This window comes from Populus euphratica, unplaced genomic scaffold (genome assembly GCF_000495115.2).
Source record: "Populus euphratica unplaced genomic scaffold, PopEup_1.0 scaffold222.1, whole genome shotgun sequence".
In the NCBI taxonomy this organism is placed as follows: domain Eukaryota; kingdom Viridiplantae; phylum Streptophyta; class Magnoliopsida; order Malpighiales; family Salicaceae; genus Populus; species Populus euphratica.
In genome coordinates, this window is record NW_011500024.1 from 411,591 (window position 1) to 483,679 (window position 72,089).

At 31.3% G+C, this 72,089-nt stretch overlaps 5 protein-coding genes and 1 pseudogene across 5 annotated transcripts; 3 read left to right on the top strand and 3 right to left on the bottom strand.

Annotated features, from left to right (window-relative positions):
- Positions 1-10,907: 10,907 nt before the first annotated feature.
- On the top strand, positions 10,908-12,799 carry LOC105142082 (dof zinc finger protein DOF1.1-like). The gene has a single exon (XM_011049540.1). It carries the CDS (start codon positions 11,401-11,403, stop codon positions 12,316-12,318), a length of 918 nt encoding a protein of 305 aa, XP_011047842.1. The 5' UTR covers positions 10,908-11,400; the 3' UTR covers positions 12,319-12,799.
- Positions 12,800-14,224: 1,425 nt separating this feature from the next.
- LOC105142089 (uncharacterized) lies at positions 14,225-15,696 on the bottom strand (annotated as a pseudogene).
- A 10,028-nt stretch (positions 15,697-25,724) lies between these two features.
- On the top strand, positions 25,725-27,843 carry LOC105142083 (polyphenol oxidase, chloroplastic-like). Its single transcript, XM_011049541.1, has one exon. The coding sequence runs from the start codon at positions 25,784-25,786 to the stop codon at positions 27,554-27,556; it is 1,773 nt and encodes a 590-aa protein (XP_011047843.1). The 5' UTR covers positions 25,725-25,783; the 3' UTR covers positions 27,557-27,843.
- A 10,484-nt stretch (positions 27,844-38,327) lies between these two features.
- Positions 38,328-43,107, bottom strand: LOC105142084 (uncharacterized protein At4g04980-like). The gene is made up of 9 exons (XM_011049542.1): positions 42,595-43,107; positions 41,477-41,662; positions 41,290-41,385; positions 41,062-41,191; positions 39,527-40,865; positions 39,246-39,411; positions 38,975-39,139; positions 38,734-38,886; positions 38,328-38,607 (listed from the first exon to the last, which is right to left on the bottom strand). The coding sequence occupies exons 1-9, from the start codon at positions 42,823-42,825 to the stop codon at positions 38,407-38,409; spliced, it is 2,667 nt and encodes an 888-aa protein (XP_011047844.1). The 5' UTR covers positions 42,826-43,107; the 3' UTR covers positions 38,328-38,406.
- Positions 43,108-46,911: 3,804 nt separating this feature from the next.
- On the bottom strand, positions 46,912-52,944 carry LOC105142085 (uncharacterized). The gene is made up of 10 exons (XM_011049543.1): positions 52,531-52,944; positions 52,231-52,407; positions 51,486-51,622; positions 51,323-51,375; positions 51,174-51,226; positions 50,927-51,079; positions 50,242-50,507; positions 48,428-49,607; positions 47,687-48,197; positions 46,912-47,602 (listed from the first exon to the last, which is right to left on the bottom strand). Exons 1-10 carry the CDS (start codon positions 52,596-52,598, stop codon positions 47,411-47,413), a joined length of 2,790 nt encoding a protein of 929 aa, XP_011047845.1. The 5' UTR covers positions 52,599-52,944; the 3' UTR covers positions 46,912-47,410.
- A 16,401-nt stretch (positions 52,945-69,345) lies between these two features.
- Positions 69,346-70,119, top strand: LOC105142090 (vesicle-associated protein 1-4-like). The gene is made up of 2 exons (XM_011049548.1): positions 69,346-69,836; positions 70,005-70,119. Exons 1-2 carry the CDS (start codon positions 69,346-69,348, stop codon positions 70,117-70,119), a joined length of 606 nt encoding a protein of 201 aa, XP_011047850.1.
- Positions 70,120-72,089: the final 1,970 nt, after the last annotated feature.

Below are 72,089 nucleotides of genomic sequence, written 5' to 3' on the forward strand. Positions count from 1 at the left end.
AAATGTACATTGTCCAAGCAAATATAAAAGCCTAGGGTTTCAGCGTTGTGATAAAAAGAAACTCCTATCTTGAAAGCAAATTCATTTGGCTACCTTTCTTCTTCATTTCTATATATATTTTTAACAGAATTCATGATTGCAAACCATTCTTTATAACCTTTGTTTTTACTTTTTCAAAATGAGTATGAACCTTTTCATCTGTAAATCTCCTCCATTCTCATCCTTCTGGGGATTTCAAGCTGGAACTTTCAAATGAAAACCCTAAGAGAAAAATAAATTATTTATCACTGTACTAGTCTAAATCTCTACTAGGTATATGATCTCTACGTATGGGATTTTTAACCCTACATCCTGATGATCACCACGACCCGTTTCGTACAAACTGTTGTATACACATATTTTCGCTGATTAGCTCTGATATTCAAATGCTGATTTTATGAGATCATCAACCATTTTGTCAAACCTAGCTATCTCGATGTCGAATTTGGATTAATCTGTTGTTCTGATCATGTGGAATATTGCTTGCCATGTTGTGATGATCCTTTACAATGGTCATAAGCCATGATGTAACATCTAGATTTATCAATTGCAAGAACGAACGCAAGGGAATTGCAGTTGACCATTCAAGCACACCAACCTTGAGAATCCACGATCGATCCACCCTGGAATTCCACGAGTGGTCCAACCGGATAGGCCCTCTTGATGCGGCCACACATCCAATGACAATCTTTGGATCATTATATCTCACATTAAATCTATCATATTTAGTTGGTTAATGACAATGATAGTAAGTGATTGTTTGAGAATATTGTTTTTTTTATTTGAAAATATATTAAAATAATTTTTTTTATTTTAAAAAAATTATTTTTAATATCATTATATCAAAATAATCTAAAAATACAAAAATAATATTTTAAAATAAAAAATAAATTTTTTTATTTTTTAAAATTTACTTTTAAAATATAATAATAATCAAACATTAAATTAGTGTTTATTTGAAAACCCAGTATAGTTCCCTCAAATTTTGAAAAAAACATTTTTGCTAAAAGTTATTTTTAAATAATCTCTACGTATGGGATTTTTAACCCTACATCCTGATGATCACCACGACCCGTTTCGTACAAACTGTTGTATACACATATTTTCGCTGATTAGCTCTGATATTCAAATGCTGATTTTATGAGATCATTAACCATTTTGTCAAACCTAGCTAGCTCGATGTCGAATTTGGATTAATCTGTTGTTCTGATCATGTGGAATATTGCTTGCCATGTTGTGATGATCCTTTACAATGGTCATAAGCCATGATGTAACATCTAGATTTATCAATTTCAAGAACGAACGCAAGGGAATTGCAGTTGACCATTCAAGCACACCAACCTTGAGAATCCACGATCGATCCACCCTGGAATTCCACGAGTGGTTCAACCGTATAGGCCCTCTTGATGCAGCCACACATCCAATGACAATCCTTGGATCATATCTCACATTAAATCTATCGTATTTAGTTGGTTAATGACAATGATAGTGAGTGAGTGTATGAGAAGGATATAATAGTTATTTTTAAAAGTATTTTTTATTTAAAAATATATTAAAATAATATTTTATATTATTTATAAAAAATTATTTTTAGTATACAACATTAAAATGATCTGAAAATATAAAAATAATAATTTAAAATATTTTTTTTTAATTTCTTTAATTTATTTTTAAAACAACAATATTGTAAAAAATATGATAACCATCAAACATCAAATTAGTATATGTTTGGGGATGCAATATAGTTTCCTCAAATTTAAAAAAAAACATTTTTTAAAAAAATTATTTTCAAAATTTTTTCAAATCATTTTAATATATTAAAGTTAAAATTAATTTTTTAAAAATAAAAAATATTATTTTAATATATTTTTAAATAAAAAATATTTTAAATCCTACTGACATAATTTAAAACCTCTCCTGAATGCTTTAATGCTTTATTTATCATGTCCCGATGGAGTTAATTTAATTAAACTATGAACAATTATTCGGGGAAAAATTCTTCATCATGACATCCTCTGATTTCGAATGATAACATGCTAGTGAACTCACTATCCACGTAGAGCCACCGAGGAGGTGGTTGTCCGAGACTTGAAATCATAATAAATTCTTGATATGACCAGTCAAGATGAGCTTAATATTAATTAATAAGAAATGTTTTTAATTAGTCTCTCAGCTGGACGGATTAGACCAGTTCATATGGAACATGATGCATTATTAAGCTAAGCGAAGCTAACCTAAGCTAGCCATGGCATGTCACTTTCTAAATTGGTCGACAGACATTCTGTTTTGTCGTTATTGATGATGTACGTGGAAATGCCCATAGAAAGTCACTTTACCTAACCAACCGACCACATATTTGATTTCTACTTATTCACATTCCCTCGAAAACACATTCAACAAAGGTTTGATTTTGTTCAGATAAGCTTGAACTTAATAATATTTTATGCCTTGTTCGTGGCTTGATCATATACATGTGGCCCTCGTGGTCCTAATTGTATGTGACGGCCACCTAATTAGAAATAATTCTCTCATTTCCTTCGCAACATATGATAAAAAAATAAAAATTAATTTATAAAAAAATAAAAAATAAATGATAAGATTCAACATTAAATCATAAAATTAAAAAAAAAATTTAAAAAGCTAATAGAAAAATTACCTACATGTACCGGCTTAAATGACCTAAGCACTTGAAATAAAAACAGTACTTAATGCCTAGTCAATTTTTTTTTATAATTATCAATTCATTTTAAAAAAATAAAAAATTATTATTTTCTTTATAGAATTCAACCGCCGTAGAGATGGTTGAAAAATTAAAAAAGATAATTTTTGGATTTAAAATTTTATTTTTCAACTATTTTTTATTTAAAAATATCCAAAAAACTTTAAAGATCTAAATAAACTCATTTATAACATTAAATAACTAAAAAAATAATTGAAAAAAATCAACCTAGATTGATAAAAACATGTGAGTCCAAAACTACCATATCATGCAAGTTAAAGGTTAAAGAACATCATCATCATAGAATTTTTTTTGTCAAATAAAATCATTCCATAAAAGATAGATTTTTATGACTAAAATCAATATCATTCAAGCAAGTTTCTCTCTTCTCTTTGTAGCCTACGAAGTGAACAATCGAGAAAATAATCTTTTAAAGCATAAGAAAAATTGTCATTAATGTGTGATTAGCCATATATTTTTTCTATGTTTTACATGTTAGTTTTTTATCTTTAAAATTTGTATTTTGAGCATAATTTCAAGCTTAGTCTCTTCTAATTAGGTTATAAATGGATATAAATGAGAAAAAAATTGAAATTCATGAAAAAAAAAATTGATTTAGTTGACTATTTACACTACTTGACTCTCAAATAGGTTGCAAGTAAACCTCTAAATTGAGTTATTTTATAATCCACCTAACATCATGGGTAATTGATCATCTACGGACTAATGATCAAACAACTCTAATACAAATATGGTATCCAACAGCTTCAATACAAATTATAACAAGCAATAGCTAGTATCCTTCGTGATACTGGCTATTACTTCTTATGATTTCTCCATATAGTAAAATTAGATGAATTAGTGGCTACTTTGGTGACCTCTTATAATTAATACTATATTTTAAGCTTAAATACTCTAAAACTAAGATTTAAATTAGTAATTTTCTTAAATGCAAGGAACTCATCATCACTAAATTAAAAGCTTATTAATATATTTTTTATTCCATTATATAGAACATCTTCAGATCACCTTGTTAAATAATATTTATATAGACTTATTTATTAAGAGTAAAATAATATTTTCAATTTAACCTATACATACTTTCTTTGTATTTAGGTTAACACTTAAAACTCATAATAAACATATCATTGAGGATTTTATAATTCTTTTTGTATTTGATCTTAATTATTTTAAATGGTATTAGAGCTAATTTTTTTAGAGTGATATTTTATCTTCTACTTCTGCAAAATTTAGTATTTTGTTAGTTTCTGCAATTATTTTGGTATTTCATCTTCCTTCAGCTTTTGCAATTTGGTATTTACATTCAGTTTCTACAAATTTATTTTTTGTTTTGGAGTAATTATATAATTTCAAGAAGATATTTGTTTAGTTTCTATAATCTCTGTTTAGTTTTTGCAATTTAGTATTTTGTTTTTCGCTGCTTTTGCATTATGGTTCTATTTAAGAATTGATTATGACTACTGAAAGAGATGATTAGCTTCAGTATGTGAGTGTGAGGTCGGATAGAAAGAACTATTTGTATTGGAACTATGTAATGAGAAATTTTCTTAAGGATAAGAAGATGTGGGATATGTTAGTAGAACTTATTTAGTACCTAAGAATACTGAAGAAGGAGATACTGCTTCAATAAATACATGGGAAACAAACAATGCAATGATTATTACTTGGATCAACAATTCTGTTGAGCATTTTATAAGTACACAATTGGCGAAGTATGAGACAATAAAAGAGGTTTGGGATCATCTGCAATGGTTGTTTACACAATTAAATTTTACAAAACAATATCAGTTAGAGTGTGACATACAAGCTCTTCCCTAAAAGAATATGAGTCTTCAGGAGTTCTATTCTGCCACAACAATCTTTAGGATCAATTGGCTCTTATAGAATTGACAAAATTAAAAGCATGTGGTGCTTATATTGAATGTAAAGAGCAGCAACAATTGGTATAATTTTTAACAGCACTTAATTGTGATTTCAAAGGACTTAGAGGTTCAATACTGCATCATTCTCCACTACCTTCTGTTAACATGGTTGTTAGTGAGTTATTGACAAAAGAAATATGTCTTTAGTTGTATGCTGAAAAAGGTAATCTTTCTGCTTTGAATTATTTTGTATTAGCAGTACCCTCTAAGCAATTGTCCAATCATCACCATAAGCCTTACATAAGGGTTGACTTTGATGAGTGTAGTTTCTATAAGCAAAAAGGTCATTGGAAGGCTTACTGTCCTAAGTTGAGACAACAAAATCAAGCTTAGAAGCCTGACAGCCAGTTACAATCTAATACTTATAGATCACCTTAAGGTTATAAACCATCACACTATAATACCACAGTAATAACTTTTTCAGGCTCTATTATCGATCATAATACTTTGGTTGAGCAATTTTAGTAGTTTTTCTCCTTGCAGCCATAAGTAATGTTCGCTTCTTCTTTTATAGGTCAATTGCCTCACAGTTTTTCAGATATATCACATTCTGAATGAGTTTTGGATTCTAATGCTTTACATCATATGTCTCTAGATTCTTCATCTTTTGCCTATATTTCCCTTTCGCCCTCCATTCCTGTTATGACTGCTGATGGCACTCTTATGCCCTTAACAATTGTTGGTTCTATTATCATACCTTGTCTTTTTCTAATATCTATCTTTCCGAACCTCAAATTGAATCTTGCTTTTGTTGGTCAAATATGTGATTCTGGTGATTATTTAATTATTTTTTTCTTTTTTTTTTGGTTTTGCACAGGATCTGTAGTCTTAGAAGTTGATTGAGATGGACAGTAAGCAGAATGGACTATGCATTTTGGATGAGTTAAAAATATCAGTTCCTGTTGCTGTTACTACTATTATTGATTTGTCTTTTTGTTTTAGTCATTCATCTTCTAGTTTTTATTTATAGCATTCTCATCTAGGACATGTTTCATCTTCTTATTTGATATTTTTGACATCCACAAGAGCTTTATAAAGTTTAAAAACTTGTGACATTTTTTATTGTAATGGATGTAATCTGATAAAATTTTTCATTTTACCTTTTAATCAAAGTATTTCTATTTTTTCTTCACCATTTGACTTGATTCATTCTAATATATGAGGACATTCTCCTGTTGCCATAAAAAGAGGGTCTCAATGTTATGTCTCTTTTATTGATTATTATACTTGTTATTGTTGGGTTTATTTAATGAAACATCATTCTAAATTCTTTGAGATATATACAGTTTTTCAAGCTCTTATCAAAACTCAACATTTTGTTGTGATTAAATGTTTTAGGTGTGATTTAGGTGGGGAATACACTTCTAATAAATTTTATCATTTGCTTACTCTAGATGAAACCATCCATAAAACTTCATATACAGATACTCCTAAGCAAAATGGTGTTGCTGAAGGAAAACATAGGCACATTGTCAAGACTACTCGTTCTCTATTGTTGTTTGCTTTTGTTTCTAGTGAGTTTTTGAGAGAAGATGTTCTTGCTACTGTAAGTTTAATTAATACAATTCCATCTTCTCACAATTTGGGTCTATTTCATTTTGAAAAGTTATATGAGTTTGTCACCGATTATTCTTCATTTAGAGTTTTTGGTTGCACTTGTTTTGTTTTTCATCCTTATGTAGAAAACAGTAAGGTATCCTCTCAATTCACTATTTATGTCTTTCTAGGTTATGGTGAAAGTAAAAAGAGGTATCATTATTTTGATCCAATAATTCAAAAACTTTATGTGTCTCGTCATATTATCTTTCTTAAGCGTATACCTTTCATTTTTATTCTATCCATTACTCATAGCCCGACTAAACCTGATCTTATTCGTATAGACCCCTTTTATGAGGATTCTGATAATAATACCTCTTTCCATGTTTGACCAATTTGTACTCATAACTTTGCAGATACTGATATTTTACTCTCTAGCACACCTAAAGCTCTATTCTCACATTCAACCCCTTAAGCTTCATCTAAGATTGTGGATCCACCTCTTCGTCAGTCCATTCACATTCATAAATCCACAAAACTACCAGATGTTACTTATTCTTGTTATTTTCATCATTTACTCTTTTTTTTTTTACTTTTATTCATTGTCTCTTTGAGCCATCTTCCTATAAAGAGGTAATTTTTGATCTGCTTTGGTAGCAAGCTATGGATGAGAAACTTTTTTCTTTGCATAAGACAAATACGTGGGATCTGGTTCCTCTGCCTCCCGGTAAAAGTTTGTTAGTTATTGTTGGGTGTATAAGATCAAGACTAATTTTGATGGGTCTATTGAGTGATACAAAGTCATGCTAGTTATAAAAGGATACTTTCTACAATATGGTATGGAATATGAGGAAACATTTACCCCTATTGAAAAAATAATCACTATTCATACTTTTATTGTTGTAGCTTCGATTTGTCAGTGACATATTTCTCAGCTTGATGTTAATAATGCCTTATTGAATAAAGATCTTCAAGATGAAGTTTATATGTCACCTCTCTTAGTATTTTATACGACTCTGGATATATTTGTAAGATTAAGAAAGCATTATATAGTCTTAAACAAACACCTTTTATTTGATTTGAGAAATTCTATATTGTGATCTCATCTCTTGGTTTTATTTCTAGTAGTCATGATTTTGCTCTTTTTATTAAATGTACTAATGCAGGCCATAATATTTTATCTTTATATGTTGATGACATGATTATTACTAGTGATGACATTGATAGTATTTTATTTTTAAAGACAAAGTTGGCTAGACAATTTGAAATGAAGGATTTAGGTTATCTTTGATATTTTCTGAGTATTGAGGTAGCATATTTACCTAAAGGTTACTTTCTTTCTCAATTGAAATATGTTACACATATATTCTTGAGCGGGTTAGACTTACTAATAACAAGACTGTAGATGCTCTTATTGAGGTTAATGCAAGATACTCTTTTTTTGATGGTTTATCTTTGATAGATCCTATTTTATACCATATTATTGTTAGGAGCTTGGTATATCTCATCATTACTTATTCAGATATTCCATATATTGTTCATATTGTTAGTTTGTTTGTTGTTTCTCTTACTATTATTCATTGGACAGCTGTTCTTTGTATTTTATGATATCTTCGGGGTATAATTTTTTGAGTTTTTTACTTTCATCCACCTTTTTCTTGGAGCTGCGTGCATACTTCGATGTTGATCATGGTAGTGATCCCACAGATCGCAAATCTGTTACCAAGTTCTGTATCTTTTTAGGCGATTCTCTTATTTTTTAAAAGAGAAAGAAATAATCTATTGTTTTTCAATCATCCACCGAAGCAAAATATCATGTCATGACATCTACTACCAAAGAGATTGTTTGGTTATGTTGATTACTTACTGATATGAGAGTTTCCTTTTCTCATCCTACTTCTATGTATTGTGACAATCATAGTTCTATTCAGATTGCTCACAACTCTATTTTTCATAAGCGAACTAAGCATATTGAGATCAATTGCCATCTTACTCATCATCATCTCAAGCATGACACCATTACTTTGCCTTTTGATCCTTCTTCCTTACAGATTGCAGATTTCTTTACCAAGGAGCATTCTATCTCTCATTTTTGTTTTCTAGTTGGTAAACTCTTGATGTTTGTAACTGTCACATCATGATTTTGAGGGGAGATGTTAAATAATATTTATGTAGACTAATTTAGTAAGGGTATAATAATATTTTCAGTTTAACCTATAGATACCTTCTTTGTATTTAGGTTAACACTAAGCACTCATAATAAATAAATTATTGAGAATTCTAGTCTTTTTTTATGTTTATATTTGATTCTAATTATTTTAACAAACTTTATGCTGCCGGGCATAAAATATATATAGACGGGCAAGATGCAAACGAAGTTAAGTTACCACAAACACCAACTTAATCCATCAAGTTATGGATCCATGGTAATGTAGTCTAACCTAATAGATGTCCAATTTACCCATTGAGAAACCATGATACTCACTTGATCTCATGTAGCATGAGAAGCGAGCCGGCTTTTGCTCTTTTAATCCATATCCTAATGTCTCTTGACCTAGTAGACCGAACTCCATAAATAACATTGGTTTATTTTGTATTTAATACGTGTTGGTAGTTAACATTGAATATATTTTTTAATAGTGTTTTTCGTTTGAAAATTTATTAAAATAATTTTTTAAAGTTTTTTTATATTAACACATTAAAATCATTGAAAAATATTACAAAAAAACATCAATTTAACTTTTTTTCAAGACAATCATATTTTTTAAAAACACTTAAAAGTGGAAGCTATCGCACTGATCACAAACAAGTTTCTAATAAATCCATCATCATCATTATCATATACTAGATAGAAGGTCTGCATTAAGCCACAAGTCGGGTTAAAATTTTCCTATCATAAAAAAGAATGTTCAGGCAATGATAACTCGAGTCACCTAGGTTAACTTGATTAATAAGTAATCCAAGATATAAGATCGAGATAACCCCATATAAAATAAAGAGAAAAAAATCACAAAGCATAAGACTTAAAAACCTAATGTTAAATGATGAAAGTGAAAAAAATTAATTTTAAAAACTGTAACGTCGAAGAAAAAACCCTAAGTAACCAAGGGCTAACTTGACTAACCTTTGATATAAGATCAAGATGGAAAAAAAAAACAAGATTAAAAAAAAACCTTGCAAAAAAGGTTGAATTTAAGTAAAAAAGCTAAAAAAAACCCAGGTTAACTTGATTAACTCGCATTTAGGATAACCCCAAAAAAAAATAAAAAAAAATTACAAAGCTCAAAGATCAATAACTTAATGCCAACGAATGGAATAAAAAAAAAAACAATTTCTTAAAAAAAAAACACTGAGAAAAAAAAACTAAATCAACCTTGATGAAATCGATTAACCCATCACTTATAATATGAGATCGAAATAAACAAAACTTAAGACCTAATAACTCAATGTCAAATCATGAGTTGAAAAAAAATCAATTTTCAATAAAGAACCTAAAAATAAAGTGAACTTAAATCAGGCTAATACTTTAAATAATTGATCCAGGTTATGAGACTGAAATTACCCTTAAAACTATGTTTATATTTTTTTCAAAAGGCAATTTTGTTACTTTAATGTTCTTAAAAAGTAAAAAAACAAAAAACCAAGTTTGATTGTTTTTTGCTTTACAGGGCATCACTATAATTTTATTGTGCAAATAATAATAAAAAGATAAAAAAAAGTTCTTTAATCAAAGTTATATATATAGTCTTTAAGAGCAGAAAAGTCACTTCATCATATTAAAAAAATATGTGTTAACCAATTTATCCTCATTTAATCATGTAATATCCAATGGATTCTACTAAAAATACAATCTTATCCTTAATTGCAAGCTTTGTTAATTTTTTTAGAAGGTTAAAAGTATCATTGTATTGTTCCAATAAATAATAAAATATGTTTCGGATCATAATAAAACATCAATGGTTTTTAAGTTTTTTTTTTTAATCAAGTCTTTTTCTACGTGATAATATTTTTTCTGTACATACCTCAGTGCAAAATTTATAAGGGTTTTAGATTCGACAAGATTATATAATATATGTCCGAACTCATCCCATTATGATCTCCATCCATAATTGACAAGAACCACCCTTTGTTTCCTTTTGGTTTGCTTTGATAAGCAACAATCTTAAATTTTGCAGAGCGGATTCAAGTGATAGATCATTTTCTTCTTTCTCCAATTCATTTTGAATTCAAATATAAAAAAATGAAATTGCAAAAACTAAGTTCTTCATGATCCATGAATGATCTTGTTTACGAGTTGATTGAGCAAAAACTTAATTTTAATATGGAAAAAACAGTTATGCCTAAATATCTTTATTACAGAAATGGGATGGGACAGAGACATGAGAAAACCGCACAATGGTAGTGTAGTTTCAGTTCTTAACTATTTTCCAACTATATTCTTCTGCGTGCGTTAGCTTACCGCCGCCCCCCACAGACTTCTAAATTATAGCATGTAGCAGCAAGAAACATCTACGTCCTCTTTACAACTCATGCATTCAAGGCACTATCAAGGGCCTGTAAACACCCACGTGTCAAGAACCCGCCACCACCTTAAGGACTAAGTAAATAGCAATATAGCATCTCTCTCCCTCCCTCCCTCCCTCCCTCCCTCTCTCTCTCTCTATATATATATATATATATTAAATTGTGTGGAGATGTAAGGGGAGGGTGCCGTGTATACCAATCAAGAATTTCTGAGACCACAAAGAAGCTAGGTAGCTTGAGTAAGCTTGATCTTCTCAAGTTCTTGTTATCGTCATTAATTTCCCTGTAACAGGTAGTTTAATATAGACTGGTATTTAGGGAGGAGACTATACTAATAAGATAGATAGTGACTCGAATAGACATGCTCACTTCTTATCACCTTCCTACCCATTTCCTAGCAACATTTCACTCAATTATATCACCGATTTCACTTGAGCAATATTTCACTGTTCGCCTCACAAGGATCAACCTCATCCTTCTGTTATTCTTCATATTGATTTCTCTTCTTGCTCCAAGGTCCAAGGGCTAGCTAGCCAGTTAGAATTTGTTTGCTTTGTTTCTGTCTGAAAATAGAGAAAATTTGCTTCCTCTCACTCTCTTGGTTGTTATTTAGTTGTTAATCTTGTGGTGTTTTAAGAGATGGGGTTGAGTTCTAAGCAGGTTACTGGTGATGGGCTAGATTGGAGCCAGACCCTTTTGCAGGCTCATACTTTGGAGCTGCCTAAACCTCCTGTAATAAGGAGGCAGCAGCAGCAAAACCAGCTGCAATTCGAGCCCTTGAAGTGTCCAAGGTGTGATTCGACAAACACAAAGTTCTGTTATTACAACAACTATAACAAGTCACAGCCTAGGCATTTTTGCAAGACTTGCAAGAGACACTGGACAAAAGGCGGCAATCTCCGAAATGTTCCTGTTGGTGGCGGCCGCAAAAACAAGAGGCAGAAAACATCAAAAACAAGTTCCAAGACCACCACCTCTTCAAGCACTACTGAAAGCACCACTGCTCCAAGCAACAATAATTGCGCGACCAATATGACTAATTGGGTTAATCCCCAGTTGGCAATTGAAGCTCAGCAGCAAAGGCAGAATCTTCCCGATCTTGTACTTGGTGGTCAAAAGGATTTATCTGAAATTCTGTATCAAGCAATGATCAATCCACCATCTTCAGTTTTGCAACAGAATTTAATCAGCTGCAACAACTTGGACACCAAAAGTTTCAACATCAACAACAATGTTGTCCTTTTGGGTTCATCTGTGTCTATACCTCAAAATCAAGGCTTACTGTTTCCTTATTCAAGTTCTTTTGACACACATCCATCTTCAATTTGCACCTCCTTTCAGCCCTCAAATGTTTATAATCACAATGGAGAATCTATGGAGGACTCGACCATAACCACCATCATGCCTCCTGCAAGTAGCACTATCGCTCATTCATTGCAAGTGCCAAATACAAGCAGTGGAATGGACATGACAAATTACTGGAATTGGGATGATATAGAGAATTACGTCTCTGCTGATCTCAGTGAACCATGGGATGATTCTGAAATCAAACCATAGCAAAGGTCTTTATTAACCTTATTAGAAGTGTGTATAAATCCTTTCTTTCTCAGTTTTTTTTTTTTCAAGTACTTGAATGTTTTTATGTGAAGGGCCAGTCTCATTTGTAAGAATCACAATCCTCTATTAATGAGTTAACTATTATAGTTAGATGTAGACTGTATCAAACGGTCTCTCCCCCCACACCGTTTTTTTTTTTTTTTTTTCAGTTTCAGCTTCAGGCTATAGTAGAAGGTGTCCATTTTTGCTGTCTTTTTCTCTCTTTATCTTACCTCCATCTGTTTCAATTCTAAAGGAAAAGTTTCCGTATGAAGTAGGTTCAAGGGGTTAGGGTTCACATTGTGATAGAGAAGGGTATCTAAGTTGAGAAACGAGTAATGGGGTCTTCTCCGGCTATAGGCTAGGCTATTAAGTAGATGTGATGGAAGATTCTTCTGGGTATGCATATTTCTTTTAGATATATGGATTTGTTTTCTCACCACTTGTTCAGGAATCTTTCTACTTTTTTATTCCTGACAGATATTCCTGATGTAAAGTAGTTTTGCAGTGAGTTTCGAGCATTTTAGAATTCTCATGACGAGTTCTGCATGATTCTCTTAAATCCTTAAAACATATCTGGGCACTTGATGGCTGTTATTATATATTATTATAAATTGTCCAAAATGCTTGTTCTTATCCCCCGGCACTGTAGTTGGGCAGAATCTGTGCAAGTTGAGGCTATAATTAGTCCAAAGGCTTGTTCTCTTCTCTCTTTAAAGACCGTTGGCGTTGATTATGGATTATAGCAGTACTGAACTGCTAAAACAAAGGTTAGAATTGATGACCAGAAAGCCTGGAGATCTTGGTTAACTAGCATGCATGCCCCTTGAACATTGAAATTCTCTTGGCAGCTAGTGGGGAATTTAGATTGGAATAGCAGTAAAACATATTGATATACAAAAATATTCTACACATAAGAAAATGTGTATAATAATGATTGATTTTTGACTAAAATATAACTCTCTTTTTTAAAATTAGAATGAACTATTTTATAGAAAAATAAATTAGATAAAACCTATATGAAATAACTACTAAACTTCAGAGATCATTTTGAACTTCGAGAAGACCGTGGCTCCCATTTACACCTCTAGTTGGAGCCCTGACGGCAGCAATCCTTCTCCAAGTACTAAAATAGAAAGGATGTTTTTATTTTATGATCTTTGCAAACAAATTCAAATAAAATGAAGTTTCATTTAATGATGGTTTGTTCATCAAATGAAAATTTTTCATATATTCTGATTCTGGAGGAGGGTTCTTGGACAAGTCGACAAATGCATCTAATTAGATAATTATATTTCAGCTTCTTTCCAAGTGGTGTTATTGACGCTACAAGTAGGAAAAAAAGGAAAGTATTACTCCACTTGTTCAATCACAAACTTGATCTTTCTGGGAAATTATGCCAAGCACTTTCTATGGTTCGAAACAGAAGTGATGTCTCAATGATAGGTTATTGTTTCTTCTACCTTGTGGGGCTTATGCTAGTTGCGGTGATCAAATGTGTTCAGTGGCTGGTGCGCGTGTTCTGTATACGTTACGTCCAATTTTTCGGGTCCATTACAAAGCAAGAGGCCGAATAACCATGGGGTTGAACCTGATCTGGAATATCAGCCAGCAAATTTTGAATGGAAGAATTGACATGGAGGCTAAAGTCTTGCAAAGCATTGGGCTTCCAGGAAAGCTTTATTTTGGAAAAAATCAAGTTCGAAAGATATAGGACACATTTTAGTAGTCAATATTAACCGAAAATGATGTTTGTCTTCACCTGAATAAAATATAAAAATTGATATCTTTATCTGAAGAAAGAGAACAGAACTGCTGATTTCTGGTTTATGATCAGCAGTTAATCTTATAATGAGGCGAGTAGAAATAATCTCCAAGAAACACTATTGTTTATAACCACACTGCTCATTCTTTGAGATATACATAAGTTAAATCCTAGTGTATCAAAAAGACTAAAAGATGATGAACAAGAGCAGCTTTAATGAAGAAACTGACGAACAAGAAATAAATGAAATATAAACCAGACTACAAAGTTCATTTGTACTTAATCAAAATCAATCTGGCATAATATACGTATGTTAACTCTTAATTGTCCATTATCACAACATGCAGGCCAACTAAACTGAGACAAACTCAATACTTTCAGAAGTTCCAAATCAGCTCAGGCTATAGATTCCCCGTCCTTGTACCAGTGTCTCCGTTATAAGAAAATTGTCCATCATTAGCCTTGGAATAGCTAACATAGTAAAGCTCAGATACAATGCCAGTCAAGACAACAAATGCAGCTCCGGCCCTGAAGACTCCCTTTCTCACCTTCTGGCAAGAGTGAGAAGGATCTGACAAGTACTTGGTGTGGTAGGCATTGTGGACAGAGGCTGCCAGCAAGCAGACCTCAGCAATAAAGAAGAATACCCTGGTACAAGAATGCATTGATCAAATTAGCGAAAATAGAAAATAGCACCTCACTTCTTTTGTCTTGGACAAGGTTTGGAAAGCAATATCAAGGTTAAGAAAAGGTTGGCTAAAGCACAAACCAGAAGGTGATAAATAGGACAATCGCTCATGCTCTAGACCCACTAGGTCCCATAGCCTTCCGACAACACAAGCATCGACCAGCCCACCACTATTAGCCATAAGGAACAGGAGTGCACTGACTCCTAAGCCAGTTGCAATGTCTGAATCATAGTGACGATAGTTGTCGTTTCCTATTTTTTCAGTTGTTGCCTGTAAAAGAAGAGAAGGATAAGTTGAAATTGGTCCATCAGAAATTGTCTGCAATTGACCATTTTCTGTGGTGGAACGAGTACCAGATTTTGGCAGGTGCAAACTCAAGTTAATCTTACTTACCTACGAATCATGAAGGGAAAGGAACAAATTACTAAATAATGTACTCAATCAAGAAGGGAATTAACTATATGGTCAGATACTTGGTCATCCATCACTAACAGAACATCAGACTCAACCTACAAGTTTAGCACAGAACAACCCAATTACAGCAGGTCACATGAATGGAAACCAACCAGACATTTAAAGAAACCTAAAAGTGGAAAAGCCAACAACTTTCTAATTTTTGCACAACCAGTTTAACAAAAACCCTCGTATCTCTAAAACCAAAAAAGCAAAACTCATAATCCACCTCCACCTCCACCACAACTATAATAACAACTCCTACAAACACCAGTTTGAAAAGCTACAAGAAGAATAAGAAAAAAAAAGCTTTCTCTAAAAAAACAAAGCAAAAGCAAAAAAAGAAAAACTTATAGTGTTCCTTCTCTGTTCAGCAGTAAAAGCAAGAGCAAAAGCAATCAGATCAAACCCCAAAAACCACAACCGGTAATGATGTTAAGGAACCCATCTTCCAAACCCAAAAAACAGAAAAAAATCTCTACCTTTTTCTTTCTCTCAACTCAACACACGAGAATAAAATGGATGGAAAGTTGGAACGAGGTGTTAAATATACAAACAATAACTATTTATTATTCCTTAATAAACATCATGCTATCAAGTTAGCGGTGGAAGGGGCTTGTCTCCTTCCACTGCACCTGGATTCAAATCCTAGCGTGCATACCTGTCACCCCTGTGATGCCTTATATGCCTACTGGGTTTGCAGGATATTTAGTGGGCCGTGGGGATTAGTCGTGGTACGCGCAAGCTGGCCCGGACACCCCATGTAAATAAAATAAAAAAGAAAACTTGCTTGCTCCCCACGTAAATAAAAAAAAAAAAGAAAACTTGCCTGTTGTTCATTCAAACAGAAAGCACTGCCGGCAATCGGGCCAAAAGAAAACATGCCATTGTCACTCACTCACAAATCACTACGGATGGCTGTGTTGAATGAACAGTGTCGTTTTTCATTTTTCACTTTGATCACTAAATTTTATTTTTTCTCAATTTCATCCTGATATATGTGATATTTTTTGTCTTGATTATTTTCTTTTCTTTGCTTATTATTTGCTTTCAGAAATGAAAGAGAATTGATGAAATTAGATTTAAATTTATAATATAAAAATCAATTAAAGGGATGACAAAAAAAAAACTAAAAAAAAAAACCTATCTGTCTTCGAATTCATGAAAAAAGTTCATTTTTGTTCAAAGATTCTCTATTTAATCATTTTTTATTTCTTTAATTTTAAAATTTTATATTTAAATCCTAAATTTTATCTTTCTATATTTTAATTCTTGAGTTTTAAGATAGAGAAAAAAAGATAGCAGAAAAATAAGGAACAAGAGAAATTATGATCACTTAGCTATCTTATAAAAAAAATTAATTTTAGTGTCATTGGATTTATCTTACCATTGGGTTATTTTTAAATTTTCATTTAAAAAAAAAGATTGAAGCTCAAAATTTTTGTATTTAGTTTAGTTTTAAGTTTTTTTTTTGGTTAGTTTAAGAATGTTTTGAGATTATAAATTGGTATTAAGCTTGTTAGGATGTTTTTTAAATGTTTTCAAGTAAAAAGTTAGTTGAAAATAAATTTTTTAATGCCAAAACTTAGATTTTAACTCTTTGACCATCTCTAATGACAAAACATTTTACAAATAAATGACATGTTATCTATAACAAAAAACAACACATCATTTATTTATTAAAAAAATTATCTACACTCTTTGAAAATAATAAGAAGAATATGGACACAAGCCTAGCTTTTATAAGCTTGCTTGCAAGCCTACTTACTTAGGCTTTTTTATATCAAAACAAGAATGCTGACCTAATATTTTTAGTTTTAGTGATTAGTTTTTCTTTTTATCACTCTTTAGTTTTTTTTTTAATTTTAATTTAAAATATTTATAAATAAAATCATATTTAAAATATTATACTATTAAATTGTTAGGTTTTTAGAAACATATAAAAGCAATAGAAGTTATAATTTAATTTTTTTTGGTAGTTTCAAAGATCTATTTAAAAAATCTAGGGTCATTTAAAATTTGAGCAATGATTACCTTAAAATTAGATTTTTTTTTTAAAGTTTGATCAACTTTTTCAAAGATGAGTTGTTGCAAACCATAAGTCATTTAAGTGTTCGGTCTCTGATATTAATCCACATGAAACATGAGTGAAAAAAGTCACCTAAAATCTATTTAAGAGAGAGAGAAAGGAATCACTATGCCTTTGAGTATTACCTCTATCTTTTATATTTTCAAGTGTTTCTCTATCATAGATTTTGTAACTTATGTAATTTTTCTCTACATAGAAAATATGAGCATATCATTCTATTAATAAGGAAACCTAATAACTATATAAATAGAAAAATATCAAAATTTTCCCTAAATAATATCACATTTATTATTTCATGACAACTTTTATAAATTTATTTAACAAAGTCCCTGCTTGATTTTTTTAGGTCTAGAATTGTAATCCTTATATTACTTACATTGTAATCCTTAATTTCTAAAACTTATTCACAATCAAGTCTCACTTGATTATTTATTTCAATTTAATTTTTTATTAATGGTTATTATCTATATGACCTATCATGTCTTTTTATATGTTGATCTAATTATAAATCATAATTTTACATAAAATAGGATTAAACAAATTAAATAATTTAATTTATCATTAATTCAATAATTGATCTATATTTGAATATCAAGTGTATCATCTAGTAAATTATCATGACCTCTTAAATATTAGAAAAGCTATAAGTTGTTTAACTTAACTTTTCAGTAAGTAGTTTATCTATGTAATTATTATTTATTTGTCAAGAATATTCTGATTTGGACTTTATAGCATTGAGTGTTTCTTCTTTATTAAATAATATTTGTTCTCAACTCTATAGTTATTGATCATTTGAATATGACTTGAAATTGTTTTCGGATATCATTATATCATGCACAAGGATTTCATAATCAATACTATTTAAGAACATAAGTAATATTTTTTCTAATTCATATAGGGTAATGAATCCTTTATTAATCACTCAAATACTTTTATATAGTTCATGTTATACTCAATATATGTTTGTTTGTTATCTTTGATTAGAACAACATGTAATTGGGGTCAAAATATACCATTTTCTATATAAAATAACTTAATAATATCAAGTTCAATGATCATTTATACAACTGTCACATGAACCTTTTCATATATATAAATGATCTTTTCATATGGAATCTTCATACGAGTTAGTATAGTGTACATGTCATGTGACAAGCATTTATATATTAGTTATAGTTATCTCTTATATCTCAGATTATGAGAACTTACACAACTGTCATATATGAGTCTTTTTATAAACATAAATGATCTTTTTATATGGAATCCTCATATGAGTTAGTATAGTATACATGTCATATAACAAACATCTATATATTAATTTCAAGTATTTCTTATACCTCGGTTTATGAGAATCACTGCTTCCTTTCATAAAAAAAAGAACATAATATGTATTAATTTCAACAACTTTAATTAATATTCAATATTAATAGAGTATTGACTGATAACATTTAGAAATAATGTTTTGATGTAATAAGAATATCATAATTATAACAAATTTATAATTTTATTTGTAAAAAACTTTTTTCTCAATAACTTTATTTGTACTCTCTATTCATTAATCAAATATAAATGAATATTTAAGATTAAAAATTCTTTTATTTAATAATAAATATAATTTTACATGAACAAATTTAGTATCACATTTAACAATTTGATTAGCTATAAGCCATATTCACTTATATACATTACATTCAATTTTGACTTTGATTTCAAATACATTTATAGTCTTTTCTTATGATATTATCAATCATTTCATTAATTATTATATATAAATCTAATATGCAATTTTAAAAAAATTGGGATCATGAATATTTAGTAAAAATAAAACTTAGATTTTGTTAGTTTTTTATTACAATATTTTTACAAAATTTTATCAAATTATTTTTTTTCACTTGCAAACAAAATATCAATAATGATTTTCAATTTTCTCTTATTGAAACTCTCTTTTTAGATCATGATAATTTTTTTATTTAAAAAAAATACTTCTAATAAAAAATACATGTTTTTTTAAATACATTAATAAGAAAATGAAATTTAGATTAAAAATACAATTTTCCTACTTGTTTTGAATTATTAAAAATTATATTAATTAACTTCACTTTTAATCCAGAAAATATACTACTAATAAAAACGTATGATAAACAAATACATAAATAAGAAAAGAAATTTTCATTTAAAAAAATATATATGTTTTGAAGAATTTAAATCATGATATTATATATATATATATATATATATATTTTAATTATAAAAAAACTAAATAAAAATAGATTTTACAAGCTACATGCCGCAATGCCGCATCGTGGGGTAAACTTCTATTAATTTAACTAAAATGCCAAGTCAATGGATACCATTAATGAAATTAATGAAACGTAATTGATATATTAAATTCAGCTATTTACACGCCTATAAGATCGAAGATCGAATGGTTTTCTTCTCGGGTACAAGACAAGTAAAAATATTAAAAACTTCTAGAATATGTTTGAAAATATAATTGAAATTATATTTTTTAATTAAAAATTATATTTTTATATTTTTTTAATATGATAATCTTAGTAATAATTTATAAAAATTAAAAAAAATCATTTTAATATATATATTTTTTAAATATTTTAAATTATAAACATTGTTATAATCTCAAAAGATATCTTTAATTATAAACCGGATAAGTTTTTTTTAAATAATATTAAGTTGTGTGATAATTAAGATAAATATATATATATATATATTATTTTTTACCGTTTCATTTTGTTATTTTTTTATATTATTTAAATTACCATTTAAATCAAAGATTCAAGGCTTGGATTATTTCTAGCCTAACATTTTTATTACATAAAAAAAAAAAATCTCGAACCACGACAAAGCATGAATACCATGAGTGATGAACTTATACAGGGTTTCTCTGTAATCTGTGACATAAGAGTAACAGCACTGAAAACAAAGCTCGCAGGGATAAAATTCCACATAAGAATAATCGAAGACATTCTGGCTCAAAATTTGACAATTGCCAACCTCATAATTGAACAGGTTTTCAGACTTCTGTTGGGTTTGCTTCCTTATCATTTGGGCCATAAGCCGTATAAACTATGAGAAAAAATGTTAAATGCTTAAAGCCTTTTAGGTTATGCTAGCCTATTATAACTTATCATTTTCATGGGAAATTTTGCACCCATTCTGAATTTTTTTAATAAAAAAAAACCTTTCAGAATGTGTAACAGCTTATGGATGGAATAGACAACGAAAATTCCAGAAAAATAAATAATGATAAAATTTTCAATGTTAAATCAACGATAATATTTTATTGATATTATAAAATATCAATGAAATAAAATACCAATAAAATATTAAATTTGACTAAATATTTTTTATTAATAGTATTTTGTTGCGGTTTCTGTTGATATTTTTTAATACCGATAATATCTTTACCATATACTGAAGATATGTTCCTTTATTATTTTTTATTTTTATTTTTTTGATAGTGATTTGCTAGTCTATCACCAGCATTTTGCAACTTGAAGCAAACAAAAAAAAAAGAAAAAAAAAGTCAAGTAAATAATTGAAAAGGTAGAAATACCCTCTCAAAAGCAGTCTCATATTGACCAGTCTCGAGAGCACTGTCCTCACGGAACAGCCTTGCGATCGAGCGTCTCCTCCTCCAAAGTAAGTTAAGTCGGCAATGAAGCAGCGTAATTAATTAAGAGCTTCAACTTGCATATTTTCTAATCATGACAAAGAAAAACTAAGTACAAATTGCTAATAAGAATATAATTAGTACACGGCTATGGAATTAGGTGTGGATAACAGTGGCTGACTAGATTTACCACTCCTAAGCTTTTCTCCATCCATATAAAAAAAATATCAAACGTGCTTGAAGCAAACAACATTCGTGACAAATGACTTTCTGCGACCTGATCATGCCAGTCGTGATGGCTCAATAAAGTATGCCCCATAACGGTGGTTACCTCCATGGATACTGAGGTTGGTATCCAAAATTTTAGTGGCACATTCCATATTTTTATTTTTCAGGTGTGTTTGTTTTTTTAAATAATTTTAGTTATGGTTTTAAAAAAATAAATTTAAAAAAATATAATTACTGGTGATTGATTGCATATAGATACATATTTGATAAAAAATTATGGTTGAAGTTTATATATAGTAAAAATAACATGTATAAAATATTTAGTGGAAATATTGTAGTAGTTATTTTTCAAAATATTTTTTATTTAGAAATGTATCAAAATATTTTTTTATTGTTTAAAAATTATTTTTTTATATTAGCGCATCAATATAATTTGAAAATACCAAAAATATATTAATTTGAAGTGAAGAAAAAAATAAAAAAAAATTATTTTTTAATTTTTTTAAAAAATACAAAAACAAACAGGATTATATAAAACTTCATTAAAAAAATTATACTTCAAACTCAATTTTTTAATTAATCCCGTAATATAAATTATAGTTGGTTTGTTACAAATACCTTATTTCATTTATTTCACTGCAAATACATAAACTGATAAAAAACAAGCAGAACCTTCGCGGTTGAGAAAATGGTCAAGGGGCCAAAACAGGAGGAGCAGATGAGAGTTCCATGAAGCCAGATGACCACACGAAGGTTGAGAAGCTATAAAACAGGCCCTGTGTGGAACCCAACTCATGCTTCTTCTGCAAAAGTGCGAACCCATGACGTTTGTCCAAATATCAAAAGAACATGCATTGTCCTGTACATCTTGAATTTGATGGAACCAAGCTTCTAGTTTAAATTTGATCAAATTAGTCCTGTAGTGTTAATTAGAGGTGATTTAAGCTGTACTGTCTAACTTCTTCACTAGAACAACGGGCCAGAGGAATGCCATTTTCTACGATGGGATCTCAAACTAGCTTTAATGGAGGTGGATGGATTGATTTGATCAAATTTATAATAGGAGATTTGATTTGGAAAAAATATGAAATTTAAATTCTGAAACGAGGCCTAATTTTGGCCTAAAACAAAAATAGATGTTCCTATGTAATTATGTTCTCATGAGAAATTTCAACCTCTCACCTAACTACTGGAGAAGTTAGGCTCGTTTTCAATAGATTACAAGTTGGATTAGTTTGACACTCCTTACAACTTAAGATCTTAATAGCATGTGATTATTATTTCAAGATAGAATAGATAGAGACAAAAAATAATAGAAACATAATAGATGATAAAAATAAAATTATATTTGATAGTGTTGTACAAGATATACTAACTATTTTTGTATTATATCTGATTGAAAATAGACAAATCAAAATAAAAAATATAAAAAAGTCCACTATGCTCTTAATATAAATTACTCACAAACTTATATATTTTAAAAATAATAATTAGATTTCTTTCAGTTTACATTAAATATTGAAACTAAAATTAATAATAATATTATAACTTTAATTATAAAATCTAAATCAACTAGATAAGTTGACTTAGAACCTAAGCTCAAGATCATAACTTTAAATATAAAGTTTATTGTTTATATATGGTTTATTATTTATATGAGTTGTAATTGATTTTTTTTTTAGTATTTTTAATTATTTTTTTATGTTTCAAAAAATTTAGGTTTAACTAATAGTGAAAATGCAACAATAAACTAGCAATTTCAAAATACTAGTGGCAAATCCCACTATTTTGGAGGCTGAGAAAATGGTTTAGTGGAAAAAAGTGGAGGTTCAAGCCCTTAACTTTTGTCCACAAATCATAAAGACATGCATGGTCCCCTTAACATAATTCCGAGTTTGATGGAACCAGGCTACAAGTTTAAATTTGATCAAATTAGCCCTTTTCTATCTAATTTCCTTCATGAATGTAGTACAAGAGGAACTCAAATCAACTAGCTTTAATGGAGGTAGACGAGTTGATCTCACCAAATTTACAATCGAAGATTTGGTCTGGCAAGGTGTACAGAGTGAAGGGACTCCAGCATGATTTTTACCCAAAGTCGGCCCTTTGCTAACCCTATTATTGTTTTTATTTATCCCCGAAACTTAAGTGTCGGTTGAACAATTCAGCAATTAATTAAGAAAACTCCATGTTAACCAGCCAGTCTTACACGGATCATTGACCGTCGACGTAATGGCGGTGGCTCTAGCACATGAGCTGGAGTAAGAATCAAAACTTCTCATAAATCTTCATTGTTTTTGGAGTAACAGTCATTACTTTAACCCTAAATTCAACGAAGAGGAACGTTAATTCCAATTCTGGACATCATAATTTTCCACTAGCCATCTTGTGTTTGTACTTGTCCTCATAAATAGCATGTGTGGTGATCTTATTCAATCCCTTAGAATTTTAGACATTTCTTGTAAGGGTTTGCCATCTTTTTTTTTTTCCCCATAAAATCATCTAGAAAGCTTTGTTCAAGGGTTTTTTTTTTTTTTTTTGCTATCCAAGCATGCTCTTAAATTAGTTCTTATATTTTTTGGATTATTTTTATATATTAATATCGAATATAAATTAAAAAAAAAATATTTTTATATATTAATATCGAATATAAATTTAAAAAAAATAAAAAAAATCATCTTAAAATATTTCTAAACATAAAAAATACGGGTTCAAGAAGGTGGCTTTTCATCGACCGAATGAGTTGTTCAAAACTTGCTCTCAAATCTATTCTTTGATTCTTCCACGTGCTCAGTGGTCTTCAGCCCGCGGGTTTTTAGTGGCTCGAACCTCGAGGTTATCCACAAGCCTAATAGAAAAGTCTTAATTAATAAGATAGTATAATATTGACCACCGGTGGGTAAAACAGTGTATGAATCTCACTTCCTTTGAGAAATTATCCGAGGAATTGTAATCGAGGACTTTCTTTATGGTTTTGTCGCTTATTTTTCTCATCACTAAACTCGCCGTCTGCACCAAGCCACGGACTCACTGCTGTCTGGTAGTCTCTCCAACGATGTAAATTAATTAATGTGCTTGAGAAATCAATTAAATATGTGTAGTGGCATGTCACTTGCTAAAAAAAATATTGTATTCCGGCAGCAGTTTACAGGCCCTAACCACTCTGTCCCCCGGATCAAATCCCTTGACGTGCATGCTCTGGCAGATCTGCTCCACCAGAGGGCAAGGGGGGGGGTTCATATTTAATCATATCTAGATTGTTTTTGTTTTATTTTAAATTGAAGTGCTGTGAACTTATGTGATAAAAGAGGATTAGTCTAGTCTGATCGTTGGTAGTATAGAGGTGATTATTGTTTCCCATTTCAAGACTTCAATTGAGACTTGGACCATGAAAAACAAACTTTCATGTGAAAAATATTTGAATTGTTCTTATAATTTGGGTAAGAGAACTATATATACAATGTTTTGGAATATAAAATCTAATTTAAAAAACCAAATGATTGTAAGAAAAAGAGGATAATATTGTTTGGTGGAATTCTTTAACCAAAGAAAATATTGTAAGAAGAAAAACTAATTTAAACAAATTAAACTTTTCTTTATATACTTTTATCAGTCATTTAGCTCATTCGCTAACCTCCCCATCCCTGATTGGTGTTTCAGATTCATGAGTAATTCATAAAGAGAAACAGTAATCCTCACCTTAGGGATTTATTAGTCTGCTCTGTTGCTAATAATGATTAATAGGTTGGGGGTTGTGAGGGCAATGCTAGATAAAGGTACACTAGAAAAAAATTAATATTTCTTAGATAGTTGGGTACTTTTCTTAAATGGCATAAGATTTATTATAAATATATATTATATAATTTTATTTTAATACAATAAAAAATAAAAACTCTTGGCTCTTATAGATATAAACATATTGTTAAACCTTGTGTTTTTTCAAGTTTTTTTCTATTATAATATTTATCAATAATTTTCTGCATGTTTTTCCGAATAGATATACGAGAGAGAGAGAGAGAGAGAGAGAGAGAGAGATGGATGCACGTATCTTCCATCACTAGCAGCCGTTACAATGTCGTTTTCCCTCTTGCCTCTTGCAAGGCATTTTCCTGGCTTACAATATCCAATATTTTAATTGTGTGCCTTCTAAGTAATTAATTGATATGGTAAACTAACCCGTTTAACATTTTATGCACATGCCTGCTCCCTTATAAAATCAATTTTTATTTGAAAATCTCGAGCATGGCTAGCTAGCCAGGCTTGAAACTTACAGATTTTAACATGTGAATGCATTCCGTACCATAAACAAGATAATTTCCTCGGAATCTGGTCTTTACACGGTACCTTTTGCTGCCTGAATTCCTCGCTTCTCCACGATGCTATTGCTCGCTGTTTTGATAAATATCGAGTTGTCAACTTAGAACTTTTTTTTTTCCTATTTAAGATTGGGAAAAGTCTTAGTTTTTTTTTTATTTGTCGATGCAAGAAAAATAAAAGTTTTGGCAATTTCATTATAAAACCGTGGCCAAAGGTGTTCAGTTTTTATCATTAACATACTCCTAAAACAAAACATGGCTTCTATCTCTCCTTCCACCACCACGCCAACCACCATCTCTACCTCCACTTTCTTCCCTTCATTCGCTAAAACATCCCAACTTTCCTTGATCAAAAAAAGAAACCATCGTTATACCCCTAGAGTTTCATGCAGAGCCACTAATGATGATTCGCAAAACCCTACCACCAGAAGAGATATACTTATTGGTCTCGGAGGCCTATATGGGGCAACAAGTCTTAGTGATCCATTTGCCTTCGCTGCGCCAGTGTCTGCTCCTGATATCTCCAAATGTAGCAGAGCAGACTTGCCCACCGGTGTGAATGAAACAAACTGTTGCCCTCCAGTACCATCTACCAAGATCCTGGACTTCAAGCGCCCTTCTTCAAATGCCCCATTACGCGTTAGACCAGCAGCTCATTTAGCTAATAAAGACTACATAGCTAAATACAGCAAGGCCATTGAGCTCATGAAAGCTCTCCCTGATGATGATCCACGTAGCTTCATGCAACAAGCCGATGTTCATTGTGCTTATTGTAATGGTGCTTATGACCAAGTTGGATTTCCTAATTTAGACATTCAAGTTCACAACTCTTGGCTCTTCTTTCCTTTCCATAGATACTATCTTTACTTCTATGAGAAGATCTTAGGCAAATTGATTGATGATCCAACTTTTGCTTTGCCTTTCTGGAACTGGGATTCTCCTGGTGGCATGCAATTGCCAGCCATGTATGCCGATCCTAATTCACCACTGTATGATAGTCTCCGCAACAAGAATCATCAACCACCAACATTGCTTGATCTTGATTGGAGTGGCACAGACACCCCCACTTCTAACCGAGAGCAGATATCTAGCAACCTTACCATTATGTACAGGCAAATGGTGTCCAATGGCAAGACTCCTAGGCTCTTTTTCGGTGGTTCATACCGTGCTGGTGATGAACCAGGCCCTGAAGCAGGTCCAATTGAGAATATTCCACACGGTCCAGTTCATATCTGGACAGGTGACAACACTCAACCAAACTTTGAAGACATGGGCAATTTCTACTCAGCTGCTAGAGATCCAATCTTTTTCTGTCATCACTCGAACGTTGACCGAATGTGGTCAGTATGGAAGACATTAGGAGGCAGGCGAACTGACTTGACTGACCCTGATTGGCTTAATGCCTCATTCTTTTTCTACGATGAAAATGCCAATCCTGTTCGTGTCAAGGTTAGAGATTGCCTGGATACAAGAAAGCTAGGATATGTTTATCAAGATGTTGAAATTCCTTGGCTACGGTCCAGGCCAACACCAAGAAGGTCAGCCAAGAAAGTGGCCAGCAATATCTTTAGCCATGAAAAGGAAGCACTTGCAGCTGAAAAGAAAACGAACGCATTGACACCAATCACTGCTTTCCCTCTAGTGTTGAATAGAGTGATTAGTGTTAAGGTTGCAAGGCCAAAGAAATCGAGAAGCAAAAAGGAGAAAGAAGACGAGGAGGAGCTTCTTGTAATTCAAGGGCTTGAGTTTGACAAAACTAAAGCTTTGAAATTTGACGTGTACATTAATGATGAGGATGATTCCCTTAGTGCACCAGACAAGACAGAGTTTGCTGGAAGTTTTGTGAATGTGCCCCATAAGCACAAACATGGGAAGAAAATAAATACATGTTTCCGGTTGGCTCTTACAGATCTCTTGGAGGATTTGGATGTTGAGGGTGATGACAGTGTGATTGTGACTTTGGTGCCTAGGTATGGCGAGGGTCTAGCAAAAATTGGCGGCATCAAGATTGAGTTTGATCGAGATTAATTGATCATCATCAAGAACATGTTCGGAGATTTGTGCGTGGAGCAATTGGGTTAGCATGATGTGATTTTCCCTTTTCTTCTCTTAATTTTTCTTAATCATTTTGCTATCATATGTGCCCTTATAGCGAGTGGCAATAAGGACATGTATGTTCGTGTGTTATTTGCAGCAAATAAAGCAAAATCGATTTCACTGTTGCTGATATGCCTTCTTTTCCTGTCCTTACAGTAACAACTGCGATGTTTCCTTCTGTTTCACAAATAAAGAAATACTACACAAAATGCTATATATTTTCTTTACAATTAATCAAGAGAATAGATTATGATTTTAGCCTTTATTTTTCATGGTTAATTTTGAGAATCTTATTCGAGGACAGTTGATATGATCCGTGTGGTATTGGGAAATTAATTGTTAAATACTTGATTTGAAAATATCTGCCTGCAAATAAATATTTAATGTTGCATTTCCGTAGTGTACTTTTTCATATTGCTACGAAAATATTATCGTTGTATTCATTAAATCTAAATAATTGAATTTAAATTAAAAAATTCAAATTTAATATATGATAAAAATAAAGTTAATCATATATACATATTACTTTATTTATATCATGTAATTCAAATTATTGAATTAAAAAACAATGGTAAAATTTGGACATTCCCATAGGATGTTCAAGAAATTAATACCCATAAAATAATTGAGCCTAAAAATTATTCTCGGATGTACAAAGTGATGATAATGTATATTAATATATTAAAATCATTAAAATCATTTAAAAATTAATTTAATATTTTTGAATCAGCTATATTTTTAAAATATGTTCAAATACAATTTTTTAAAAAAAGTCAAATTAAATAGTGTGGCGGCCGCTTGCCTAATGCGCAAATTTGTTAATTAAAAGCAGGCCATTAATAGTAACCCCAAAGCCATTTATAATACAAGGACTTTAGCCTTCATTGATGAGGGCGGCGCTCATTAGTATATATATAAATGATAGCTCACGTAGCCATCTAAATTGATTTTCGTCCTGATACAGATCGCCGTGTTATCTCCTGATAATGGCAGGATTTCAAAACTTTTATTGCACGTTAGCTCTCTACCTTCTTCTCTTCAAGAAATCTCGAGTATAAGCTTACTATTTATATTAAAAAACAAAAACAAAAACCTGACTCAACCTAACCTATTTAAGGAATTATTTTATTTTCTGAAGAGGGTTCGAAATAGAATTAGTTAAAGGAACTATTAGTAAAAAAAAAAACATAATTTAACTTAAAAATTTAAATTATTAGATAATATTTTAATATATAATTTATTTTATTTTCTAACATATATTTTAAAAGAAAAATCATTTACTTTTGAAACTTGTATGAATCTATTTTATCTTATATTTAATTTTTATTAAATAAATAGAGATGATGAGATTATCTATTATTACTTTATTATTATTAAATAAATAGAGATGATGAGATTAAAATTCATTACTACTTTATCAACAAAACTTTGATATTATGTTAAAAAGTTATTTTAAATTAAAAACTTAAACTAATAAATCAAATTTTAAAAATAATTACATATTACTCTGTAGTACTACTTAAGTTCCTAAAAAAAAATATACTAAGATTGTCTATATATAGAAAATAAAATAAGCTAACCTACGAGAGCTAAAATAAAACATATAATGGATATCTTGCGAAGAAAACTAAAAGTAAGAAATTGATATTATTCTACAAATAAACAAATAACTAACACTTCATTTGTAACAATTAATCAATACCTCTGCTGTCTAGATCACTCACATGGTATGCAATCTTGTGACCAAATGATATATGTAAATTACAATATTAGCCATCTATATAAAATTTGATTGCAATCTAAAAACTCATAAAAGAGTAAGTGACAAGAAAAAAAAAAGATAAAGCCTTAAAATAAAAAAAAATCAGATAAACTGGAGAAATATAAGAAATAAACATTGGCTCTAGTATAAAGAAAAATATTAGATATGGAATTATTAAAAAAAAAAAAAAAAAACCAAGAAGAAGAAGTGCTATCGCCGGTGATAACCCTAGAAGCAACATTTATAATACTCTTTAAATGTATTCATCCAATATTGAATGCATGCTTCCCAAGATAATATAAGTGTCTTTTTTGTGGTTGTTTAGCTTTGGAGCAGGAATTCATAAAATAAACACACAATAACTTCTTAGAACTTGCAATTTGAAAGTACTATATTGGTGGAACGCGCTGGCGGTGAGCAGGACAGGCTTTTTTTTTTATTATAAAAAAACCTTAATAAAACGATGCACCGGCGCTCTTTAACGTATTCAGTTAATTCAAAAACTTTATATTAAATGAATCAATTTTTATTAAATAAAAGTGATAATGATAAAAAAAAATACACTTTAAAAAATAAAATAATAAAGCTGAATTTTAAGATAATTTAATTTTTAAAAATAAAATAAAAAAATAATAAAATAAAACAATTTGTGTCAACTCCAGCTACCATATTAAATTTGCAACCTTATAAGGGCAGATCAATTTTATAAAAAATAAATTAAAAAAATAACAATGATCAATTTAAATATATTAAATTAAAATAAAATAAACAATTAATAAAAATAAATTCTTCAAAATGCGGATAAAGTCCTCAAGCCTCGTAAACTGATGGGGTTTTTTTTGGTTAAATTTGTCAGTATAACATTGATGAATGAAAATATCCTTTTAATAATGGATATTAATTAGTCAGTCATTGTAGTATTAAAAACAATTACATAGTATTTTTAAGTAGTATTCACCATCTTCAATTAAATAACTGTGAATAGATTAATTCTCTTTTCTGTTTCTATTTTCAAAGAGAAAAAATTAAAAAATATAGAATAAAGAGATAATTAAATAATTTCGTTAAACAATAAATAGTAAGGTATAATAAAGTGTTTTCTTAAAAACAATTTAAGCAAATATCAGCAGAAGTTTCTATTTATATGTTTCATGGAGTATCTCAAAATTATTTTTTAATTTTTTTCATATTTTTTGAAACTTAAAAAAGTTAGACAATAAAATATGATTTTCAATCAACTCAAAAAATAAAAATGCTATAATAAAGTTTTTTTAATTTTAAAAAATCAATCAAATTCTTCTATTTATATATTTAGTGAAGTAAAATAATTTATTGAAAACTATTTTTACAAAATTTTCATATTTTTTGAATTTTAAAAAATTGATCAATGATTTTTTTAAAAATAAAATTAAAAATTAAACCTTTTTATTAGTAAAAGTTTTTTTTTTCTACTTTCAACATATACAAGTATTTTTTTAATAAAAATAATATTTTTTTGAAAAATTATTTTCTAATAAATAATCCAGCCTTAAACCACAGCTCTGTTTAAAAATGTGAACCAATTCATATTTTTTAAAAAAAAAATTATTTTTTTTTTATATTTTCATATTTTTTTAATATAATAACTTGTTAAATATTAAAAAAATATTATTTTAATATATTTTTAAATAAAAATTATTTTAAATTATTTTAAACAATATAGTAAAATACTTGAGTTTAAATATGTCACGGTGTCTTGGAAAACCCAAAATGCATAATTTACACAATATGCCAATGCCACGTAAAATTATGGAATGTACGCATGACTTTCTTTCCTCTTTTTTATATTCCACCGCCAAATACTAGTCTAGATGCAGATAATTGCAACAAAATATTTTTTTTATATAGAATACAGAAAATATAATATAAATTTATATTGTAAAATTATATATATCAAATAAATAAATTTGAATACATAATATTTTAATCATTAAAATTATAATATTATATTAAAAAACTAGTTCATCTAAAAAATTTAAGTGATTAGGTTAGATTTTATAATATAATTTATAATATTTTTTTATATTTTTTTAAGTGAAAGTTCTTTAAATTTAAAATTTATATAAGTTTATATTATTTTATATTTATTTTTTATTAAATAAATAAAAATAATAAAATTTTAACCCGTGATCGTTTAGTTATTAAGTTATTAAAATTAAATATCATATTAAATAAATAAAAATAATAAAATTCTAACCCGTGATCGTTTAGTCATTAAAATTAGATATTATATTAAAAAATTATTTTAATTCAATAACTTAAATTTTTAATTAAAATCTCAGGATATGTTTTATATTATTTTTTAATAATATTATAAGTAAAATATAATTAAAACAAAAATTATTAGTATTAGTATTTTATAATACTGTTATGTAAATCTATTATTATTATTATTATTAGTATTAGTATTATTATTCAGAACATAAAATACGGAATAATCTGAAGTGTTGAATAGTTAAAGAGGGGATGGTGCACCACAAGTCTTCTACCGACTAGAAAAGAGAGATTGAGGTAGAATAACAAAACATTTTATTTGTGGAGTTAGTATGGGAACGTAATTCAATATCCTTCTACATGGGTTCATTTTGACCAACTACTTTTCTTATACCCTCTCACCTTTTCAGATACATATAAAACCTTATTTCAGTAAGAATTAATGTATATTTTTTACATTATCACTTTGTACATCCGAAAATAAGTTTTATATGAACATTTTAATATAAGTGTGGATGTTTTTTTTAAAATTTAAATAGAATTTTTTTAATTAAAATTAATTAAAAAAATAAATATAACATAAAACATATTTAAAGCAAATACTTGTAAAAAAAGTTACAAAGACATGGAAGTATGCCGTTCATCATTTTTCTTTTCCCCTCATTTTCTTCTCTCTTTTTTTTTTTTCTCTTTAATGTAGATGTTTAAGTTAGTTTTTACCTTGACTAATTTCACAGGCTATAAAATTAATGATCATATAAATTTTTAATAATTATTATATTAATAAATATATGACCTAAAAATTATAAAACAAATAAATTTTTTAATTTTAAACTCTTATCACTAAATCTTTCATCTTTTTAAATAGAGAAAAAATAATTTTCCTAACAAATAAAATAAAAACGTGTAAAATTATTATCGGATATAACATCGTGACTTTGTATGATTTTAATTAGATAAAATCTAATTTATTAATTTTTTAATTTTATTTTAAAATTTATATATTAACTCATTAAATTATATAATTTTACAATTTATGATTTTAACAACAATAATTATAGAATAAATTGGAGATTAACAAAAAAAAAGTTTGAGTATAAATTATTTTTATTAAAACAACATTAGTTTCCTAGCTTAGATTTAGATTACTTCACTGAAACTCTGACCAAGTTTAATAAATTTGGTCAGATTAATATCTCATGTAATTTAACTAAATATTCGATGATAGGCTCTCAAACTTGGAGATTTTCAAATCAATTAGCAAGATAGAGCCGAGTTTATAGATATAATTTAGAGTGCACCAAAGCACATCACATCATTGCCGACTCTTTTGTACATAATTAATTTTATATATAGCGTCGGCAATTATCCTTTGTCTTGATAAATAAACCATCGAGCACCATCTTTATCTGGACATATAAAAAAAGGAAACCATGGCTAATACTACTTCTTTATCATTCTCCCCAACCACTTTTAGGAGCTCCTTCCTCCGCCCCTTCTCCCCTAGAGTACTCGAACATATTTCAACGCCTAGCACTGTTTCATGCAAAGCTACTAATGATCTCGATCCCAAAAAGCCTACCAACAGAAGAGATGTCCTCTTTGGTTTAGGAGGTCTTTATTATGCAAGCAGTACTCTTTGTGATGCACACGCCAATGATGCCAAGGCAGTCTCAGGTGTAAACAAAACCAGAAGAGGGAGAGGGGATTTCGGCCCTGGCAAGGCAACACAGGCAGGTGAAACAAAGAACATGGCATTGACAGCAATCAGCGCATTCCCTTTAGATTTAGATAAAGTGGTGAGTACTGAGGTTTCGAGGCCAAAGAAATCAAGAAGTAAAAAGGAGAAAGAAGATGAAGAGGAGCTTTTAGTGATAGAAGGGATTGATTTTGAAAGAGGTGAGTTTGTGAAGTTTGATGTGTATGTTAATGACGAGGGTGATCCATCACCCAGAGGACCGAACAAGGCTGCGTTTGCTGGGAGCTTCGTCAATGTGCCTCATACGGGTAGGACGAAAGGGAAGGCTAGTTTGACACTAGCCATCAATGAATTGTTGAACAATTTGGAGGCTGAAGATGATGATAGCGTGGTGGTGACTTTGGTCCCCAGGTCCGGCAAGAGCCCTGTTATTGGTGGCGTCAAAATTGAATATGTAAAAGAATGATCATCATCAAGATTGAGAATACCCGTTTGAGTGTTCCTTTTTTGGCTCCTTGAGCAAGAGATGTGAGGTTCCTGTGCTCTTAATTCATATATAATGTGCTTTAATTTCATTTCTGCGTGTAGTAATCTTATGTTTGCAATGAAATGTTGTCTTCAAGATCTAAAAATATTTTGAAGGAAAGAGATTCTCTCTTCTTTCCTTTCTTCTTTTTTGGTGCAAATTCATTGCAATTCTGTGCAAAGAAGCTTATGACTTAGAATCTGTTCTTCTTTTATGTAAAAAACTTGAGATGCCTCGTATCAAACATGGGTTTAAAAAATAGATCGATGCTGATCGAACTTTCACAATTTCCATCGGGTGTTTGAGAATACAGCTGTTATTTCTAAAGTATTTTTTTTAATATATTAAAAAATATATTTTTTATTATTTAAAAATTATTTTTAATATCAACCTTTGAAAACAATTTAAAATAAATAATAAATAAATAATTTTTTTTCAAAAATATTAACAAATAAGATTGAGTCAAATTTTGATTTTAAATTACTTTTAATTTATTAAATGTATTAAAATAATATTTTTTATTTTTTTAATATTTATAAAATTTTTTTTGGATAAACATGCTATAAAAAAGAAAGTCAAATTTATTGGAGGTAGTCCAACCTGGTGAATTAACATGAAAGCAACGTTGATATTTTCTATATAAAGCATCGGCAGCAACTCAACCACATCAAATCAAAAGACAAGGAGATCGAAACTACTGAAAACAGGATTTTCCAGCAATAGCTTGAGCTTACCGTTCAACGCCATCAAATCTCAGTCGACCCTTTTCAGGCCTAGGCCCCATGCAGGCATCTTCTAGAGCCAGACGAGATCTGGCTCGGTAGATGATTTTCAGGGACAAAATCCTTTCAACTATTCCCATCATGCTAAGCTATGTTGCTTGGATCCTGCAATTGACGTAATTGAGCTCACACCTGAACTCGTCTCATTGTTCATTCGGGCTTAAATTTATTAAAATCACGCTTTGAGTCAATGATATTTATGGACTATAGTATGAAGTGCAGAATTAGGCCCTCATGTGGTAAAATTTCTGAGGCACTAGCAAGGGCCGTTTGCAGTCATCTGCCGATGGAAACTAGGGCTCCAACCTTGAAATCCGAAGAACACCAAGATAATCAACCTCATATATATTTGAATTCATAAATTATTTCTTAAATTTATCTGATTGGATTATAGCACAGGGAACCCATCTACTCATAGACAAATAAGCTAAACGTACGAGAGTCACCTAGATATATAATCACAATCAATTCATCTAAACACATCTAAACACAGAGTGGTTCAGTGAACCAGTGAAACTATTTTTTGGGGAGAAAAAGGCATGGATTTTACTTAAAGAAACCAAAATGGTGAAACATGTATATCCACTCCGCCGGCCTACAAGTTAACTAGACAAATCTCTGGTCCAAGTTTTCATTCAAATTAATTTTAATATTGATTTATTTAAATTCAAGTTATTTAATAGGTTGATGTATAATTAGATTGACTTTAACGATAGGATTAAAACGAAGATTTTTTTTGAAAAAAATAAATTAATTGAATAACCTGTAAAATTGACTTGTCAATCCAATTACTTCGACTATTTATCCTGTTCCAACAACTATACGTGCATACAAGGATTAATAGCAGCAGCGCCTATGGTGAGAAATCGGTCAGAAACACGCCCGCCCCCCAGGCAATAGTTGGGAAAATGAATGCATGTAAATTTTATGAAATCAGCTACCATATCTTAGTTGTTATGTCTATATGAGAAATCCTTGGAGTCGTTTTTTTTTTTTTTCTTCTAATTATTTTTTTTTTTATTGAGTGAAATTGTTTATTTATTGAGTGAACTTGTTATGTTTTTTTCCCTTTGTTACGATAATAAAATACCTATTTCACCCGTGCTTCTCTGCGGACTAAATATTGCTTTTGCTAGTAAAAAGAGAGAGAGGAATATACATGCATTTCTAATATATATATAATTCAATCATAAATTAAAAAGTTGATATATACATCAAATTAAATAAATTAACATTTAATAGGGAGATTTAATATCATAATAGGAACCATGCACTCAATTGTGTTAAATACAATAAATTTTTATTTAATTAAGTGATTATCCATGTCAATAAAATATAAAAAAAATAGTTAATAAAAGGAAATTGAATAAAATTACAAAATTCAACCATCAAATAACTCAATGGTGGATAGCAAAAGCAAATAAATAAAACTAAAAATAAAAAAATAAAAAAAAAAGATTTGAGTGAATTCGAGTTAACTCGTTAACTCTACAACCATGAATACATGATTGAGATAATCTCATAGAATGAAAATTATAAAAATACACAAATCAATTAAAAAGTTGAAAAATAAAATTGAAAAAAAATTAATTTTAAAAAAGATCTAAAAAGTTCAAAATTAACCTATGTTAATCTTTAAAATTTGTGATTATGGTTACAAAGACAGGATTGATTGCATAAAAGGTAACCTAAAAAAACAACAAAACAAAATTTTCAATAAGAAAAAGGTTGATAGATGAAATTGAATTTTTTTTAAAAAAAATTAAGTCAACTCGAGTTAATTTCTTAATCCAATGACCATTGATATGGGATTGTGATAACCCTACCTAAATAAAAGTAAAAAAAAATAATTAAAATATGAAGATTAATTAAAAAATAAATTAATTTTATTAAAAAATCTAAAATAACCTTTAAAAACAACTTGATTGTAGTCACCAAACTAAACTAATCCCATAAAAGTTAAATACAAAAAGAACAAAATTCTTAATAAAACAGTATTGAGATAATTTTTTTTTAAAATCAACACACGACAGAGTCCTGGCTATGTTCAACTGTTTGGTTACTACTGTTTGTTACTAAACTGAAAGATAATGCATATTGTTTCATATAACTTATCAATCACTAAATTAGTTCATGAAAAAACAAAAAAAAAAAGTTCATGAAGCTCTTGAAAATACATGCTTTGTACACCGGTCACTGGATGGAACATCTGCTACACATTTAAAACACCAAATTCTACTGTACGCCTGAGTGATGTGCAGGGACAGAGTTACGAATTTATGTTTTGGTTTCCCAACCACAAGTGTAGAGGAGGTGTCTCCTACATCTCCCTCGAATTTACTAGTTAAAATTACAAGTTTTTGCTACCGGTAGCCACCAAGACCAGGAAACTGCAGATACCATAGACGATGACCATTGATCAATGGTTTACTAGCAGAATCAATGATGCAGGAGCAATCCTTATAAATTGGAACGGTACATGGAAACAAGAAGATGAGATAACTGGTGCTAAACAAAGACCTTGGAAGTTTAAAATGCCATATATCCCTGAAACGCTGCATGTGTCTAGTTTTGGACGCATTAAACGGTGAATGATTTGGTGCTTCTTACCAATAGTTACGGTAATTTTACTGACAAGAGTACAGGCCGATAAACCTAGAAATCAGTAGAACTGAAGATTTTTCTACCATATTTTACAACCCGCAAGACTTCCCCTCTTTGTCAACAAACGTGCAGTGGAGTTTTGGCAATATATCTTCACTCCAACGCGCTTGTATGGAGATAGCCTCATCAGTCCATATGAACAGAAACCTAGGCTAACTAGACTAGAAGGAGGTGCACATAATGACGGATATTTTGTTGAAAAGTCTGCCAACTTGAAGAATTTATCACCCATTAGCAGTTAGCTAGTCTGAATTTCGTATTATTTTCCTGACGTGGAAGATAGTGAATTGTCGAGAGAGTTAGGATATAAATTGTATTTTAAAATATTTTCTATTTGAAAATAAATATATTAAAATAATTTTTTTATTTTTAAAAATTTATTTTTAATATTAGCATATAAAAATAATAAAATAATATAAAAAAATAAAATAATTTTTTAAATTTTGTGTAAAAATATTTTCCAACCACAGAAACATAACGTCAAGTTAAGCATTTTCTTATTCATGGGTTTGTACTCTTTGGTGGATTCAACAGGGTGATGAGTTATCTAACTTCCAATCTCTTTCACGGTATGTATCACTAACATTTATGAGTTTTCTATTTCTCTAAAATGTTGAACATCATCTATCCTCCACATTGTCATTCACATGAGCCTAATTTCATCGGCACCAGCTTCTTGGAATTTTCCGGTATCAATCAAAATATAATTGTTAGACAAGAAAGTCATTGATATTGTGTTTAAATTTGAGCATTGATGTATAAGATGAAAAGACAGTGATGTCCGAGATGGCGCTTCTTACATTTCTTGCCGGAAGTCGGGAAGCAAAAAAAATTGACAGAATTAACAATCAACTACAAGCATGGCCGAGATATAGCATAATCGGTAGCCAAGTTTTTCCAAAAATGAGGTTCCAAGTCCAATTCCCTCAATCATCAATTGGCTTTTAAAAAAAAAAAAAAAAAACAAGAAGAAATCAATCGCTTAAGAATATGAGCTCCAAAATTACTTGTTACAAATGGGAGTAGCATAGCTATTTAGTGAGGTTTTTCTTTTCCTTTTCTATTTTTTTTTCTCTTTAAATGATTTTTAATTACTCATTGATCATGAGAATCAGTCTCTATTTCATGGGCCAATTCTCTTGTCAGCATGTCAGCTCGATCATCATGTCCACCAGCAAAGCTATAAACCCGGAATGCGAATTGGAAAGCCCTCCAAAGCATTTTAGCACAGGCCTTTTTAGGTTCAGTTTTGGTTCTAGTTACTGCTTTCCCTGCTGCTTTTGCTTGCCTCCTCTCCTGAAGCAGAAGAAAATTATAAGAAAAATCTTCTTCTAAAGTGGAATCACCTTCTGAGATGATCATCTAGTTGTTTCAATTTAGCATCTAGTTTTGCATCAAGATGTGATTCATAAGTGAATCTACCTTGAGTGCCAATTCCATGCAGTTTGAAGAAACATCCACCATTGACTCTTTGATTTGTACAAGGATATGGAAGTCGAAGTCGATGTTGTGACTACGAAATTTCTTGGATTCTTCATCTTTGGTCCTCTCCAAGGCATCAAGGTCTCCTTTGATCTGTATGTTATCAATTCTTTTAGCTGTTTACCAAAATATTGCAATGATGGTAGTTTTACAATGAGGTTCAGGACGCTGGCAAAGTTACCTTGTTGAAGTAGCATTCGGCCTTGTCTAGAAGTTGGCCTAGTGGAGGCTGTATCTTCCAATTTTGCAGTTCAGAGACTACTCCATTCAACTTCGAGCCTAGGGCAGCTGCAGTCCTTAATGCTTCCAGTTTCTTCTGAGGGAAACCTTCAAATCTTGCAAGCACCTGCGATGCGAAGAAATACAGGTCATGATGAGATAGAAATAGATAGGAAAGGACATGCGGATATTGAAGAATAGTGAAAATAACAAACTTTTTCTGCTATGTTCACCTGTGTTTCATCAGTTAAATTCTCAAGAATGGATTCAACATGCTTGTGGAACTTGATCAATTCTGTCAAGTCTTTTGTTTTGAAACTACTGATGGTAGCCTTCAGCTCTGTGACTGCCTTCGCATGCTTTTGAACATCTTCTTCAATTTGTTGGAAGTATGCTGATCTGATGCACAGAGAAAGAAACGCATTTGGTTCTCTTCATGACGTCTTCCTTGCCCTTCAAATAAAGTTCAACCAAACAGATTGTTTTTCGTTGTTAAGTTCTTCGTAAAGCATACCTCTTTGTAATCTCTGCTAGTGCATCAGCCATTCCCTGCTTTTCACCAGCACTGCTCGAAGCTGGACCCTTTCTTCCACTAGATGATTTAGTAACTTGATTTCCTCCTTCCACCTTCCCCTTAAGAGCCCGATACAGAGTACCCATCTGACTTGATCTCTTCAGTTTAGTCTGTGTTTTCTTGGGACGTAAGGATCTTGCTGCACCAGGTGGAGGAGGTGGTGGAGCAGCTCCATTTCCGAGTGGCATCGGTGGCGGCGGCGGCAATGGCATGGATCCTTTTGAAGACATCATGGGTGGTGGGGGAGGAGGTGGTGCAGTTCTTGCAGTTGATGTTTGAGGAGGCGGCGGCGGAGGCGGCGTTGGTGATACTGTTCCGCTTCCTGATAACAAAGGTTGTGGTGGCAGTGCCACTGTTGCGGTTCCAAATGCCATGGGTTGTGGCGGTGGAGGTGCTGCTGCTGCTGCTTCTGCTACAGTTTTTGACATAGTAGGCGGCGGCGGCGGAAGTGGTACACTTCCCACTGTAACAGTCGTTGGCTGCAGCACAATTGGTGGTAGTGGCGGTGGAAGTGGTGGCTGTGGGATTGCTACATCTGGTTGCAACTTCAGTGGTTGCGGAGTAGATGGTGTTTGTAATGGTGTTGCTACCACGTCTACCATCATCGGTGAGGATATGGGTGGCTGTGCTGGTGGAACTTGTGATGCATTTTGTGACAATGCTCCTGATGGCTTTAACAATCCTGTGGCTTTAGTTGTCACTATAGTAATCTCAGATGCTGCAATCTGTGGCATTCGTGTTTTGGAGATGTAATCTCTGGGATCCTCAATGCCAGAAGCTTTTTTCACTTCAGAGTTGCTGCTTGCTTCCATTTCAAACATCAGTTCCTCATCTGAATTACTCGTGTGGTACAAAGGTTTGCTCTTTGCTTCCATTTCTGCCATTGTTTCATCATCCACTGAGTCTTTTGTGTTCAAACTGTTGCCGTCTTGAGTTTCCAGGTTTGAAGGCATGTGGAACGAGAGACGTTTTATGTCCATGGGGTTCAATTTCCCAAGTGCCTGAGCTCTCAGGAACCGGAGACGAGGAGAAGAGCAATAAAAATTTGCAAATTCTACTGAGGTAGGAGAACCCATAAACTGAGGAAGAACTGATGTAGGAGTTTCTGGAGAAGCACCACATGGGCTGTAGCTATTGATGTCTGAATAGGACCCCGTCAAGATTTTGCTGAATGCGTTGGATTTTGAACAATCTTTATTTGGCTCATATTCATCCATGACATCAAACATTTCTCTTGGTATCTTAATCAGGCAGGTGAGTGTTGCCAAAGCAATTTCAACTACGAAATCAGGAAAAAAATTGAACAGAAGTCATCACCTTTAGTTGTACAAGAGAAATTAAATGGAAATAATCAAGCTTCTCACACTGACTCTATCTAAACCTCTTCCAATCTAGTTTCTGTTCAATTATTCCTTACAGGATCCGAAAACATGGATTAAAAAACACTGATGTTTTGTACATGTTGTGTGACATACCAATTTGTTCTGAATTGATCCTGTGATCGTTGTTATTGTACATGTTGTATGCAGCTTTGTCCATCCATTCTTGATTCATCATCCATGCATCCCCAATTGATTTCAAAGCCTCACAAAAGTAGATGAGAACCTGTTTGAGCATACATTTGGATGATCAGCTTTGAAATCTTAAAAGAAGAGCATCGAACAACTGTCTAGGCCTAGCCATGATGAAACTAATTAGTCAACCTTATCGATAGATGCTCCTTTAACTTCTGACAGCTGACTACTGGGTATGATTTCAGGGTAAAACTTGTGCAGATCTTTCATTGTTCCCATCACCAGCTGCAACAAGACAAATGATTTGAGATTCAGGGCATGTTTCTCAAATCCTAACTGCTTCAACAGATGATCCAGTGTTAAACATGATAGATACCTCGTTTATGCTCAGAGAACCATCGAAAGGTGGTAGGTCAATGATGTCTCTGAAGGTAATTATTTTCTTCCTGAGCTCCATCATCAAAATGAAGTTGCCTGGAGATCCACGAGAACGTGAACGCTCCATCTTTGGTTCTTGTGATCCCTTCTTCTGACCCTTGACTAGGTGAGCGCTTTTCACCACCTGCAATATCACTCTTTTTCATGTCAATATTGCTAAGCCAATGCTGTTTCCAGATGTTCATTGGGTGTGTGTGTGTGCCTGTACTGCAGCCTTTCCTATCTCATGAGAATTCATTAAAATCAAGTTGACGTGAGCAAATAACTTTAAGAACTGTACAGCAGACAGTAAAATTGAAAACCATTTAATATGTATAATCATTAATTACGAAGGAAATCAACTACCAAATCAAAGAATTTTAAATATAATTGTTTGATTGTATTTTTATATATACTTTTTAATTGGTTAATAGACAAGAATTCTCTAATTCGTAAGTTCTCAAACAATTTTTTACGTGCTAGTAGATTATTTTTCATTGCTGCCTGCCTAACATTAGTTTCTTTAAATCTTTATTTATTTCTTTTGTTAACATAATTATTTGATTATTTTCCTATATATTTATATATACTTCTGAGTTGGTTAATTGAAATCATACGTTCTATAAATAAAGTTTCTTATTTTTAGCAGTTCAAGCATTTGCATTGTGGAGTGGAAAATGAATCAAGTTTTGAGGAACAGATTTATTGAACGGAAAAGTCATGTAATTTTGTTTCTGCTGTAATTTCTTTATTTGCTTTATAATCAAGCAGTTTCAGAGAGATGTGGCAGGAAATTTAGATGAATTTGAAGAAAAAGAAACCAGAGGAAACATAAGGCAGTTCCATGAAATGGCTTCTAGAGGAACATGAATCTCTCTGCCATGAAAGCATAAAACTCCGCAGGGTATATATAGTATTTGACAGGATGAACATAAATTTAGCAGAGAACTCATTGTAATAGCTTGTGCCTAAAACATTCTCTCACTTTGGGACAATTCCTTCTGTACAACAAGAATCATATCATCAAGATAACAAGTGAAAAACATTAAAAGGAAAAAAGGAGGAAAATTCATGTACCTCAAATCTAGAAGTCTTGCCTCCAAAAAGCAAAGGCTTTAAACCACAGAAGATACCAGTTGACATAACTTTTAAGCTAGAACGAGAATTAACATAAAGAAACGTATCAAGAATGAAAATGATGGTAAACCATAGATATTTGTTCAAACAAGAGATTGACAAAGGGGATATTTCAAGTTTCTGTCGTGAAGAACAGCAGAAACATTCAAAGTACAGGGGGAGTTCGGACATGAAACATTAACGTGCAGCCCATAAGAGTTAGATGGTAAGAGGGGATGAAAAAAAAAAAAGAAAAACGAGAAAAATCCTTGCTTTGGAACTATTCTCAGAGAGAAAGCCAGGGCAAAATGGAACGATTTGGTGACCTTTTTATCATCAGCTACCCTCCCTCCTCCTCCTAAAATCTATATGCCACTCTTTTAGGTTACTGTCTGAGGATAATGGGGGATATGTTACTAAGACTAACTAGGATAGGCCTAATTTTGGAGTTTGCCAACTAAGATTGTATAGTCCTGTCTAAGTTTGTGATTTGTGTTAATCTCTTTCGCAATTAATCATAATTTCTTCCTTCCAGGCTTTGACTGTTTTAATAGTGTTTACTGGAAATAGAGAGGGGAAAAAGTAAAAACAAAACTCTAATTATTCTCCCTTGTAGTTCTTTCTGAACCCTCTATGCACTTGTCTAACTATAGTAGTTTTATAGTATTTTACAAAATGTAAGAAAAAAATCATACAACTTGTTTTATAAAGTTATGCTCTGCAGCATGATATTTCTCCTGTGACCATGGGGATTCTTACATTTTTAATGTATTTTTAAATAAAAAATATTTAAAAAATAAATCACCATTACTATTCCAGACACCCCCTTAATATTGTTCAATCAATCAGAGGTCAATAGACCTAGTTTAAATTAATAATGAATAATTCTCAAATTAACAAATGGTTGGAAATCTAAAGCAGCACAAGTTAATAATAATAATAATAATAAAGACTTTTTTAATTAACAAATGGTTGGATTGATTTAGAGAAATTTAAAGCACCACAAATTAATAATAATAATAATAATAATAATAAAGACTTTTTCAGAGACTTTACAATGAGTAATTAGCTTGATAATTATGATGACTGCCCCTGCCTGTGAAACTGATTAACTGGTAATTAGTTATAGCACAAGATTATAAATCATTATGTTAACATCTTAAATTCTTTGGATAAATTGATAGTGTTCATCATTATATGTAAGAACTCACGAGGGTCCATGCACATGATTTCCCTAATAGATTAAGCTATAACAATTACATAATCTATTGTTTGCCCACAAATCCATTAACTTTGAATTTGAAGTATATCCTCATATCTCTTTATTTTTTATCTTTATTTTTTCATAGAGTGATTATGTAGCTAGCTTATTTTGATCAATCTCATTACTTTCACTTTTACAAACCTCAAACCTGAGAAAGTGAGATTGCATATTGACAATACACCAAAAAAAAAAACAAAAAAAAACAAAAACAAAAAAATATTATTTTCTGTACACAACTTTACTTATCTTTTATATCAAAACACTTGCCATCATCAACATTTTCTAATAATAACAAGTATAATAACTGACACAACAATTAATAACTAAAAACCATCATAATTAACTAGTAATTTATTTATATAAAATATAAAATCCTATTTGTTTTTATATTTTAAAAGTGCTTTTAAAAAAATTAAATTTTTTTTTTTTTTTAAATTAATATTATTTTAGTATTCTTAAATTATTTTCATGTGCTAATATTAAAAATAATTTTTAAAAATAAAAAATATTATTTTAATATATTTTTAAATAAAAAATACTTTAAAATACTATTACAATTATATCCCCATTCCCCTGCAAACCGTAAAAATAGAGCCAAGAGCCAAGTTTCCATGCAATCTCGCTACACAAAACCAATCATTCTCATAGCCAAAGCTTCACTCAACCATTAAAAGGCTAAAGCTAATGATAACATCAAATGGGATGCCTCTAGCTTAACCGTGGTTGCCATTTTTAGCAACCCTTGGTTGGGCTGCCTTATTTTTTTACAGCCCTCGAATGGGCTACAACTAGCCTAACCAGGGTTGGCTATTTTGGGCCTCTCCCTCCTCTCTATCTCTCTCCCCTACCTAACTCTCTTCAGTCTTGGCCAAACTAACCCTTAATTTATACCCATTCGAAGGTAGGACAAAAAATGAGACTCACCACCCTCTCTCGCCAAAAGACATCTTTCTGGATAATCTTTTCATCAATAGTCATTCTTAAGCTTGACTCTGCTCTCCAGCCTTTGACCACCATTTCCCTTAGTGCTTGCTCTTAAGTTTGACTTTTCAACCATTTTTGTAGCTGACTATGTTTTCCATCGATGACTTATTCTCAAGGACCAATCTATACATTTTTAGAAAAGTAGATCTATCTATAATCTTTTCCTTCCTATAAGGTAAGCTTGTGTAACTTTTAGTTTCGATAAAGTCACAGGAAAAAAGGAGGACTTCTCAAGTTCACTTGACTTGTAGTACTCACCTATTTAATACATGCTCATTTTCTTCTTTCATACACTCTCTCTTCACACATATTTCACTTACTAACTTAACTATCGGAGGTCCCATGAATCCAATTAAAGAAAAAGACTCTTCATTTATTGATGGAAACAGACAATTCGAACATGAGACTTACTTTTCATGTGAAAATTTATTGGACAAGGTCAAGACCAACCACCTCAGTCCATCACAATCATAGAAGTTCTTTTTTGCAAGGGTCTAACAGGACCTGCAATCACCCCACTACTTGTACGTACCACACACACACACATATATATGTATGACTAGTTATGGGAGTAAAGGACTCGTGTTAGTTGAAATGGTTATTTGTAGTTGATTTTGTATGTGATATTATTTTATTTGTTTATCTATGGTAATGCTACGTGAAACAGTCAGGATCTCTATCCATATGTAATTTGCTTCCCGGAATAATTTCACAATGGTGCTCACCCATGTCTTGTTTTATCCTGCAGATGGTGATGGTAGTCGGTTCAGAAAATGCAGAGATGGTTGATTACAGTAATTATGGACAGAGTGATAATAATGGACAGGGTGATGTAAGTGGTGGTTGAGGTGGACGTGGGAGTGGTGGAACTGGAGATGTTGAGGACAATGAATGCATTAAAATAATTAAGGTGGAAATGGAGGTGGAGGTGGAGGTGGAGGTGGTGGAAGTGGGGTGGGTTATGCAATAGCATATTTATGGAATTTATACCTCCATATTTCACGTTATTTAGAAACTCACAGACAATTCTAACATGAGACTTATTTTTCATGTGAAAATTTACTGGACAAGGTCCCAACCACCTCAGTCCATCACAATCATGAAAAATCCAAATCTTGTAGAAGTTCTTTTTTGTGAATTCATCTTTAATAAAGTCTATTTAAGGATTAACTTAAGGTTGCAGAGAACTGTTTGCAAGGGTCTAACAGGACCCGCAAACACCCCACTACTCGTATGTAACACACACAAACGTATATATATGTATGACTAGTTATGGGAGTAAAGGACTCGTGTTAGTTGAAATGGTTATTTGTAGTTGATTTTGTATGTGATATTATTTTATTTGTTTATCTATGGTAATGCTACGTGAAACTGTCGGGACCTCCATCCATATGTAATTTGCTTCCCTGAATAATTTCACAATGGTGCTTACCCATGTCTTGTTTTATCCTGCAGAGATGGTGGTGGTAGTCGGTTCAGAAAATGCAGAGATGGTTGATGACAGTAATTATGGACAGAGTGATAATAATGGACAGGGTGATATAAGTGGTGGTTGAGGTGGAGGTGGGAGTGGTGGAACTGGAGATGTTGAGGACAATGAATGCATTAAAATAATTAAGGTGGAAATGGAGGTGAAGGTGGTGAAACTGGGGTGGGTCATGCAATAGCATATTTATGGAATTTCTACCTCCATATTTCACGTTATTTAGAAACTTAAGCTTTGTGCCTTAAAATAGATGGAAAAGTTCTTGAAGGCACAGTCAAAGGCATGCTGCACCCATATTTGGCAGTACCAACATTTGAGGACATGATTATCGCAATTTTGGCAGAAAACTGTTCTGGATTGTTACAATATTGGATAGTGACTGCAGTTTTCATGTCAGTAGTGAAGTTATTTTAGTACAGGAAGCATTGCTGGTGTGCTCATTCCTTTCATTTTGCCTGCTACTTTTAGGATGAGAATTTCGTTCTTGCGTATCTCTCAGTCCTCCCCTGGAAGCCTTGAGCTTGGATTGAATGGGACCAAATACAATTTGCGACAAATTAAACGCAAGTGTAACAGAAAATAGAATTGCTACAGAAGCAACCATGAAACCTGTTTGGCAATAATGAAGCCTTACATTGCAAGATACAAATTACAGACCTGTGAAGTCGAAGAAACAAGCTGGAGATTATTTCCATGCACAATAACGTGAAAGAATTTAAATAGGCGAAGTCTCAAGAATAGCACATGAGATGAAAACTATACATCATCGCTCATTATATGAATCTTAAAACTATATAAGCAACCCGTCGAGTTATTGCCTGCAAAGGAAAATATCGAGAACATGGCAGAGTATCTGATTAAGTGGGACTGGGGCACTTTATGGCACATGTCTTGGGATCATTTCTTGTAGATAGTAACCTATCTTGCATACTGTTAATCCCATCGAACTCAAGACCAAGTGAAGCATTGATTTTAGTAACTGAGGATCTACACATTCACCATCTGAGCTTTCTTTCTTGAGTTGTCCTGTTTTTGATGGTAACCTATCTTGTTTGTCTCTCGGGGGCATAGGAATGATTTCTTTTGTCAGACTTGGGAGAACCTTTCACTGTTTTGCTCTCCAATGATACTCTCTTGGTTGCTGCCAGAGCACCGGCAGCTGCTGCAGTTCTTTCAGCAATCCTTTTTTGGCGTTGAATCACTAACTCTTCCATTTTCTTCCTAGTCTCTTCTTCCTGTTCACAAGCATGTTTTGTAAGAAGTTGAAAAGTTTGTGAAACATATTAAAGAACAGCTTGAATAAGCAACCTAACCAATACCTTCTCTTGCTTGCTCTTCTGAATTGCAGGCTTACTGGCAAGTGATGATTTCTTGCCTTTAGACGTCATCTCAGTTTTGCTCTTAGCAAGGTATCCTTGCACAATTTTAGATCTCACTTCTGGAACTTTTCTCCCAACAATTCCATTCTTCTTGATGGCGGTCTTGTCACTGTTTGAAGGAAGCTTCTTCTCAATTTGATCTCCAGATTCAACGTTTGGGCTTCTCTGAGCTTCCATGAATGATATGTCAATTCCCCGGTCTGTGTCCCAGGATTCTCTTGTAGATTCAAATCCAGAATGCCGTTCAAGGACTGCACAAAGGTCATTCGGTTCATAGGCATCCAGTACTTGATGATTATGATCTGCAGTTCCATTTTCTGGCTGGGAAGATAAAGTTAGATCCGCGGCCATTCTTATGTCAGTTTTCCACTGTGAATCATATGGATCATCTGCAGTTGATTGAGCGTGAACCATGAAAGAATCATCAACAAGTACGTCTTTTCTACTTGGCTTGGTGACACGACTAAAAGGTTGATATCTTCTCCCAAGTGCAGGAGTGTCGAAGTAATAAATAACCCGGCAAGACCGGGATCGAACCACAGGGAGGTTAATTGTACAAATTATAAATTTATGTTATTAGATATATTATTATAAAACATGTTTTAGTTGAGTTATTGATACTTCAAGTGCAAAATGATGATATAAAACCATGATAAAAATGCACTTTTAAGTACTAATCACTTGGCATTTGAAGAATCACCCTCTAGTGACAGCATGCAATTGGCTACATCCTGGCTTTCTGGTTTCCCTGAATGATTGATAACAAACCAATCATCTCCTTTTCCGGGCTTCATTATGGATGTCTCACTAGTACAAGATAAGATACCTCCAAGTCCACTAGGTTCTTCTAATCTTCGTGAAATTAGCAAATCTTCATCTGTCGAGTCCCTTCTCTTCATGACTGGTCGAAAACCCTCTGCATTTTCAATATCTTCCGGCCTAACTCTATCCTCATGTTCCCCATCCCTCTGAGTCACAATAAATGAATCACCCGCAGCCATCCTTTTGTTCAGTACTTTCTCTGGTCCCAATTCCATAGCAGGATTGATCCCTGATGAAGTTCCATCTCCAGCTCTTCTGATTATGAAATGCTCTTCCCGAACATCCACTGGCTGCAAATTTTCTACTCCATTAACTGTGCAATCATCTTTAATCAGAAGGCTCTGGAAAGTATCCCAATTCCCGTTTGTTCTTCCTACCTTGGATGTATTTGAAATAAGGCCATCAGCAAAATCCTGGTTGGGAGAATCACTTGATTCATTTGACTTGTGGTTACTCTTGTTCGAACCTTTTCTTCTATGTGTACTGGAATTTGACTTGTGCAATTTCTCCAACGATCCAACTGCATCATCTACCTTCTGTTTGATGGTATCTTCATCAATGAAACCATCCTCATCTGTAGAATTTTCATCAGAAAAACTACCACTTCCTCCATTTCTTCTCTTGGGGGTGATGTAGTTAATGTTGCGGATAACCACGGTCTTAGATGACTTCTTCCTGTGTTTTTTCTTGTAATGAACATCTGTAGAAGAGTGCTTTTTTTCCTGATCCGTATGGGAATCTGAATCATTCACATCAGAGTCACTGGACTCTGTTTGTCTTTCTTCTCCTGAATAATCATATCCTTTTTTGTTCATGGATTTATCCTTCTTTCCTGGACTAAGTTCTTTCACACTAGAAGGCCACTGCATATTTCTTGGATAATGAGGAGGAATAGGCTGCATGGCAGGGAAAGGATATCCTTGATATGGAGGAAATTGAGGAACAGGGCCTTGGAAATTGTACATATATGGCCACTGCATTGGTACTTGAACTTTGGCATTAGTTGATGGTGTCTGGTCAGATGTCGCCATGCCTCCATCTGCAAATTAATGTATTTGACATCAGAGAACAGAAAATTGTTTATTGGAAAGTAGTACGGAGACGTTGTGCCGTATGCACAGGCAAGAAATAACAACAGAATAACCCAGCAAACACCAAGAATCAAGGGCGACAGAGATTATTTTGACTACATTACCTATAGTTAATGTACTGTGAAACTATCCACTTCAAATTAAGAGAAGGAATCAGATCATACTAATCTCAACTTTACTATTCCAAGATTAAGGTTTTTCAAAAATTTATAATCAGCGAGTACTAGTTGGAGCTGTCTTTTGTTGCTTGGGTATCAAAGCAGGGGTCATGGGCGGTGCTTTTTACATCATACATGAATGGCATTAACTAGACAATGAGTACTGCTAATTTCACCATACTCAGAAAGAGAAAAAACGCTTTACATTTTTGCCAAAAAAAGCACAGGACCTCAGGTTCATGAAAGATTTACACAGCACGTAACAGGAGATTAACAACAATGTTGAACACTACACTAATGTGTGATGAATTGAATGTGTCCCTAGATCTATTCGAGTAATCTATCATAAATAAACCAAAATAGATGATGCTTCGAGACAATGCATGAGGAAGAAAGGAGTGAGCAAGGAAAGAATACACAATACCCTTTTTGCTGTCTGCTGTTGAATCAGATCTTGATGCATCTGAAGATCCTTTGGGCACAGAGTCACCAGTGGATACCCCATTGTTTGCCAAGTTTAGCATGACATTCTGATTAAGGGCACTAATTTCATTTGCAAGTACAATTCCTGAAGTTCCCAAAAATGACAGTTCTGATGGAGGGCATGCCTCCATTGCTGCTAATTCTTCCATCCAAAGACCATCCCCATGCTTCTTTTTACATAACTCCTTGAAATTGTTGCATGCTTCCCTGCATACAAACACCACTAGATTTCAAGGCTGCAGGATCTAATTCAGATAAATCTGCGATGGATTTTATTACTCTAATGGAATGTAGATATTTGGCCAAAACAAAGGAATAAATGGCCGCTTCAGCAGCCATCCCAAAGCTCAAATGACTCCGATGACATTTTCTCCTATTCATGTAAATACATATTTACAGCCAACAGAATTCAACCAGTAAAAATGGATTCATTTTTACTGTTACAAATCTGGCTTTTTTTTTTGTACTCAAACTAACCAAATTAGAAACACAAGATGCAAATCCACTAATTAAAAAGGAACATACAGTGACTAAAGAAAGGATTTTGGCTTTATTTTCCATCAATTCTGGTCAGCAAATTCGTTCTCAAAAAAATGAATAACAGTTATTGAATCTCCAAGTCATACCTTAACCGTGAAGCTCCAAAAAAATCTGCAAAGGAGATGAGATCATTTATGTTGTCCACTTCAAATCCAGCAACAAGACCACGGGCATAAGCCATTGCTTGCTCTTTGCGAAGCAATGTTTTCCGGGCTTCCAGAAGCCGTTGAAATTGGATCCTTGATATCAAAACAAACGATCAATGAGTGACATTTCCAGAAAGTAACACATACATAAACACAAATTTTGCTAAAAAAAGAAAAGAAGGATTACTTGGAGTTTTCCTCAGGCACAGCATGATCACTTTTCTCGAGCTCACCTTTTAGCTGAGAACAATTACCGGTGAACATAATTAAAGAATTGATGTGATTTTCTGCTAAGTATCTCAATTAATCAACAAATTTCATGGAAAAGTGATATACCTTGGAGGAATCACTTGACTTCCGTGTGATAGTATTGGCAGCTAGTCCACTCCCTGATCAAACAAAGCTATTCAGTACAGAGTTGAAAAGTGGTACATATTAAATCAATCCCAACACAGATCGAAACTACTGCCAATAATGATTTAGATCCTGATGACGATACCTTCCTCCAGCTGTCCAGCTACATTTGTGTTTGACAATTCATTGGCCTGAACAGAACTCTCCTCAATCTGCAGAATTTCTCTTTCTAAACTGACAAATCTCTCGAGCACTGCTGGTGTACTAACAAAGCGAACAAATCTAGACAAGAAAAAAGATAAATCGTCTTTCAGTGCACCATCACAAAACAGAAAAACAAAATACAATTGAACTCCTCGGTTCTCTGGTAATATCCTGGGTTTAGTGCTGGTAAAGTTTCAAATTTACACAAACATCACATAGCTTGCACTCAATCACATAGGCTAACTTCAGTGCAAAAATCAAATTCCAGCTTGTTTTAACTTTGAACATGGCCAACAAATGGCAAAGACCAAACCAAATCCATGGAAAAGCAATTGATTTGCTAAGAAGATTAACAAGAGATTAAGATATGGGAATTCGTATGGAATCAGAACCGATAGTAAATTTAAAAACTTTGAGCACAATTCAAGAGTAACTCTGTATTTGTGTAGATAATAAATTCCAGTTCCATTCATTCAATGAAGAATCCACAACCTTTCACACTAGTTACAGAAGTGGAAACAATAATATGCAACAACTATGATGAAATGAACAAATTTGACCCCTTGTTCAAATTCAAAAACAAATCCATGATATCCAGCAATTCAATCAAATAGCTCAATAGAATTAAAGCCCAACATCTAAATTTCCCAGCAAGAAAAAACAGAGTAACACGTTAGATTCATTACCTCTCAAAAGTGCCTTTGGTGAACCAAGGAGCATTTTTGGTTGGTGGGCAAAGTTTGATGGAATACCCTCCTTTGGAAATCTGATCTTTAATAAATTCAAGGTGTGAAATGAATGGCTCAAATAACCCAGAAGCCAGCTTCTCATTCTTGCCTCCATTGAAGAGAACCAGATCACACCTGCACACTCAAAAACAACAACATAAGAATAAAAAAAGAAGAGATCTTCAGCCTCAAGGACAAAAACTTCGAAGTGAATTGAGATTAAAGAGAGTGAAAGTAAGTGTGATATTGATGTCGTACCTGGTTCGAGTTGGAGTGAGTTGAAAGAGGGCATAGTCAAGAAGAGTTGAAGAATTCATTGTGACCATGTGAGAAGCAAAGAGGGAAGTCGAAAGGACTCAAATATAATGCATGATGGTCTTGGATCAAAAGAAAGGTATTAAGGTAGAGGTTGCTTTCTTTTACTGAAATCTTGGTATAATATTCAGTCATGCATGTTGAGGCTAAGGAATGGTAATGTTGTTGAACGTGGGCATCACCCTTTGAATATGCTTCAGTGAAGCTGAACTGGACATGATCATGTAAGAAGCGACAGCAAGAGATGATGAAGCTTTGCACATGCAGGAGCACGGATTAATTTTGGCTGTCATTAGAAGGGACGACCCCACAAATAATGGGCATCCAGATTTGGTAAACGTCATTTGTTATGAGATTGGATTTGAGTGAAGGTACCATCAACATGTTGCAAATTGATTGATTTGTGATGATTGTTTTTTAGTGAACAATTACATGGATCATTATCGTCTCTTCAATTTTGCTTTCTTAGTCTTTTTTTTGTATTTTTTTAATGGATAAGGTTAATATTAATGTTGGTTCTTTGTGTTGCATTGTCATGTTCCTCTTGGCGCACAAAATAATAACGTAAAAAAATAAATATTTTTTATTTTTAATATTATATTTAATTTTCTTTTATTAATATGAATATAACAGGTAATATGTATTTTAACTAATTTTATTTAAATTTTAAAAGATAATTTTGGTAGTTAAGTAAATTTACCTATTATTATTATTATTATTATTATGTGTTTGAGTTTTAAGATTACTATCTAATAAAATGTGTTTTCTTAAATGTAGAAAGACAATGTAAAGGGTATGTTTTAGAATAATTCGAGAAGAGGATTTTTGAAGAATTGAAAAACTAATTAATGGCTGCTATTACAAAATCAATGTCCTATTCTTGTATTATTGAAATATTTAAGGAATTTTGATATAATTTGTTGTGTATGTTTCTTTTTTAATTACTATGAAAATGGAAGATTACATAATTGGAATATAATTTTCTGAGAAAATTACACTGATGATGTAGTTGTTATTATTATTATTTTTACTTTGCCTCAATTCTCTTAAAAATTAATGTTTATAAGTTGATAACAATTTATATCCCATAAGAAAATCAACAAGAAAATCAAGTTATTTATAGAATATAATCAATAACTAAAATGCTTTTATCCCGTCAAAATTATTATCATTACCATTTTATTTTAGATTTTTATCGATTACGTAATTGCCTAAAAACTTCCACAGATCATAAAACATAATGTAATGGCTATCCTCCTTCACAGTTAGCAAACAAATAATAAGTATTCCTTATATGTATGCCCTGAATTCAATTTTCAAAAGTGTTGGAGCATTTTGTTTTTAATTTTGCCGTCCACCATCGATTTGCTTTCATTTTCTTGGAAAATGAACCTAATTCAGTCAAACCGAGCACCATTATTTTATGCTCTAGGCTCAGATCTGAAAGGCGATAAGTTTTTAGAGAGAGAGATATTTATTTGAGTTTATGATATATTAGGTGTGAGAGTAGTTTAGTCTTTTTATTCGATAACTTCTAATTTGGGCAATAAAGAATGCGAGCTCCTGTGGTCATTTGAAAATTTGTGGTGGCCTAGGAGGTAGCTTCGATTTTCAATAAAAAATGGAAACAAAGTGAAAAAAATAGTCTAGTTATAGAATAGTTAGGGTAGTTTTCCCTAATTTTTTACTCTTCAAAGATTATCCTCTGCATATGAATGAGAATTAATCAAGACTAGTATAATATAGAAACACATTGAATGAATAATCATGAGTATTTATATGTATATTTTCCTCTAATTAGCATGAAAATTATAGTTGGAATTATAATTATTAAACTTGAAGCGACTCAATAGGTTAATCTAGGACCTGATTGATCTGATGATTAGACCGATCCAGACAAGGCAAAAGACTAAGATGAGCAAAAACCCAATAAAACCTTATTGATATGTAATCCAAACAACTCAATACAACTAGGTTGAAACCATTTTTTTTTCAAATATGTTTTTTCTTCTATCTAGACCAATTTTTTATATTTTTTTAGTTAGTTATTAGCTATTTTCAAAGTTTATTATATAAATATTAGAATAATATTTTATTTTTTTAATATGGGGTTTGAAGCCCCTTAGTGTGTGTGTGTATATATATATATATATTATGTTCACAAGAAAAAAAATTACTTTTTCAATATAGAATTTGAAACCCTTTAATATATATATTCTATATTTATAAGAAAAAAATTGTGTTTTTTTAATATAAGATAAAAAAAAATATTTAGTATGTTATCCTTTCAAGTTAAAGTATTTAAACAAAAAATTTTAAATTACTCATATTTTTTATTTAAATACTTCAAAACAATTGTGTTTTTTTAATATAAGATAAAAAAGTATTTAGTATGTTAACCTTTCAAGTCGAAGTATTTAAACAAAAAATTTTAAATTACTCATATATTTTTTATTTAAATACTTCAACTTGATAGGATAATATACCATCATAGTATTTTTTCAATGTAAGATAAATTTTTTTTTGAAATAATATTTTAAACCTCATTATTTATAACATGTGTAACCTATATTCATATAGATTGTTTTTAATTTTTTTATATAAAATATTAAAACTTCAAATATTTTTTTAAAATTTTTTTGGGTTGACCTGAGTTGATTCGGGTCAACCTGTGTAACACAAGACCTGGCTTCTTAATCGGGTCAGTTCTTGGATCGGGTCTGATAATTATGGTTGGAATATAATTTTTCTTTCTAAAAAGAGTATCATCTAAATATACATGAAAGAGAGTTAATTGAAATTACTATGATATAGATACACTCTAAATGAGAAAATCTAAGTATTTATGTGTATGTTTTTCTTCAATTAGTATGAAAATTGAAGATTACATCATTGTAATATGTTCTTCCACTTGAAAGATTATCCTCTAAATTTGAATGAAAGTTATTATTATAAAATAGATACACATTGGATGAGCGATCCTAATTATTGTATATGTTTTACTTAGACTAGTATAAAAATTAAAGACAACATAATTGGAATATAACTTCTTCTTTTTCCCTAGAAAGGATGTCCTCCAAGTATGAATGAAAGTTAATCAAAATTATTATGATATAGATACACACTGAATGAGCAATTCAAAATATAAATGAAAGTTAATCGAAATTATTATGATATAGATATACACTGAATGAGCAATTCCAAGTATTTATGTTTATGTTTTTCTTCAATTAGTATGAAAATTGAAGATATAATTGTAATATATATATATATATATATATATCCTAAAAAGGGTATCCTGCGTTATTATGATATAAACACATACTAAATGAGCAATCGTAAGTATTTATGTGTAAGTTTTTCTTTAATTAGTATGAAAATTAAAGATTATATTATAGGAATATTTTTTTTCCTGAAAATATTATTCTCTAAATATAAATGAAAGTTAATCAAGATTTTTATTATACAGATATGCTTTTTTTGACCTACACAGGACAAAAGATAAATACGATTCATGAAACTTTTATTCTTTTTTATTTACTCTGTGCTGGTGATATCACTTATCTTAGCATTTTATCTATAAAAATATTTGTAATAGTACTCTAGACTCATTTTTGAGTCGGGATTTAGTTTCCATGAACAAAAACTAATCCAAAAAATACTACAATCTTGAAAAGAAAAAAGCAGGGCTAATCCTCAATTTATAGTTAATGGTAATTAAAGTTATAAAAAGCGAATTTTAATTTCAAAGATTTGATCTTAAAAAACTCACATAATTGATAGTGATTGGTTGAAATTTTAAAATTCAAAATTGTTAGATTTTTACAATATTCAACCACCATCAACTAGCAATAACAAATCTATTAAAAAGGGCTATAAAGACACTAAAATCATGGCTGTACAATGTTACTGGACCCCATCTATCGTTACCTAATATTGCTTTTTTGATAGTCACTAATTATTTACTCGCTTTACAACAATCTATATATATATATATATATATATATAAAATTCTTGTCTGAAACGGAATCGCAGAATAACCCAAAGTTTTTTTTGCTCAAGATAGAGGTCTATCAACAACATCAATGGATGTCCAATATGGCTGAAGAGATGCGAGAGGTCTCATTCTCTATATTGCACGTGAAATGGTGTAGAAAAGAGATATTTTATCGACAATATAAATAATATCGCTGTCTTTTCATGGTGAAGAACAGGCCGTCCAAAGCTGTGAATTTATGATTATAGGCATGTTAAACATCTCAGAAGTAGAAGATGCTAGACAAGAAATATAATTATTTTATATACTATTAAAATTTTAATAATTACATAGTAATAAATTTAAATTTTTTTATTTTTTTTTTAATTAATAAAATTAAAAATAAAATAATATAAATATAAATAAATTTTAATTTTAAAGGCTTCACTTAAGAGTTAGAATAATATAAAATAACTATTGAATTTTTATAGTTATTTGATGTTGTATTATAGACTTGTCCATTAAGTAATTATAAGTTTAATTCTTATTAATTTTATTTTATTCGATAAAAATTAAATAAAAAATAAAGAAAATTCATGTAAATTTCAAGCATGAAGAACTTTTATTTAAAAAAATATATTAAAAAAGAGAAAATTCATGTAAATTTCAAGCATTAAGAATTTCTATTTAAAAAATATATTAAAAAATTATATAAATTATATTTTAAAATTTTAATTAGTAGTTTAAGTTTTTTGATTTATTTTACTAGATAAATTCATTATGAAGATTCATTTCTGTACAGGGAAAAGAAAAGAAAACGTTAATCTAAAATTACCTCTTGTATTCGTTCTAGATTATCAGGTTAACCCTTCAGATTTTATTTGGGAAACTTGAATTATAATTTGAATTATCTTTTTTTTTCCCTCTTCCTTCGGGAGAATTATCAGAATCTCAACATCAATTTGTAGCAGCTGGATTCAACCCAGCCAAGAGACAGCTATATATCACCTTAGCTGGAAATAGACCGCTGGTGGGGTTAGCCGACATTTTATTATGCTCAAGCAAGCAAGCAAGCAAAGCATCGGCAGCTCACGTTTCAAGCAAAAACCCTTGTTAAATGCAAGTTATTAATTTTAGTCAAAAAGGAAAAAAGGCACTCTACTTAAATGAGATGGGTACATCAAAATTAAATCATGTTGTCTTTCCATTGGACGAAGCTAGCATTTGTTCTACATCACTAGGTTATATTTACCTTATTATTATTATTTTAACTTTTCTAGAAAATAAATTATTATTTAAAACATCATTTAATTAAGGTTTCAAAATAGAAAAAACGAAGACAATAAACATGTCTTATTGAACTTTCTTTTTTTTAAATTACAAAAAATAAATTTAAAAATATTCTAAAAATAAATTTATTTTATATCTTCATCCTTATTTTTTATCCATTTATTTTATTTCAAAACATTATCTAAACACATATTCTTCAGACACGGAGGCAAATCACTGATATTTCTAAGACATCCACTTTTTTTTGTGAGCATGAAAAAGCCCATAAAACATGGTCAAATTCTTAAGATAACAAAGCTTGAAGCCGATTGGGACATTAGCCTTTAGTATAGGCCCAATTACAAACAGAGCAAGCTTGCTCAGGGCAGAAAAACTATATTTAAAAAAAAAAAAAAAAAAGGAAAGGAAAGCACCGTTGCCTCCATGGCTCCCTCCTGTTTGTTTACTTGCATGTTCTTATAAACTTATAGTTTACGTGCAAATTACATGTATAATTTCCGCTAATGTAGAGACTAATTGTCATCGGAAGAACTTTCGAAGATTTTACTTCGAATGATGGATATAATAGAAGTAATTAAATACGTATAAACATATAATGGAAATAGTTTGTAATATATAAAAGAAGAAGGAACATGCATATATAAGGAGAAATTTCCATAGCAAGTGGAGTTCAAGCATGCATCAGCATCTATGCACCCAATTTGTGCTTATGCTCAGTTTTTTACTCAAATTCATGCAAATTCTTGAATGTTTATCATCTAGGAGAGGACAAGCCTGGATGAATAATTAAACGAATACTACTGAGATTTCTTCGAAAACACAAATTATGGACCGGTTTGAGTCGCCCCGCGAAGTTTTAATATTCTTCTTCTCGAGATTCAAGCCTTAATACCAATTCTTACTTGAGAAACGAACAAGAATACTATTCAAGATGTACCCCAAGGTGAATGCAGTGGAAATTCATAATTACTTTGGTGACGATTTTTATAGCCCTCGAGGAAGAGAATAGGTCCTCTTTCCTCCCTCTATGGATCTTAACTGAGTCAAGACCCGCGTTGTCAATTCCACGAGTCAACCACTCACACAAACTAAACTAAAATAATTACTTTTCTTTGGTTGTTAAACAAAGAACTAGAAGGCGAAAGCGACCTTGAACTCCTACATTACAGCGTGCATAGTAATTTGGATGGACACAATACTGTGTCCTCTATACCCATTCCATGAAGTTCTGGGCATGCTCCTCAAATATAAGAAATTTCCTTTCCTTCTCGGATCAATATATAATATATAACAATATTAATATTATGAAATGGTTCAAATTGTATATTGAAAAATGGTTCAAATTGTACATGAACGAGAAATTCATCTTAAAAAATCTTTGATTGACAATTTTTTTTTTTCAATCTAAACTCTCAATTTCATATTAAAAAATTACAAGATTTTCATGTGGTTTATATAGTTAAAATTTAAAAAGTTGAAATTAAATTCCTCCAATATCAAAATTTTTAGAGTGGGGGAGGCCTATTATGAGAGCTTTCAACTTAAATTACTCAAATGTTGTTCTGATTGGGTTCTAGGTTGATTGTAAAATAATATTTTAATTTAAAAACAATTATTTTTTGTTTCTAAAACTTGAGTTGTTTATATATATATATAAATATCAAGTAACTAAATTGAAAAAATATTTAGAATTTTTTTTTTATATTAACGGGCAAAGAATTGGTGAGAATTATTTTTGTTATTTAACATCATTAATTTTCTATATAAAAAAGGGTACGGTGCTATTCAGGATAGAACAATCTGCTATTCTGCCTCTTCTGTCTTCCTTCTACTTCCTTCAACTGTCTTTACTGCTATAGTTAAAAAAAAAATTACTTTAAACCATATAATTTATTTTATGCTCATTTAATTTAATAAAATTCTATGCTTTATTATTCTAATAGTTAATTATTATTTTATATTTACATAAAATGACTTGAATTAAACAAATAACATTTTTCCCCCACTAATTAATTATAATGAATAATACTACTGCTAGAAATTTAAGAGAATCTATTATTCCATTGTATAATGTTAAATAATATTTATGTAGTCTTATTTATTAAGGGTAGAATAATACTTTCATTTTAATCTATATATACTTTATCTATAATTAGGTTAAGGTCAAGCATTCATAATATAAAGATTATTCAGAATTCTAGCCCTCCCTTTTATGTTTGATCTTAATTATTTTAACATATTATCAGAGCTGATTTTATGAAACGAGGTTTAATCTCGAATACAACTTCGCGGATCCAACTTTGGTATTTCATTAGTTTCTACAATTATTTTGGTATTTCGTCTTCCTTTCAACTTCTGCAATTTGGTATTTGCATTCAATTTCTACAAATTTATTTTGTGTTTTGGAGTAATCATATAATTTTGAGAAGATATTTGTTTAGTTCTGTAATCTCTGTTCAGTTTCCACAATTTGAAATTTTATTTTTCGCTGTTTTTGCATTCTGGTTCTCTATGATTGTTGATTATGACTACTAAAAGAGATAATTCGCTTCAGTCTGTGAGTATGAGGTTGGATGGGAAGAACTATTCATATTGGAGCTATGTAATGAAAATTTTTCTTAAGGGTAAAAAGATGTGGGGATATGTCAGTAGAACTTATGTGGTACCTAAGAATACTGAAGAAGGAAATACTGCTTTGATAGATGTATGGGAAGCAAACAATGCAAAGATTATTACTTGGATCAACAATTTTATTAAGCATTCTATAGGTACACAGTTGGCAAAGTATGAGACAATAAAGGAGATTTGGGATCATCTACAGTGGTTATTCACGTAATCAAATTTTGCAAAACAGTATTAGTTAGAGAATAATATATGAGCTCTTCACCAGAAGAATATGAGAATTTAAGAGTTCTATTCTACCATAACAGATCTTTGGGATCAATTGGCTTTTACACTATCGGTAAAACTAAAAGCACGTGGTGCTTATATTGAATATAGAGAGCAGCAACGATTGGTACAGTTTTTAACCGCACTTCGTAGTGATTTTGAAGTAGAGGTTCAATTCTGCATCGTTCTTCAATGCCTTCTATTGACTCTGTTGTCAGTGAGTTATTAGCTGAAAAAATATGTCTTCAGTCTTATTCTGAAAAGGGAATTCTTTCTGCTTCAAATCCTTCTGTATTAGCAGTACCTTTTATGCCATTCTCTAATCATCAGAACAAGCCTTACACAAGGGTTGACTTTGATGAGTGTAGTTTTTGTAAGTAGAAAGGTCATTGGAAGGCTTAGTGTCCTAAGTTGAGATAACAAAATCAAGCTTGGAAGTCTAGCAGTCAGTCACATTCTAATGCTCATAGACCGGGTTATAAACCATCATACCACAATACTGCAGTGGTAGCTTCCTTAAGCTCTATTATTGATCCTAATACTTTAGCTAAGCAATTCTAGAAGTTTCTCTCCTTGCAGCCACAAGCAATGTTTGCTTCTTCTTCTATAGGTCAGTTGCCTCATAGTTCCTCAGGTATGTCAATCTCTGAATGGGTCTTGGATTCTGGTGCTTGCCATCATATGTCTTTAGATTCCTCATCTTTTTTCTTTGTATCCCCTTTGTCTTCCATTCCAGTTATGACTGCTAATGGCACTCCTATGCCCTTAGCAGATGTTGGTTCTGTTATCATACCTCACTTGTCTCTTCCTAATATTTATCTACAGATGTTGGTTCTGTTATCATACCTTACTTGTCTCTTCCTAATATTTATCTTATCCAAAACTCAAATTGAATCTTGTATCTATTAGCCAAATATGTGATTCTGGTGATTATTTGGTCATGTTTTCTGGTTCTTTTTGTTGTGTAGAGAGAATGGACTATATGTTTTGCATAAATTAAAAGTGCTAGTTGCCGCTGCTACTACTAGTGTTGATTTGTCTTCCTTTTGTTTGAGTCTTTTATCTTCTAGTTTTTATCTATGGTGTTCCTATCTAGGTTATGTTTCATCTTCTCGTTTGAGATTTTTGGCATTCATAGGAGCTTTAGAAAATTTAAAAACTTATGACATTTCTGATTGTAGTGGATGTAAACTGGTAAAATTTTCCGCTTTACCTTTTAATCAAAGTATTTCTATTTCATCTTCACCACTTAATTTGATTCATTCTGATATATGAGGACCTTCTCCTGTTGCCACAAAAGGAGAGTCTCGATATTATATCTCTTTTATTGATGATCATACTCGTTATTGTTGGGTTTATTTAATGAAATATTGTTCTGAATTCTTTAAGATATATATAGCTTTTTAAGCTCTTATCAAAACTCAACATTCTGCTGTGATCAAATGCTTTAGATATGATTTGGGTGGGGAATACACCTCTAATAAATTTTGCCAATTGCTTGCCTTAGATGGAACCATCCACTAAACTTGATCTGTAGATACTCCTGAGCAAAATTGTGTTGTTGAAAGAAAACATAGGCACATTATTGAAACTGCTTGTTCTCTCTTGTTGTCTGCTTTTGTTCCTAATGAGTTTTGAGGAGAATTTATTCTTACCGCTGTAAGTTTGATTAATACAATTTCATCTTCTTATAGTTCGGGTCTATCTCCTTTTAAAAGTTATATGCAAAGTTTTTAAACTTGGTCTGATGGCCGGCCCGGTCTAAGGCCTGGGTTCCAAGTTTTAATCGGGTCACCGGGTTTTGACCGGGTTAATTCCTATTTAAAAAAATTCAAAACAACATCATTTTAGTTAAAAAAAAAAAAAGTAAACGGGTTACAACCAGGTTTTTGACTGAGTTTTGCCGGGTCAATCGGGTCGCCGGGTCGGCCGGGTCATGACTTATCCTATTTTTTCATCAACCCGGCCTGGTTCCAGCCTTAGGTTGGCCCGCTGGGCCGAGCTGGGTTTCAAAACACTGGTTATATGGGTATATCCCTGATTATTTCTCATTTAGAGTCTTTAATTGTACTTGTTTCGTTCTTCTTCCTCATATAAAACGCAATAAGTTATCCTCTCAATCTGTTATTTGTGTTTTTCTGGGTTATGGAGAAGGTAAAAAGGGATATCGTTGTTTTGATCCAATAACTCAAAAACTTTATATGTCTCGTCATGCTATCTTTCTTGAGCATATACCTTTCTTTTCTATTCCATCCACTACTCATAGCCTAACTAAATCTGATCTTATTCATATAAATCTTTTTTCTGAGGATTCTGATAATGATACCTCTCCCCATATTCGATCAATTTGTACTCATAACTCTGCAGGTACTGGTACTTTACTCTCTGGCACACCTGAAGCTCCATTCTCATCTACAGCCCCCTAAGCTTCATCTAAGATTGTGGATCCACCTCCACGTCAGTCCATCCGTATTTGTAAGTCCACAAAACTACCAGATTTTGTTTATTCTTGTTATTCTTCATCATTTACTTCATTTTTAGCTTCTATTCATTGTCTCTTTGAGCCCTTTTCCTATAAAGAGGCAATTCTTGATCCACTTTGGTAGCAAGCTATTTATGAGGAACATTCTACTTTGTATAAGACACATACTTGGGATCTAGTTCCTCTACCTCCTGGTAAGAGTGTTGTTGGTTGTCATTGGGTGTATAAAATCAAAACTAATTCTGATGGGTCTATTGAGCGATACAAAGCTAGGTTGGTTGTAAAAGGATACACTCAATAGTATGGAATGGACTATGAGGAGACATTTGCCCCGGTTGCTGGTTGCAAAAATGACTACAATTTGTACTTTTATTACCGTAGCTTCAATTTGTCAGTGGCATATGTCTCAGCTTAATGTTAAAAATGCCTTCTTGAATAGAGATCTTCAAGAAGAAGTTTATATGGCTCCCCCTCTTGGTATCTCACATGACTTTGGATATGTTTGTAAGCTTAAGAAAGTATTATATGGTCTCAAACAAGCACCCTGTACTTGGTTTGAGAAATTCTCTAATGCAATCTCATCTCTTGGCTTTGTTTATAGCAGTCATAATTCTGCTCTTTTTATTAAGTACACCGATGCAGGTCGTATCATTCTGTCTTTATATGTTGATGATATGATTATTACTGGTGATGACATTGATGATATATTAGTTTTAAAGATAAAGTTGGCTAGACTATTTGAAATGAAGGATTTGGATTATCTTCAATATTTCCTAGGTATTGAGATAACATGCTCACCTAGAGATTACTTTTTTTCTTAGTCAAAATATGTTGCAGATATTCTTGAGCGGGCTAGACTTACTGATAATAAGATTGTAGATACTCCTATTGAGGTTGACGCAAGGTACTCTTCTTCTAATGGTTTGCCTTTGATAGATCCTACTTTATATTGCACTATTGTTGGAAGTTTGGTATATCTCATAATTACTCGTCCAGATATTGCATATGCTGTTCATGTTGTTAGTCAATTTGTTGCTTCTCCTACTACTGTTAACTAGACAACTGTTCTTTATATTTTATGATATCTTCAGGGTACAGTTTTTCAGAGTCTTTTACTTTCATCCACCTCTTCCTTGGAGTTGCATACATACTCTGATGCTGATCATAATAGTGATCTCACAGATCATAAATTTGTTACCGGATTTTGCATCTTTTTAGATAATTCTCTTATTTCTTGGAAGAGTAAGAAATAATCTATTATTTCTCAATCATCCATCAAAGTAGAATATTGTGCCATGACATCTACTACTAAAGAGATTGTTTGGTTACATTGGTTACTTGCTGATATTGGAGTTGGTTACGTTAGTTATTTGCTGATGTGGGAGTTTTCTTTTCTCATCCTAGTTCTATATATTGTGACAACAGAGGTCTATTCAGATTGCTCACAACTTAGTCTTTCATGAGCGAACTAAGCACATTGAGATCGATTGTCTTCTTACTCGTCATCATCTCAAACATGGCACCATTGCTTTGCCTTTTTCCTTCTTCCTTACAGATTGCAGATTTCTTTACCAAGGCGCATTCCATCTCTCATTTTTGTTTTCTAGTTAGTAAACTCTCGATGCTTGTAGTTACTGCATCGTGAGTTTGAGGGGAGATGTTAAATAATATTTATGTAGTATTATTTATTAAGGATAGAATAATACTTTCAGCTTAACCTATATATACCTTATTTGTAATTAGGTTAAGGTTAAACATTCATAATATATAGATTATTTAGAATTCTAGCCCTCCTTTTGTGTTTGATTTTAATTATTTCAACATATAAAACCCGCTGCAACTCTAATTTGATGTAATCATATCCTAGGATGAAGCTTAGCTTCATCTCATCCAAAGTCCTATCTATACTGGACACACACACAAACACAAAAAGAGAACGAGAGGGAAGAATTAATTAATTGTGTGTGCATATTAGTTTTAATACTTTACAGATATTAGTCTTAATACTTAATATGGTATTAAAGCCAAAAATCTCCCAATGTAAACCCTATCATGTTTTTATCTTCACATCAAAGCCAACATCTCATCCCTAACATTCCTCTTCTCTGAATCTAAAAAATCTTTAATTGATCTAAATATCACTATATAAATCAACAAAAAATTAACTTCATCCACCTTCCCATAGTAGTGTGCTCAATTTGAAGTATTGCTAATTGGCTACAACCTACTTGATTACATAAACGGTGATATTCCTGCCCTTCAACTGATCTTAGTTCCTCTACAAACCCAAATAAAACACATTAGGTCAGATAAGACAAACTCATTCTCAAGGTCATTCTAGCCTCTACATCGACAAAGATCACCCTCCTCGTAGCTAATGCAAAAACATCTCAACATACCTGGCAAAAACTTCATACCATTTATGTTAGACGATCTAGAACTAGAGTCATGTAGCTAAAATAGAAGCTTACATTCATTCAACTACAAAACAGAACAATCGCGAACTATCTGCATACTGTGAATGCTGGAAGATAAGATTGTCATTATTGATCAACCATTCTCAGATGATGATTTTACGCTCTACATCCTTCATGGATTAGGAGCCAACTTTAGGGAGATTATTGCTCCCATTCATGGATGAGAGAATTTCTTTACCTTTTAAGAATTACATGATCTTCTAATAGGTCATGAAACTTACATGCGTCGCCTACAACTTGCCACTCAGCAGCTAGTAGTCTCTACAAATTACATAAATTGCACAAAGTTTGAATTGAACAAATAATAGATAATTAGTTAGATACTAATTAAATATTGTTAATTGGTTAATATTTTGACGCATTGATCATTGTATTTTTTTAAAAAAGAAATTATTATTGATTATTAGATTGTGAATTCATTTTTAATTATCAAAGTTGAATTTTGAATTAATTGTTATATTATTAAGAAATGATGTCATCATTATTCTATACATATTTTCTAAGTAATGGATAATCATTATTAGATGTATCGAGATTCACCACAATAGTTATATAGAAAAGATTATTGTAAAGGGGTTGAAGATTTTATTAATTTTGTATTTCAAATCCAAAGAATATTAGTGGAGATGGAATTAGATGTTTATATGTGAAGTATAAAAACAAAAAGTTTCACCAATCATATATTATGATAATGCATCTTCTAAAAATAAAACTTGTGAGCCTTTAAGAAATTGGTTGAACAAAAAATTAGTAATTTGAGGGATAAAAAAGATATAAAATATGAACAACCCGAAAGGAAATAATTGGAAGAGATGATTTTATAGAGTTATTATCTCTGTGCGGACCTCTAAAATATTTGTCTCCCCCTTTACCCTACATCTGCAATCTCTTTTTAATGTTCTTGAACATTTATAATTAATTTTATCATTAAATTAATGTTAAAAAATATAAATATTTACTCAATATATAATAAATGTGTTATTTAAGTTGAATTTTTGGTATGATATTTTTTAATGTTGTTTAATATCAAATTATTTTGTGATAGTATTAAAAAAATTATTAATATCAAATTATTTTTTAATAACATTAAAAACAATATTCATTCCATAGATAAAATTATCAACAAAAATAAAAACATCATTAGTTAAGTACATTAATTTTCATAGGAGGATCATATAAAGTTGTTAAGTGTTTTGGTTTATACCAAGATAATCATCCATAAATATTTGTTATTTGTTGTCAATAATTCAACTGATTATCTTTAAAAATATAAGATTTATTAACAATACATCGGTAATATCTATGGATAGATAAACCAACAAAAATTAGTCATTACATGGTCTTTTTCACTGATAATAACGTTTCGCTAGTAATTTGAAAATATCAATAAAAAATTAATCACCAACATAACACCACCACACAAAATAGTTCGGTTGATAAATTCATGAGATTTAATTGTAACCATGGATTGAATGCTTATTTCGCGACTTAAATATACGTTGGTATAATTCATTTTTCTATTGATGTTGCATGCCATCGACTTTTAGTGGTAATTGCACGATTATAAATCATTTAGATGGTTATACGTACCGCATTTTCCACAGAAATAAAAACCAGCTATCAGCTTGAATCGAATTATTGCATGCACAATCATCACCACTAACCACAAGTATCAAACTGATAGCTAATCTTGTTTGCAACTGCATGCTGTCTGGACAGATAATTAAACATTGCCGTGTGTGTGTGTGTGTGTGTGTGTGTGTGTGTCTGCACGACAATATTACACACACACTCGACAATATTTAATCTGTTCAGACAGAATCTTGTTTGCAACAGTACGCTGTATGCACAGATTAACATACAGGATGCTGTATATATATACACAGTGCAATACTTATAAATTAATTATGTGCGCACCGACCTTACTTTATTAATGACTTTAATATGGTTTGGTGCTGTAGTAATTTTTTGTGTTTTTATACAATGATAGAAAAAAACTTATTTGTTTTGTTAAATAATTTCTGTTTTTTTTGCACTGAATCTCACATATAATTATATTTTAAACCATAGTTTTGTAGAAGTTATAACAAAATACTTTTTATTCTTCGGGGCATGCTTTTTATTTGTTTAATTTGCTCTTAAAAATCTATTTCATGATAATTTTAATTAAACATGTATTTTTTTTAAAGTGTAATTAAAAATATTTTTTAAAACTGCACAGAATCTTCGACAATTCTAAAGAAACTTCATTTTCAAAATGAAAACTTTGAGTGTCTTACGGTGTGTACGTCCCAGTACTCTATTTTCAGCCAGAAATACAAAAAAGCATGTTATAGAAAATTTTACAAGTAATTATCGCAGCCCCAACAAATTAATTAATTAACGAAATTTCAAAATGGGGAAAAGTGAAAAATATTGTCCGGGAGATGTCATTTCAACCAAGAAAACAAAGATAATTTTTTAGAGCCTATGGGATTTGTGTAAAATTCAAAGATAAAAATTTAAGTTTTAGATTAGGAATGAAATTAATTAATTTAATCTGAATTTAAACTTGAAATCGAATCAAAATAAATAAATAACATTATATATATAACCTAAATATAATAATTTAGTAGTTGGTATGTGTGTCTATATATATATATAATAATAATAATAATTTAGTACATAGTACTTAGCATGGATTGGATCCGGATTATTGAATATCCAAAACTGAATCGAGTCGGATTTGAATGTTAAAAATACATACTTGATCAAGTTGGAGTAGAGATTTTAGATTTAAATTCAAATACAGATGTTACTCTATCCAATCCATAGGCATTCATTGACATCTCTACAAGATAAGGGAGAGTTCATTGATTAACTCTTGGGTGTTTGCACATTGGCTTGAAATGTATAATTTCCCATAAAAAAAAGATTATACAGATAGCAACTATCGTAACTAATATTTTCGTATATCTAATTAAGAGAGGATTAATTATTGTGGCAAGTTCTTAAGAAAAGTGCAGTTTCTTAATGTTTCGAACGACTAGAGTATCAAGGTTGGCAAAAAGATCTTGAAGAGCCGCATTAATTGTAGAACCTTGGGAAAATGATGGTGGGCAATCAGAAATTAAAAAAATAAGTCATGATCAGGGACCATGACGAAGGACTGTGATGGGGCAGAAAGAATTCACCCTTTGATAGATAATCCTAAAAAAAATAAGGGGGAAAAAAAGAAAGTTGAATTTTGAAATAACATACAACCAATTAGAGTGACCATGTCAGCGGACTTTAAAATATATATATATATATATATATATATATAATAAACGTGTTTGAAGGTTTATGCACGTAAACCTAGTGAGTCAAATAATTCAAACCTTTTTACTTCCTTTTTTTTTTTTTTTTTTGCTGTGTCTTGCCCGATCAAATTCCTGGTATTTTCTCCTGATCGGTCCAATTTTAGAATTCTCTACCTTGAAATCAAACTAGCTAGCAATAAAATTCAGTCTTTCTATCAATTTCACTTTGTAATCTATAAATACTAACGCGTCGAACCCAGTTGAAGGACTTATTATAAGAATCACGAATAATACGACCAAGTTCTTTACATTGTTGTCCACAGATTTTTGTTATTATTGTTTGCCCATCTTCTTCATCAAGCCATGCAGCAGCGCTCAGCATCGACAGCCAAGAACTTGGTTCGTAAAATCTTTAACCACCACAACCAAATCCAATCCCTCAAACGACCACCCTGTGACGTCTTCATTAATCATCGTTGCATCGATACCAAGAGGACCATTTCCGGGTTGCTCTTCGATCATCTTTCTAGACTCAGGCTCCATCCATTTTTGGATAGCAAGAACATGAGACCTGGTGACAAATTATTTGACAGCATTGATCGAGCTATCCATGAATGTAAAGTTGGGATTGCTGTGTTTTCGCCGCGTTATTGCGAGTCATACTTTTGCCTCCATGAATTGGCTTTGTTAATGGAGACAAAGAAAAGAGTTATACCTATATTTTGTGATGTCAAGCCATCTCAGCTTCATGTTAAGGATAACGGGCGTTGTCCTCCCAAAGAGCTGCAAAGGTTTGCCTATGCTCTTGAAGAGGCAAAGTACACCGTTGGACTTACATTTGACACCCTCGAAGGGTATGTGTACCATTTTTAATTACTTTGGAGCACAAAATGTTGAACAAAAAATACTAACTACGTCTACTGGTATTCTTATCTATTATTTCACTCTACTATAGTGTTTTAATGTCTGACTAATTTATATATGGTTAAATGTTTCTAAACTTGATTTTTTTTTTTATGCAGGGATTGGTCTAAATTCTTGACAACCGCTGCGGAGGCCGTCGTACATAATTTGATCGAGGTGGATGGAGAAGAAACACACAAGGAGCGTAAATATTTTATGAAGAATTATTTCTGAGAAATCAAGATGAAGCACACATAAATGCATCCAAAACCACATGCATCGTGACTTGATTAAATAAGCATGAAATTTTTTCATTTGTTAATTTTTGTAACGATCAATTGTTCATTCGGAGATTTTTTTGTTGTTTGTACTTGTACAATAGAAAAAACAAAATACAAAGAGACCAGAGACTATAGAGCTAGCAAGGTAAAAATCTAACAATTTTGATATGTTCATGTTCAAATAAACGTTTTTTTTTTGGTATGTGTGTGTTTGGATTCCATTTCTTTGGTTCATATGAATGCAATCTCTCTCCCCCTAGAACAACGAAATTGGCGATGTTTTGCTGCGAAAATACCTCAGCAATATGTCTACATTAATATAACAAGTTAGAGCGTGTTTGGTTGTGTCTTATGACGGAAAGCAGACTAAAAGAAAGATGGTGAACGATGCTGCCTGCGTGCACTGAAGCCAAAAAACCTAAATTAATAAATAATCTTTCGACACATAAGAGAGGAGAGAGATAGACACCCTTAATAAATTTCCAGGAAGCTTTTGTGAAGGTGGCGGGTGGTGAGGTTCAAGAAAGCCATAAAATTTTTAGGCAGTGTTTATTTAATAGGTTGTATTTATATTTTTATTTAAAATATAAATGTAACCTGTTTGATAAAAGAAAAAATATAATTTATTAGTTATGAGTTTTATAGTATTTTTGTGTTTGAAATACAAAAAAAAAAAAAATAATTACTAATTTTTATATATTGCTCATGCTACTTGTACAGTTCAGTAAACAGTACAATTAGTATGAATAGTGGAGCTGGCTACACTGTTCACTGAACCGTATAGCCAGCTTCACTATTTTAGTCAGACCAATCTTGCTAGACCGGGTCTGGTCCAAATCTCAACATGCATTGAACAGGGTACAACTTAGTAAAATAAAAAATAAAAATTATTTTTTATTTTTTAATTGTGTTTTAATAAAAAAAACTAGTGTTTAGTATTATTAAATGACACTACATAAATTAGATATAGATTCTTGATAACGTAACATTTGCAGAATTTGATCGCAATTCCAATTTTGTTCCTGATTATATTTTACCTAATTTTGTTGCTTGCTTAAGAAATAAAAAAAAAACTGTAGTCCTTGTTGGATGTATTTCATACATGATAGAATTGTAGATAATTTAATGAAACAATGAAAAATATTTTATATAAAGTATTATTTTTTTCATGATCTAATAACAATAGTTAAATATATAATATTTAAATTAAAAACTATCGATGTTAATATATATTTTTAAAATTATTTTATAATCTTAATTTCAAAAGCATTATTAACTAAACACATTAAACTATTTTTTGTTCAATTTTAATTTCAACCACAGTTTTAACCAAATATACATAAATATCAAATCAACCTCAACCAAAAATATTTTTTATAAAATAATTTTTTTCAAATAACAATTATAACAACTATCATAATACTAAACATACTATTACTGGGCTTTTCTAAAAACCCAAAATATGTACAAGTAAAATATTAATTGATATGAAATTAGATGAATTTTATATATATATATATATATATATATATATATATATAATTCAACTATAATAATATAGCTACGAGGGATTAATATAATAATTATTTTATAGAAAAACAAATCCTATGTTGAATCAACCCAAAATTTAAACAATCAACAACTAAATAGTATCTCAAGAAATATTTTAATTTCTTGCATTTACTGAGCGTACTGGATGGGAGAGTAATATGTAATAAATGAAAGTGGAATTATTTTGGATAAATATTCATAAATCAATAAATTAAACATATGGTAAGAGCTGGACTACGAAGGAACAAAAGGCTCAATTAAAATCTTGGAGTCCATAACTGTGACCTCCAAATGAAACGGTCATGCACTTCTCCTTTGAATTGAAGAGTTTGTAAAAATTATTATTATTATTTTTATTAATATATGGATATC

Coding starts and splice junctions, on each gene's coding strand:
- LOC105142082 (XM_011049540.1), top strand. CDS start 11,401: ATGGGGTTGAGTTCTAAGCAGGTTACTGGTGATGGGCTAGATTGGAGC.
- LOC105142083 (XM_011049541.1), top strand. CDS start 25,784: ATGGCTTCTATCTCTCCTTCCACCACCACGCCAACCACCATCTCTACC.
- LOC105142084 (XM_011049542.1), bottom strand. CDS start 42,825: ATGTCCGAACTCCCCCTGTACTTTGAATGTTTCTGCTGTTCTTCACGA. Junction 39,140..39,245: donor ATTTAACTGATGAAACACAG/GTGAACATAGCA, acceptor TTCGCATCGCAG/GTGCTTGCAAGATTTGAAGG. Junction 38,887..38,974: donor CCGAATGCTACTTCAACAAG/GTAACTTTGCCA, acceptor GATAACATACAG/ATCAAAGGAGACCTTGATGC.
- LOC105142085 (XM_011049543.1), bottom strand. CDS start 52,598: ATGGTCACAATGAATTCTTCAACTCTTCTTGACTATGCCCTCTTTCAA. Junction 51,623..52,230: donor ACCAAAGGCACTTTTGAGAG/GTAATGAATCTA, acceptor TTTCTTGTCTAG/ATTTGTTCGCTTTGTTAGTA. Junction 48,198..48,427: donor GGTGATTCTTCAAATGCCAA/GTGATTAGTACT, acceptor TCGTGTCACCAA/GCCAAGTAGAAAAGACGTAC.
- LOC105142090 (XM_011049548.1), top strand. CDS start 69,346: ATGCAGCAGCGCTCAGCATCGACAGCCAAGAACTTGGTTCGTAAAATC. Junction 69,837..70,004: donor ACATTTGACACCCTCGAAGG/GTATGTGTACCA, acceptor TTTTTTATGCAG/GGATTGGTCTAAATTCTTGA.